The sequence below is a fragment of the Atractosteus spatula genome, chromosome 6 (assembly GCF_055471065.1).
Source record: "Atractosteus spatula isolate fAtrSpa1 chromosome 6, fAtrSpa1.hap1, whole genome shotgun sequence".
In the NCBI taxonomy this organism is placed as follows: Eukaryota; Metazoa; Chordata; class Actinopteri; order Semionotiformes; family Lepisosteidae; genus Atractosteus; species Atractosteus spatula.
Genome location: NC_142711.1, coordinates 60,579,981 through 60,640,928, shown reverse-complemented (window position 1 = coordinate 60,640,928; position 60,948 = coordinate 60,579,981). Strand labels below are relative to the sequence as shown.

The following is a 60,948-nucleotide window of genomic DNA, read 5'->3' as shown; positions in this document are numbered from 1 at the left end:
GAATATGGACATAGTAAAAGTAGCATCCATCAATTCTCTAAGTACAGTTCAGGGTCACTGGGAAGCTGGAGCCTATTCTGACGAGCAATAGGCTCAAGGCAGGATATACCCTGGGTGGGATGCCAGTCCGTTGCAGAGCACATACTGTACAAACGCACATTCACACCAGGGCCAATTTTTCCTGAAGCCAGTTAACCTACCAGTATGTCTTTGGACTGTGGAGAGTCCAAAGACATACTGGAAGAACCTGGAGGAAATCCACGTGAACGCGGGGAAAACATACAAAACTCCACACAGACAGCACCGCAGGTCCAGAATTGAACCCAGGGCCCCAGGGCTACAAAACAGCAATGTGAACCACTGCCACTCTTTCAAAAAGTAATTGGATTTCACACACCTTATCAAGAACTTACTGGTACTTAAAAATATCAAATAACTTTATAAAGAATGCAATCTGATCATCGTGTATATTCATCTGATTAAAGGCTGAAGTCATGCCAGTTCTGTAGATGTTGATGGATCTGCAGTGTTCTTTCAGCAGAACCTTTCACCAGTTTACAGTCCGTTTATTGATCCAGCTCACTCACTGGACCTACAACGGGACGTGTCTTTCCAGGGCTTCCATCGGCGGTTCGAGCAGCACATTTACAGCCCGTCGTTTTCCTTTCCTTTCCTTGTGCCCCAAAATCGAAACGCACTTCACTCTTTTGTTCTTGACTGCAGCTTTCATTTTTAACTAAGACCACCACTGTGAGTGTGCAATACCACAACAGTTCCATCCTCCACTCGTCCCAACTGAGCTTCCTTGACAGCAGAATGCACAGTAGGAAGTATATTATTTTAATATATAAGAATAAATATATATATACTGTAAGTGCAGTATATTAATGCAACGTATTAAGTAAATTGAATGGAACTATAGCTTTCAGAAACACGTGTTTGAACTCGAGAGGCCCCATTTGTCAGATTTGCAGTACTCCTGCAGCATCTCAGAATTCCGAGAATTTCTTTAATATCCAAGCAGCAGGCAGGCTGTTGCTAGAAATGTCAACAGCCAGCCTACTGTTTCATAAAAGCGAGCAAAAAAAGGACATCGTGGTAGCACCTGTTGAATGCTGCTAAAAAAAATACACGCATTTAGATTTACTGGCACAGTGAATCATCAACACAAATTCTAAATTCTGGCCGCATGTATAAAATGCAAGTTCTCTCATTGATAATTTTCACTTTCTCTGTGAGACAGGACTGGGAAACCACCATGATGGAACATTCTTGAGACATTCAGCGACATGGCATGAGTGCAATACCGAAGTGCTTTCAAGTACTACTCTGTCTTCTGGTTTCTGTAAACGCCTCCACTGTTTACTCTTGTGTTACCATATAAAAACCACAAATCGAAACTACCAAACCGACATAATGTCACTAAAAATAGAATACCTTAAAATGGAAGTGCAAAAACACACAGCTACTGGAAATTACACAAGATAGATATCTACAGGCTTATCTATACTTTCACGAAAAACAACTATGCCAAAACTGCAATGATTCGATCATGACAGTAGAGAGCAGTGGCACTTAATAACACTTCAAATCACTTCATAACAAACACTCTTCGAATAACACAGTTAGGCTACTCTCCATATAAAACACTGCATCACACATCCGTGAAGAAAACATTGTTACTATTCAATGTGACCAGCTCTATAAAGCCCAGTCTTGTTTTGTTGAGTATAATAATATAACTTGAAATTATTAGTAAGATATAGATATTTTTCAGAATATTCTGATATTCTAGTATTCTAAAGTTTTATACTGCTACTGCAATCTATTATATACCATATAATGCCCATTATAGTGATTAAACAGGAAGAAACACACTTATAATTGTAGTTTGCTTATTTAATAAAAGTAAAATTCTGGATTGTTTCTCCTAGAATGTGCCTCAAAAGCCTAGCCATTACACATATATCAGTCACTTTTATGAAGTATACTTCATAAAAAAACATCACAGAAATGAGTAGAGAACCATCAATTGTAATTTGTTGTCTCTAATGTGCACAGATGGAAATTTCTTTCTTACATTTCACCGTGTCATATCTCATTTTTACTACTTCTGATAATAATGCCTGGGTCAAGAGCATGTGTGCAGGCTTCAGTCGAAGACCATGAAAAGAACACCTAACAACCATAAACATCGTCTGAGAGTCGGCTCAGAACGTATGCTGAATATTAATCTAATATAATCACCCTCATCTTTTTCTGAGGGGAAATTATCAGGCATGGAAAAAAAAACACCGGGTACTTAGAATAGGGGCAACCGTGATACTGCAGAAAACAGGATGCATGCTCGAGCACTGCAGGCAGAAAAAAGTACAGACTGCCTGCTTTACTGGTAAGACTTAATCAGCTTTAAACAATGGAGCCTGCTTCGCTTCCTTTCAGTGCTTCTTGGGGGAAGACACAAGAGAGCTCAACACCGATATGCATCTGTAATAGAGCCGCATGGCACGAAATATGAACACTGTTTTCATTTCTAAAGGTCATCCCTCTCCTGTGTATTCCTGGACACCATGACTTATACTCTTGCTTGAAGTTATTACGGAAAGAAATTCAGCTGTCTGCATGTAAGTGAATCAGCAGCGCTAAACAGAAGTGACCGCAATACTTTTTGTTTTTTCACCATTAATAGTGAAGTGACGTATTCAGAGTTTTTTTTTTCAGCAGAGCTCTAATTCATGTATAATTCTGGGGTGCACAGCTCCAGTCCCAGATGACCAGAATGCTTCTGCTTTTCTTTCCACCTGAATCCTTAGTTACCCAACTGAGCTCATTATTTGTTTAACTGGACGAGTTGAAGCCTTTGCTTGTTCTTGAGAAGCTGGAGGTCTAAAGTCACTTCTGCTGGACAGCAGTCCTGGAGGACTAGAGTTGGGCTCCCCTTGCATAATTATTGCCAATGGTTAATTAATCCATAGTAAAATTAAAAATGATTAATTATGACTGCTGGAAATGACCCGTGTTCAGACTTTACAGGAGCATATGTATATATATTCAATAAAGCTGACTAAGCTCTTCAAGCCTGCGCTGAAACAGCTCAGTCCTGTCTGGTGAATGCCGTTCTGGAAATATGTACAAAATATTGACTGCCCAGAAAACTGAAGAACTCTTATCCTACATTGACTTGTCCAGACAATGACAGATAGGCAAACAGAAACATGAGGCACTGCAAGATGGTCAGCGGGAGCTGTGAAACTTGCAAGTGTATTGTTGATAGGGGCAGGCAGTTTGTGCTTCTGAAGATCTGTGCTCTTTAATTATCACCCATACAACCTTTTGCATCAGCACATAAACTCCCACCCTCTAAATGGCACAGGCTCCCTGTGAAACGTAGAGTAGACAGTAAGGTTCTCTTGCACATGGACGAAGCGCTGAAAGGTCTAGCTCCAGATTATTTTAAGGATGCACTGCATGAACACAGTCCAACTCTTAAACTGAGATCTGATGTTTCAGTCCTGTACTCTTCTGATGCCAAACTCCACTCAATAAGTGGTCATTTCTCTTGTGTAGCACCCTACCTGTGGTGCTCACTGCCCAAATTCATTAAATATTACTTTAAAAACATTTCTTCTTCTCTTTTGCCTATCAATATATAATTTAGTTTTACTCTTGGTTTCATTGTTAATCTGCTGTTTTTCTGTTTTCTCTTTCTTTTTCTGTATGCGTGTTATCATATAGTACATTCTACTTTTACTCACAGTACTTTTCTATCATTAAATTTTAACAAGACTTTTCTAACTGCTCAACACTAGCTCCTTTTACATTCAAGTAAATGTGCCAAGTACTATACGCCTCATGGCTGCTGAGAGGTTATCTTCACTTCAGGATATCACCCAGCACCCCTCCCAGACACAGGAAAGGTCAGTTAGGTCTCTTTCTGCTGCAGGATTCAGTATTATCCAGCCTCAAAGAGATGAGCCCAGGAACAGCAGCATGCAGTACATTAAAAAAACAAAACAGACTAGTGTGAAGCGTTTTATTTTTTAAGCAGTAACAATACAACACTTTAATGCCATGTGTAATACGTTTGAAATTGGAGGTGAAAACAGCTGATTAATATTGCACTTCCTCCTGACACTGTACACCCCCACAGAAACAATGAGCTTCATTTACAGTATCATACACCTACAGTACGCTACACAAAGTAAGTCATGGTTCCTGCTGCATGCAGGCCGCCTCATATGAAAGAGCAAGGTGAACTTCTGTGTGTTTGGGTACAGTGCAGTTTTCTTTCGCACTTTGTAGTAAAGCAAAAAGCAAGCTAGCGTTTTATTACCTTGTTATAAATATCATGTGAATGAGTAACACACTGTATATAAAAAGTTCCTTTATATAACAGTCCATTCATTTTCAGACCGGTTGACTCTTTAAGTAATTATACACACACCTCACTACTTTTTACTATTAGTAAAGATCTGATTAGATAAGATCTGTTTTCTCAAGAACGTGTAAATCGGGCTGCCCAAACTTATTAAATGTAAGATCTACTTTTCCATTTGCCAATCCAGCGTGATCTACCAGTGTGAATTTGAAGCTCTGATATAGGAAAAACAGACTGTGGGCACATCAGTACAATAACGATACCCATCACTAAAATGACAGCAAATAAAAGCAAGTGACTCATGCTACAGTGAACAAGTAATGTTCCCCATTTAAGACAAAAAATACCCTACCTTAATGTGAGCACTGGCACTGAGAAGCTTACTTGAGAACACTTGTAATTTTTTTTAACATGTTGACACTCAATTACATTTTTATTGAGTCCCTGCAGCTCGACATTCAGCTCATTCAGCAGAAGTCAAGTCTGTGAGAAATACTAAATCCAGATGCCACTGGCCATCCCCTAATTGGGCATATTCAACATGTTTAGAGAGAAACTCTTTGATTTCAGGCAACAGCTGTCTGAACCTGGCCAAAAATGTTAGTTTTTGAAATCTCCAAACAGCAAGCCAGCAGCCTCAGCAAACGCTTTTTTAAATTACTTCTCGATCCCTGAATGACTGTGTTGAGCCAGGACGTGGCTCACACGGAGCGATGCGATGAATGTCGCTTTCCCTCTTGTATTAGGCCTCGTGAAAACCGACTGCTGCTAGTTGAGATTTTCATTTTTCCACTTTTCTCTTTTCCGTAACTCACTTTTAGAGGGAAAGTCCACATCATACGTTCTGTGTGCAGTTTTGAAATGTTGTTCTATATTTCCCCTTTTCCGCGTAGACGCTAGCATTGCAGATTTGAATGCGATAGTACAAAAAAATAATCATGCTCCCATTCCTTGTGGTAACGGTAAGTTTTCACTCTCTTTGCTTCATCATTTTCGCTCAAACACTACAACTATCAAATAGGCACTCAAACTTATCAAACTGTTGGTGAATTTGTCACGGCTAGTCTTTTTCACTCCACTGTGAGCTGTAGCGAATGTGGGGTTCGTTCGGCAATAACCAAGAGACCGGTCTTGGGCAGCACACACACACAACACTCTATTTACGGAGCTCCGGTGGCCTTTTTTTCAGTGTCAGCCAGCACTCAGGGAAGAGACCTTTATACCCCATTCAACAAGGGTTAAACACACACAAGGGCAGTTAAATGTATGACATTACATGCACAGATCTGGATGATTTTTTAGGCAATCCCAAAAAAAGTAAATAGTCAAATAGACCATTTATTTTTTGCCAAACATTCTTGCGATCGATCGACTGGCAAGTACTCCGGCATCGACTGGTCGATTGTGATCGACTGGTTGGGCACCCCTGACCTTGGTTTATTGTTTCATCCAGAGGGAAGACCCTCCTACAGAAAACTGTCTCTTGTCTCTATACTGGGGCACTGGTACCCAAGCAGGAAGAATGGCCACCTGCTGGTCCACCAACACTGCTTGAAGCAACACCTTTCGTGGAAGGTCTCCCATCCCAGTGCTGATCAGACCCAGCTTTGAGATGTTAGCTTGTGAGATCTGACTGCAACACAAGAGTTATAATTTCCACAGCAAGACGCTGACATTGAGAGACACATACCGTGGAATAAAAAAGATACTTGTAACTTGTACTACAGAGTATGACAAGCACCACAATGACAACAGAAAGAGTTCAACTTAAGGAAAACAAAACAAAATGTACAGTATTTGACCTAAGACAGCACACGGCCAAACTGTTTTTCCTGCTTCAAGAGGAATCTAGCGCATATGCTAATTGGCAGTTAAAACAAAAGTGCCAACTTGCATAATTGCAGCTCTGTTAGCAGAAGCTGAATTCACAAGCATTACAACCCAGAATTAAAGGGTCCTTAAGGCTGTTTCAGAAGCTTTAATCAGCACATCAAGATCTTTGAGGTTGGAGTAGTTCAAAGGCTGTTGTAATGGCCTCAATTACCTATGTTTTCTTTGAAATGAAATGCTTCCTTAATCACTAAAGAGGTGTGGAGTAATCAAGAGTCAAAAACAGCAACCCTAAACATTTGCCCTGAATTCAGTCTCATGAGATGAAGTGACTATGCAGTCACCCCCAGCGCATTGCTCAAGACATGTTTTTATTGTTATATATGAAGTTATACAGAATGACATCATGACAATTCAAATGATGCCAAGCTGCAGAACAAGGAAGCTACTTTGAATATGTGCCACCAGACACGCAGAGTACTAACTGGCCTCAATCCACAAGAAACAGTGAAAAAACCCCCGCAGGTTTAGCATTTCCACAATGTGTTAATGTGTGCAGTGTTGTATACAGAGTGTACAGCAAAGCAGGTCTGTAGGACTAAACTTGTGAACTGCAACACAAAATCTTCGAGCAACGACATGGTTTTAATTACAGTATTAAGTGGAGAAAGAGTGGAATTACGGCCCAGCAAGTTCACCATTCTTGACCCATCTAGCAGGTAATGGGAAAGTGTCAAAGTAAAACAGAAAACTGAACATGAAAGACTCAAGAACGGATATATTTGTGCTTAAAAATACTGTACCTAAGATTAGCTCAGCCGACAAAAAAAAGGGCAGCAATCAGAAAAAGATGTCAGTGATCCCAAAGGTGGATAGGCCTGCGGCAGATGATGACTGACAGTACTGAGAAAAAAGTTTTTTCAGCTCACTCCTCTTCTGCTGTATCGCTCGCTGGAGACATCACATAACAGTCCTCACGGAGAACCTGTGGCTGGGGTTTCTTTTTTATATTTGTGTGCCAAGAACAAAACATGCCTGTTCTGTTGTGTTTGAAGTGCAGAAGAAGCCAGCCTCCCACTTCCTCCCGGACCGACTGCTCCTTGGTCGCAGTTTCAGTGGACTATTCTAAATCACAGTAACATAAAGCTCCGTTAATGACTATAACTGCACTTCAGACATCAACTGGTTCTCCTCTATTTCCTGTTGGTGGTGTGGCAGTCTGCAGTCTGAAGACTTTGTACCTGTTATTAAAGGCATTTATTATACGGTATACCTGGACCAGATTCTTTCATATTCAGGGTGTGTGTTTACAGAAAAAAAAGCCTACATATTAAAAAAACATAACATAAAAAAGGTTACAGACGAGAATGAGGCCACTTGGTCCCTCTCACCTGTTTCGTAGTTATCAGAGAACCAGCTACCCTGGTAGTCTTCTCTGTTCAAGCCTAAAAATGTTCAATTCCTTCAGCCCGCCACTGTAGGACATTCCCTTACCAGAATGCTTAAAGCTCAATATAATTCATTGTAATTGTATTTGATCTCGATAGTGTCACTATTTTTTTCTCATATGCAATTAATTATACATAATGATAAATAACAGTGGGATAATATGTTCAAACATTTGGGGATATTGCATAAGAAACATTAAACTAGAGAACAGATGAAAATGTGACAATGCATATTATTACATACAGCGAGTGTGATTAAAAGTAGGCTATAATTCAAGGGAAATTCCATATCTTTGTTAAGCTATGTTCTCAAAGAGAATTGACTCAGAAGTACTGCAATTTATAACCATATTGACTAGTCAGTTTCAGGTCCAGTACTCCCAGTATGAATAACACCTAAACTGAAAAAATAAGTAGGTTAGTATTTTCACATTTCAAAGTCAGCTTTAATGTACTTTTTATAAACACATAAATCACATGATAAGGGCTTTCATTTTTTTCACTTTACATGTGCATGAACACAAACACAAACTGCATTTAACTGACATGAGTGAATTTTACCATTACGTATACAACTCCAAACTGCAATTTTAATGGGAATATATGGAGATAATGTACAGTATATTAGCTTCTTATGGAAAATACATATTTTTAGAAACACTTTTATCTCTGATAAGAAAACCACCACTTATAAATTCATCCGGTGCTGTAAATGTGTACAGTATGACCCCAGAAAAGCTCCCCTTCTCCCCAATACACACTGGAGTTTTTTTTGTCACTCTCACATGTTGAAAGATTAAGCCTTCGGCCCAGGTCCCAGAGATCCCCTGTCCAGAAGAATTTGTGGGTTACCACTAAATCACCATCCGTTAAGCAGATGATTTAAGTAGTTTAGAGACCACCAGGGACCAAAATATAAGTAATCTTTAATCTTCAAGAACAGGGATCTCTTCGTCTTCAGTTCTTCAATGTCTAAGAAGTTGCCAATCTTTGCAATTTGGGAGACCTGTAAGACAAGCCTCACAAACACTGTGAATATTAAACAATATTACATCCTTTTTTAGTTCAGACTAGAAAACAGCGATAAAAATGCAAAAAGCTAAACTCAAACAGCAGATTGAATTGAATTGGACATTCATTGCAAATAACAGAATCTGAACCACACACACATCGTCAAGGTGCGCCACTTTTTAGAAAAGTAACTAATTTGCCGGGCTGGTGGTAGTACAATGTCCTCTTATAGTATATCCACACCCTTTCAAACAACTAGCTCAAAAACATACAGCAGAATGCACTGTAATGCAGACTAGCATAATATTCTAGTACCTAATAGTAAATATTATATACAGTAGTAAATATTGCTTTCTGTGCAACCTTTAACTCATTAATTGAAAAAAGACAACTGTCACCATTACAGTACGAAAGGGCGTGATTATTTGTAAACACAATTAACATATTTTTATTTTCTGATTGTGGCTTTCTTGTTCTTCTTAGATGATGAGAAAAAAACCCTTGATCAAATAGATTTCGACTTCTTTTCTTTTCTGGCGTGGTTCTGCACAGCAAAATGAATGCTGCTACAATAATTTTATTTTGAACAAGAAAAACAAAGTACGTCTTCATAAGAAGTTTGTGCGCAAACTTCAGCCTCGTCTTCGTTCACGTTACTGGGAGTGCACCACCCCCAAATTGCTCGATTTTAGCATTTAAAAGGCAGATTTTTGTTACGCCTTTGAATAGAAGGCAAAGGCTGGGATATGTAGTTCATTTTCCCTTACGAGCAGATGCTTAGCCAACCACAAACCATCTGAAGAACTACAGCTCCTACGGTGCACTACGCAAATCTGACTTTCTGGTGCTTGTAGATACTGGGAGCTTGATAGCCAGCACAGAAGGACCTAAGGCTATCGCTTAGTATTAAAATCACCTTAAAACCGAAAAGATTGTGCATTGTAAAGCCGCGCACCCGATGTGCTGAAGCCCTCCGTAACAATGGGAAATGGAATAAACAAGGTAATTCTTTGTATGCATTCCCTTGATGAAATTGTTAATATCTGAAGTTTTGTGATTCAGTGTTCTCTGTGGTTTATATGGAGTCTCCTTTTGCATTTGCATAGCGCATACCAAAAGATTAAAGTTTTTTTTTTCGTATTAGGATATCTTTTCTGTGCGTCGAGGAGTCGTAACTGCAGACACGAGACTTGCTTTAAATGTAGTGCTTTCTGTGTACTGTGATATAGTGATATTCGTGATGTCTAAGTGTAATGTGTATTAAATTGTCAGTCTGTCTCAGAGATGACGGAGCATGGTTAAGGTCTGGGATGCTTGCTCAAAAATCTGTGGGGTACAATCGCTCATTGGTGTTGTCACATTGCTGTAAGTGAGTTAATGTTACGCTGTTTAACTCCCATTGTACGGGGCTGCTTGGATCTTCTCTGTAATCTAGCAATTTAGCTGTCACAGACGCCCACACATTTTGTGCAATCAAGTGGGCTGTAACTTTGTAGAAATGTACTGTGTGTCTGTGTGCCTGTGCATTTCCGTGTCACCTGATTTCTTTTTTTTCTTTTGGTTTTTATCAGATCTAGCTTGGAAAAAAAAGTTTTAGTGAGGTGTTTGTCGGTGTCTGGCGATCGAAGGTGATAAACGAAAGTGTTAATTTACATAATCTAGGGTATTCTAAAATCTATTTCAATTCACGTAGGTCTTTTATTTTAATTTGCGTATACCTAATTATGTCCCGACACTCCCAATATAACAAACCTACTGTATGTATTCCATGCCCTCTGAGTTAAACATGTTTTTTTAATCATTATGAACCATACCTATATGAAATAGCTGTGATTATTGCACACCACACCCCTGTTCTCTCTGCTGAAAGCTAATATTGTCAAAACGTTTCATTCAGCGTAGATGTATGTGTGGGTGGGTAAACCTTAGGACTAAAATTTGAACAAAGTCCCGGACTAGTGATCAGTGAGACCCTCTGAGTGACAGGCTGGGAAAAAAAACCCCAACGATATACTGTACACGCCTACTTTTCGTAACTGGTGGAGTATCAGTGTTTTTGACAAAAAAATCAGTAGCTGCCGAAGTCGATTTTAAAGGGGCATCATTCGACAAAATTATACCGAAAAAGCAGGACACTCGTAATTCCACATGAAAACAGTTACTTAAAGCCTTGACGTGTTTTGATTTTTCTAAGCGTATTTGACCTTGGGAGAAATTGTGACAGCGTTAATATCGTCCTGGGTGACATCCCTGTCATGACACACGGCTCGTCAAAGGAGATCTGTGTTGAGACTCCTGACAAACCCTTATTAGCCGCATCACTCTCAAAACCTGATGTGGAAAGGTGGTTTGGGCACTATTTTATATTTTATGCTTACAAATAGAGATATCTCGTGCGAGAAGAACGCTATCGTTTGTGACCTCACCCTTGGGCTTTTGGGTTTTTGTCAGTTCTTGATAAGTAGTGCAGGTCCATTCAGATGCAAGGCTGTTGGATTCAGCCACGTGTGTCTTCTGATCAGCAGGCATCACCTGCGACTTCCGTCCTGAACAGTAACTCGTCCTTTCACTCGGTCAAATGGTGGGACATCAGGGGATGGTGGCCCCTGAAAGATTTCAAAGAACACACCGTTTATGATGGTACAAACAGTATCAGTCTTTCTCTCCGCCCATGAACCAGCTAACATCTTCTTTTGTTATAAAGTAGCCATACTACCTGAGCGGTCTCCACCCAGGATTTGAATTGGGAGATTTGGATCTGATATGCACCTTCTCTCCCTGAAAGGCCTTAGCTGTCTTGGACTGGCGGTTGATAATGACAAACTCAATAGCAGTTCTCCGTGTAGATGAAGACTTTGGGACTGCTGCCAAAATCGGTTTCTAAATTTAGCCTTGAGCTGGGCCATCATTTCATCGGATGTCTGAACCTCCTCCTTGATTGTGTCACGGTCTTGCACTTCTATTTGTGGGAAAGCCTTTCTTTCAGTTGTGTTGTGCGTTGTGTGACAATTTGTTTCTCTTTAGTGGAGATTCGTGTATTGTTTTCCACAGGAATATTGTTGGAATACTCCTAGGCCTCATCTATTCATATGCCTGCTGTATTTCCAGTTTGCTTGTCCTGGTGGGGTTGCAGCTTTATTTATGTGGGAAATCTCATATTCCCTTTTAGCTTCAAAAGCTTAGTTGCTTTCACGGTGTTTGTCTTGCACAGCAAAAGGTATGAGTTCTCTAGAGTCAAACACTTTCTGTTGAAGGTTGTTGGGTCTTTATTAATCTTATATTATTGGAGAAACTTGCTGTTTACCTTAAGATACAAACAGTTAGTATCAAGATTGTGAAGCTAAATAATATATTGTTTTAAAACTGAATGTGCTGCTAAGTTAAAAAATAATATATTAACTGTTGTTACAGATTCAGTTGCCCTCTATAGCTTATATTTAACAGGTGAGTAATAGGTGTGTAATTGCTTTACTTTGAGGGTTACCTGTGATCTTTGTATTTAACTCTACTGTGTCTCAACCAATGGTGGGCCCCGTATGACACTTGTAGGAAGTACTGATAAGGGTGTGGGGTGCAACATTATTATGATCATGAGCTTAGCTGATTTGATCTAGGTGCAGTCAGAGGCCACAAAATGGTAACATCTTTTTGTTGCATTTTACAGATACAATAATTGAAAAATAAGATAGCCATACTGATAAAATGGGTCCCCTCCTATGAAGAAGTAGTCACCCGGGACTAATGGGTAAAAGATGTGCATGTATGGTTAACGGGCTTTTTAATATGATTTCCTACAGGTTTGGCTACTGCAATGCTTGGTTTTAAATTAGTCATTTGTTTACACACCAAATTCTTTATGAGAAGACATTAAAACTGTAATGTGACTATTTAAGAAAGAACGTGGTTAAATAAGATCCATTTTTTTTTCTAAAGGATATTGATTGTTTTTTGTCTGATCCTCTGCGGAGCACAATGATCTGTGTGTTGCATCGAAAGTGCAACAGGTACAGGTATGGCCCAGAATCACGTTCTTCCTAATGCAGTAATGTCATTCCTCACAGTTAATGGTAAGTCCCTTGAGGAAGTAGCAGATATTGGCAAACAAAAAAATATAGAAGCATGTTGAGTGTAGTCTGATTAGTGTGGGGTTATTAAATGACTAATTTTCCCCTTTTATATGTACTCTCAAAAACAGCTGAAGCTATAAATAATGAGAAATGTCAGCTTATGAGAACAGAGAGATATTATAGCGCAGGACAGTACATTTCTTGATGCCTGCTCTCAGTAATTGCTCATAGTCTGGTGTTATTTTAAATGTCCACACTCCCCTCTGCACTGTCTCTGTGTCTCTTGGAGCAGTTTCTGCTGCAATGGTTATTGTTTTAGATAATGGCACAATTATAGAAGCTTACTCAGTGGCTCAGAAAGCCTCAGCCTGCTTTGTGCTTGTTGTACGAGCGCTGAATTAAGACAGCTCACATTCTCTTGTGTTATTATTATTATATTTGGCGATCCAGTGTTTCTGGAAGGAAATCAGTGTAGAAAAGAGTTAACAGGGAGGCCAATCGGAAACAGAACATCTGAATTTCAAGGTCTTTCGTAAATAATCACACATGCAGAGACATTCCAGCTTTGACTGTGATGACACATTTCGGCACTGTCCGTAACAGTGTTTGAGGATTGTTTCTATTTCCTATTACACGCTAATTTCCAAAGGTTTTATGAAAGTCCTGGTATGAATGGTATTTTAAAGATGGCAAATGGAGCTTCTTTTGAAATTCCATGAATGTTTCTGTGAAATGTACAATGCAAACATTGCCGAATTCTGTAATATTCAACTTCGTCTCACTTATGACGCAGAAACCTGGATTATGTTTATTACTCTTCTCATATATTAAATTGTGCATATCCATCATTTACAATCCACTAAATTACTGAGTCTGCTGCAACCAAGCCTTCATTGTTTTTTCCTCTCCTTGTCAGATTGCAAGTTCTCTCTTTTCCAGTTGTCAGCCCCAGTGATGTCAGCATATTTCCAGTTTCTACAAAGAATCAAACAGTGACAGGAAGTTAATATCAGTTGTTTGTTTCTCATCAGCAGATGCAATGTGTACCAGCCCTCAGTTACTCCCACGCCGGACGGTTATATACAGCATGCTTTCTAGTTCTTACATTTCAGTCGCATTAGCTTATGGTGCTGTCATGTGTCATTGTAATAAAGCAACCCTGTCGCACTCCTAAACTCAGAACCCTTTAGCGCCTGTAGTCCTCTGTGATGCACAACCAATAATGTTCTTCTCCAGAAAATTAAAACTGAAGAAAAACTCCAAAACACTTTGTAATACTATAGGCTCACCCAACAGTTTGTGAGCAGTGCTCGGATGCATTACATAGAAGACTAGAATAGAGTCTCTCCAGAACCCCTAGATACCACCACGATTTGCCTAATTCTTACAGATCCTTCCACAACTCTTCAGGTATATCTTTGGGTGTTTTTTTTTATATCACGCACTCCAGTTACTGTTGTCTGACAGTGGTAACTAAAAACAGAAAGTACAATTTTAAGTGGAGGCAATGACTGGTGAGGTGACTTGAAACCAAAAGTGCATGACAGACATTGAGAGAACTTCAGTCTTTAAAGTCTCAACCAACCCCCTGAATGGTGACATTCCAAAGAGAGTTAGACGCTTCTAGGGTTTTGTCCTTACTCATTGCACGTCGAACCGGTTATTACAGCTGGTCTAAGCTAAGCCTACTTCACTTCATAAAGATGGATTTTCAATAATCATTTTCATTAAAGTCAATTGTATATGTTTTTTTTTAATTCTGGTCAATGGATCTTCTTAGTTGAATAATGCAAATCTAATCCATCCACAGCAGTTCACAACAATTACTAATTACAGTAAGTATACCTGATTACAAAAAAAAACATTTAATTATGCTAATTGTATTGTCACTTCAATCACAAGCCTCATCTGTCACTCCACATTCAGGTCTGTGCTGTGTCTGAACCAGCAGTGGGTGAGCCTAGACCACAATATATCAAAATGAGGACAAGATCCAAGGTTATGCATGATGGGTGGGATGCAAAGGTCACAGAAAAAGGCATTTTTTTTTTGTTGTACGTTTTGCAAAAATATTCATATAATTAAAATATGGCCTCACTCAAAAGTTTTAACATGACCCCCTGAATCATCTCCCTGTGCCAGTTATGGAAGATGAGGGTCAAAATGAGTTAAACTGAACAGAGTGTCACTCATGCCTAATATTTACACCATAGCCATTTCTCCCAAGGGAAAACCGATTTACAAAATAGAATTGAAATCAATTGTCAATTGAATCCTGGATCGAATAATTTCACATTATATATGTAATGACCCACAATGAAATTTAGATTGGCGATTACATTAGTCTTTCACAAGGCACAGATGTTAATTTTCTTAGACGAACATTTAAGCTGTTCCCTTGCATAAATATTCAACAAGTGTATCTGTGGTTAGGCACTGATTCTCACCTTACTAGCGAAAGAACCAGTTATAGTAAGGCATGGTCCACATTCCTTTCTCACATACTCTCCAAGCCTGTTTATTCACTTCTCCCTCTGCGACAGCAATGCGTCAGGGACCCAGTCTCAGACTCAAAAAGAGGTGACTGCAAGGGAGACAGACTGCAAGCATTCAGAGTCAACCCTGAGAGCGAACCAGAGGAGAGGCGTGTATCCAAAGGGTTGTGAGAGTACTGGACAAGCGACCCAGCCATGTTGTTGGCCAGGTTTCCTGCAGCAGACATCTGGATGAGATCCTTGGATCAATTTGCTGCTAACTACCAGACAGGCTGGATGGGTCCAATGGCCACATATCATTTAGAACCTTTCTTATTTTCTGATGTAGTGGAAACTCATAAGAAACTCCTGGATCCAAGGCTTAGTTGCCTGTTTGCTGTCAGTGGCAAAGCAACCTGCAGGACAGGTGGTTCTAGTAGGGAAGGAGGAGATTCTGGGTAACTCTTGTGGTCAAGGGTTCAGCTGCTCCTTCCCATAATGCACTGTGGATGCTGCTCATGGGACCAGCTGGTGGCTGGGTGATCTGCCTTTTCCAGGATGCCTTCCAATACTCTGTATATTATTTATTTTTGCTCATCACGGGAAGCAGCTGTTTATAAATTGTGCGTATATACTATTTCTTTAGACTGGGAAAACATTGGATGAAATATTGTATATGCGCTACCTTGCTAGTTAAAACAAAAAGGCCAGGTATCTGGAAAAGTCAGACATAACCATGAATATTATATTCATGAATAAAAACACATGGCTGGCTTCTGCAAGATGTCAGATGGGGAGAAAAAAAAAGGTGTAGCTCTAAAACGACTTTCATAGCGAACTGGATTGTATGGCAATTATGTAACCAGGGAGACAATTATTTTCCCACAGAACGTTTGTGAACTGTCTGTGCTAGATGAAACCAGGTTGAACGGGAGGTACGACATGTACTGAATTACGACTCTCCAGAACCTTAGAATTCAATGAGCGATGAAAAAGAACATCATGAAATGTGTGATTAAGTAAAGCACAAAACAGCAAGGCAAGCACTTTTCTGAATTTTTCCCATTTGGGTAAGTTCAGGGATACATTAGGCAGAGTGCTCTTCTGTTCCTCCACGTGAGAGACGTTAACTCTGGCTAAACACGCATGCTGTACAAGAGAGAACTTTCAGGATGGAGCTGTGAAAATGACACGGGCACTTTCTGAAAGACTGCAGAAATGTAGATGTAGGTTTGGGGGTTTAGGAGCAGTGTGTGATTTTAGAAGGTGTGTGTGGATTCAGGACAGCATGGCAGTGTCCTCTCTCCTAACTCCAAGGTGCTGGCTGGGGTTCTGGGCTTGAGTAGCTGTCTGTGTGGTGTTCGCATGTTCTCGCAGTGTTTGAACAGGCTCCTCACCTCCTCCCAGAGGCATGTTGGGTAGATTCGACTGGCAGGTTCTGAATGGTCCAGATCAGTTTGATCCCTGTCATTCTCCCATGTAAAAGAATTAGGTGTTTTCTACTTAATACTTGAGTTGTCAAGAGTGGCTGTGGAGCCTCTCTCTACCCAGAATCTGGTCTGTTGTGTAAGAATGTGAAATGGGGAAGTAAACTGAAGTAAAAGTATAGGATAGTTAGTAAAAACAGAAACTACCTCACCTGGTCGATCACGTCTCTCCTGTCCTGGATGCACCCAACCAGACAGCTTCTCAGACTCTTAGCCGGCATTACAAAGCACTTCTGGCTATCAGGGCCGCCAATCGTAACACCCAGCATGAACAGCAGGACCTTCACAAATTGAAGTCGGGCTCCCTGTAGGCTTTGCTGGGCAGAAATGGCAGTGCTCAAGCGGACTACGAGATCGTTCAAAGTAAAATCAGTCTGGGTAAGAGAAAAGCTGGAAAACATGTGCATACTAAGCCAGTTGTACTAACTACTTTACTGGTGATGGCTGCTTTGTGAAAGGGAACAGAAATTTTCCCGTTCTCTTTCAGCCACAGTGCAGGACAAGCTTCCAAAGGAAAGCTGGGAAAAATCCAACTTTTCCAGCCAAAATGCAAAAAAAAAAATCTCTGCATGTGTCTAATTCCATCATCATCCCCCCCTGCTTTCCTCTTTTTTGCATGACATGAAGAGTAGGAAGCATGTCCTGGAACTACCCCAGTCCTGTCATTACCTCAGCTGATAAACTACCCCAGTGGACACTCAAGTGTGCACTGGGCCATTTTTCTTTCAACTCAAACTATGTTTCTCTTGTTTTTCTAGGTCCTCCCTCATCTGTATCTTGGGAACTTTAAAGGTACGTTATAAACCATTTAAAAAAAAAAAATTCACTGCCAGTGTGGACATGAGAGTTCGACATACATTTGTTTGGCTCTTTAGGGACATTGTATGCTCATTCAGCAAGAAGTGAGAGATATTATTATAGTTTTAAGCACACTCCCCAAAACCTGGAACTGGTCTATAATTCTACACAAACTGCATCTAATTCATTTGACAGTGGCCTTAAATGCCCCCATTTCAGTTGAGAGCACTGAAAAATGATTGCAACAGACTTTGAAATACCTGTATCAGGAAAGGAGTGAAGGAGTAAATCGTGTACCTAGCAGCAATTTCAACCACTTCGTAGTATTTGCAGGTATCCTTGCCACTTCCTCGGATTTCAAGGACAGATATGTGCCATGCTACAGCTACCCAGTTCACTGTGTTGCTCTTGGGGTAAAGGTCTGCCAGATGAGACCTCTCAGCTCAACTCATTTCAAGAGCTCAGAGCTGTCTTGCGTAAATGCAAACTGACCTCATGCACCCGGTGTGCAAAGTGGGATGTTTTAAAGCAGTGGTCCCCTGATGGTAGTGAAAGATGGGGAGACGTTAATAGGGGGGAGATAAACAGGTCTTCTACATTAGTTTGTCAAAGCTAAGGCTAAGACTTCCACTGCTGTGCAGAGGTCTTTGATATTTTGTATTGTTCTGCTGTTGTCAATCAAGTGTTTTTCATTTTTTTTCTGCAGAAAAAATTCTATGGTGATCTTCTGCAGAAATTGTAGCCCTTTTGTTTCAGCTAACAGTTAACACTGGTAGATCTGTATTGTACAAAAGTAATCTTTTACTTTATGGATGTGCAGAGAGGAACAAATGATGTTAATAACACCTGACAATGCGTCAATTGGATTTAACTGGTAAATTTGATGGGTTAGACTCTATAACACTCATGCATAGTTTGCCTTGCTTTAAAAAAATTTGATTAATACACTGTGCCATCCAAATTTATGCATGCCCCTGATGAAAAAGGAATATTAAACCCCCCCAAAAAACAAAAGATTTCTAGACTGGATAATGTTACTTACTTAATAAAATCAAAAAATCTTACACACTAATTTTAAAAGCACCTCACCGAGCAAAGTGTTTTCCTTTTTCTTAATATTGAACCTTATTCGATTAAACAAGAGTCTCTTGATTATTCACTTCTCTAAGTAATCCTTTGAATAATATTCAACATGTCTATTAATACATTCTTATATTATACTGACATCAAGTGGGACCCTATCCAATTTGTACTTCTGTATGTTTATATTCTTGCTTCAGCTATACATCTAAAATTTGATGTGCCCAGTAAATGCTGCTGTAAAGAACTTATCAATAACCTTTATTTTATGTAGCTCCTTTCACAGTACAATATCCTAAGACACTGCACAGTGCAATAAGAGGAAGGTACAGTAAAATATATTAAACATGTCTCTGTGGTAAAAAGCTAGAGTATGAGCTGTATGATGGTTTTAATTTACATAATTATGAAGGGAGGTTAAGGTTTCTAAGCCTTTTGTATTTTATTTGTACGTTTTTTGCAGAAACCATTTATGGTTCGTTAGTCACTGTTTACTTGCTTCTATGAGCATAGTTGAGTTCTGCATTAAATTGCAACTTCTTTCATCTGGCAGAGGCGTCGGTTCATTTATATCTGCTGTTCGTTGAGAGGCAATAACCAGGAAAAAGCGGGTTTTGAAGTACGCTTATTCGCTTTCAGAGATGAGCTATTTTATTATTTCTCCGATTAAAAATGTCTAATTGCACATTATCTCGTGACAATGGTTATGCAGTTCTTTCAGTTCCCCTTTAAGGTATCAATTGGTGAAACGCAGGGCTGCATTCAGTTTCAATAGGGCATGGTTCTGACATGGATCAGCAGACTACTTCAGCAACACCCCTGAACAGACAAAGGCAGTACTGTCGCTGCACAAAGCTCCTTCTGAACGGCCCCCACCCCCTCAGAAACTGGGATTCAGTGCGCCTGGTTATAAGAGATGGACCAAAGCTGTTTGGAGTTCGCTCACGTTTTGCAAAAGATCAAGAAAATGCGATGATGACATTTTGGGTGGTTGTGTATGAGCCCAAAAACGCTAATTCTAGATTGTGTGAGATGTTGCATAGAAATACATGACTGACACGATCCCAGTGACAGTTACTGTAGGTCTGTGTTTGTTTTTTGCCATTCCATTAGGCCTGGAAAGCATCAGCACCGGACACATGGAAGGCGTTTCCTCTTGTCTAGCAATTATAAAGGAAATATGTTCTAAGCAGCATTGAGTTGACTTTTGAGTTTTATGTCTGTCTTTTTCATGAATCACTTGAATTATTTCTGGAATTTAGCATTTAATAGCATTCGTGAAGAAACAGCCAATTGTAATAGCTGGGATACTTGATGCCCTTTGTTTAGCATCCATTTACAGATGCAGGAACTGCTTCCTCTTAAAGAAACCAAGCTTTTTCTTTTGATGTAATGACTTTGCAATGCCAGGTGTCTGAAGTTAGAATAATGTTTAATATTAATTAATTAATTAATTAATTAATTAATTAATTAATTAATTATATTTCAGTAGTACAATTTTCAGAATGCCTTACAGCGTAGAAAGTGTGAAGTGCATCACACTGCTGTACATTTAGTAATATTATTTTTTACCTGAATATCAGAAGATATTAACAAAAGGACTAAAGATGCCCTTGAAACAAAAAAATATGTGAAAAGTTTAAGAAATCGGTTGGAATGGACTTGCACCAGCAAGCGGCGCTCTCCATATGTGTCTGAGACAAAAAGCTGAAAATCATAGAAATGCGCACCAGTGCTGTAAGAGTCCCCTGGGACCATGAACTTCTGGGGACAGTTGTGCGAAAATTTCAGGTTGAGTCGCCTTCCGGCTTCTACTGGCGTAGCAGAAATTGATGTTGAAAATTTAAGCACAATTATGCCTGTTACAATACATTTTTTTTACAGCATCGCTAATCGAATGTATTCAAATTTCAAGTTAAGGCAAGTAATTACTGTCAATATTTCGGTCTTTTCCTTTATCTGTGTTACAGTGAGTGCTGTGTTTATTTTAAATCCTCTGAAACGTTTAGATTGCTAAACCTTTAATGTCGTACCTCTATCCGAAAGCTGGGATTGAGCAAATACAGTAATTAATATACAGTTACACCCATTTTCTGAGGTGCGTGGAGTAATTGTGAAAGGTAGCACTTATGCCCGTTACCAGTGTGTAAGATTTTTCTCTGCAATTAATGACAGTATTTTAAAATTTGGATAAATAGTAACAATATTTTCTGTAAAAATGTAAGAGGCATTTTAAACAAAAAAGCTGTAACATTTTGAAGATGTGTTGAACACTATTGAACTGTACTGTACAGTTAAAAATTTCGCTTGAGATCAAAAACTAGAACTGCTGTAAAATCACACTTTCTCTTGTGGATTGTTAGCCATGGAGAGACTATACGACAACAACGGTGTTTCAAACTTGAAAGCTGAAAGGTCATGGTTACAATTTTCGTTTTATGTGCATTTTCAAAATAGCATTGGTATCTTTTTCAAAAACGGTGATTTAAGAGAGAGAGACAAGTTACAGCACTTCAGCCTGTTCCCCTTTTAAGTGCCTGATCTTTGAGAATAAAAGGCTTATTAAATTAAAACAAAACTAAGTAGTAAAACAATTGCATTTGAATATCATTCACTTAATTTTCACTGTTTCTAGTTTTGTTAAGACAAAATGTCTTTCTGAGCTTTGAGTTAGAAGTTTTATTAAATATTTTTCTTATTAGGGGACAAAAATGCAACATTTTCCCAGCTGTACTTTGGACAGCAGACTTGAATAAAATGTTCTGATGTTTAGGTTGAAAAATTGTTTTGTATGTGCTTCAGGAGAAGCTGAAGTTTTTTTTGCCTGAGTCACTTTTAAACTTTTAAAGTCACTGTTTTGCCCTTCAAACAGTTAAACAAAAAATTAAATATACAAACACTATTTTGTGGTCTTAAGGTGAAATACATCATGTTATAACTTGGTCCCCTATAGTAAATTGTAAAGTATACATTTCAACCTGTTAGTATTTGGGAAAATACTTGAACTCTCACCTATATCTGCTGTGTGGAGAGAAACATCTATCTATATAAAAATTAACATTTGGGTTCTCTTTTACCATCCAGATGCCTCTCTTTGACGGCCTGTGCGAGATTATTATATCTACCTCAAACAGGACGTGCCGGTAGCTCATTGAAAGAGCGACTACTTTAAACAGTCATTTCACTGACCTCCCGTTTTCCCGATATGAACCTGTAAATATTTCACAAATAAATACGTTTCCACCTGCGTAGATAATTGATTCAGAGCCTGTGTAAAATTCCTGCTCTTCCAGTTTTTGTATCTTTGTGTTAGGATTGATTTAATCGTATGTATTATATTTTAAAACCATACAGTAAGTACCATACAATATCGGTAATATTATAAATATATTAATGATTGTGTCCCTTTTCCAAAGGCAAGTTAAAATAGATTAAAAGTCTTTAATACAGCTGGATATTTGGGGTCTCTGTGTCAAAACATAGGAAATATTCATGTTTAACACATTAAACTATTTCTTGTTAAAGAGTTTCAATGTCGCATGGTGTTTAATAGAGCTTTTTCTCTTTCTCTTGAATTAGCTTTTAGTCAAATCTTAGTACAGACAGCTTGTAAGTAATTCCATAAATACATCTATGAGATGTAAAGAACATTTGGCTTCCTTTTGCAGACAAAAATTGGTTAGAACATTTGTTGTTTTAGTACTTTTGTGCAAAGGTGTTGGACTGTTTTAGAAACACTGGTTTTCCGGTTTTTCTTTCAGTTCAAGATGAGAAAATCTTGTTTTTCTGGCCATATGTTTGTTTGTGAGGCAGAGTCTGTCTGGGGCTTTGTGGGGAAAATTAAATCTGATGCTACATGTGCATGGTCTATATTTTTTTAATGTCCTCATTAATAAATAATTCCATATTTTCAGATGCCCGAGACCGAGAGCAGCTTTCCAAGCACAACATTACACACATTCTTTCTATACATGACAGTGCTGCACCAATGCTTCAGGTAAGAACCCAGAAATGTGTTATTTGATCTTGCTCTGATAATAGTGTTGACACCCTGAGATGAGACCGGTTATCGTGAAGGATTTTGAAGAACTAAAGCTGGACAAGGCCTAAAACGTGATGGGTAATGGCGGACCGTCCCGCTTACATCCCTTCTGAGGGGTTTTGTCCGAGCGGATTGGCGGCTGGATCTGGATTGTTAATGAAGTCGGCTTGTGAAGGCTGGCTGGAGACACCCAGAGCAGGCAGCCGGTTTGGCTCAATCAGATGTCGTCTCTGGACAGAATAAAATGGAAATGGCCCTGAAAGACGGGCTTCCCTTGCACTCTCAGAAGTCCTACCACGGCAAAATCTGATATTTATTTTAAATACTCATTTTCATTATTTATAATGATGTTATGATAATGAGTCTGGACTGGACTGAGCAGGGATTGAAAACGAGTGGGGGCTGTGCAATAATCACGTGTCTTGGGATCATTTTTACCTTCAAATTTTGCCACAGAAAAATTGCATTTTTGAAATTCGTGTTCTGCATATTTGCGTTTCATGCACATCTGAAGGGCATTGTAGAAAGGCTGATATCGATGTTGGCCATGCTGGTGTTTTCCAGCAGTACATATATAGTCTGTTATGCTTTAACAAAGCGCAGTTATTCCCAGGCAGATTTTCAACCTTGAGTGCATCACTGCTATACTTTTCAAACCCTTCACAATTTTAAGTTTGTAGGTAATCTTAATATCGTATTAAAAACATTAATACTGATGTTACTGAACAATGCATGCAATGTCATGTTGTGCATGATCAATAAAGAGAATATAAGAGATTTTTAAATCTACTGTATTTTGTTCTTCAAGACTGGTTTGCTTGTGAGTCACGACTATCAAAGACCAATTAGTGAGCTGACTTCACTGTGAGCTGCCTTTACAACCCAGAGAAGGGGAGCCAACCTTTGGCCATTCATTTCTATTTCTAGGAGATTTAAGCAGCCATATTTATTGCATTTGAACGTTTTTTAGAACATCAACACAAAGCCATTTGTGATACTTCTGTTTTCATTCCTGTAAATGTTTGTTTTTTCACATTGAGATGCCTTTACTTAATATATTTTCTAAAACGTATTGTGGTCATAGATCTGCTTTCCATTGGTTGAAGTAACAGTGGAATTATTAACACTTTATAAATTAAATATATGTGGAGAGCCATTCAAAATGCAACAAATGAGTATTTAAACTAATAGTATTTATGTTTTTAATCCCTTTGAGGTACAATTGTAAATTGAATGAGGTCACAATATACAGAATAATAACATATTAGTAACAAGCCCGAATCTTCACCATAGTTCAAAGCAAACTCCTATCCCTATCCCTAATCTTAGAGTCTATAACCGTTTATAGCATCAATTATCACATGTTCATATATTGTTTATAAATAATTTTTAACAGCGACCTAGACTAAAGTCTAAAGTTAGTGTTTGAACACTTTTTAAAAAAAACTGAAGCATGTATATTATATACACCTCCAGATGTGCTTTCATGTATGCCTAGTTATGTTTTGAATGTACAGTAAGATATTGCTTTGCAATTTAATTCTGAAGAAATTAGAATTAAATTGCAAAGCATAATTTAAGGTCTTTTTCATGTGTCTGGTTTGATTTCTGTGTGTGTTTACTTTTTAACGTTATTTACATTTCTTTCACTCATGTTAAAACTATGTTTTTTGATTTCCTCTTACAAGTATTTAAAAAGTGCTGGGCAATCCATTTGAAAAGACTTAAGATTAAAGTAAATTTGGTATTTTTTTACCAGTATTTAATTTGAAGAAAACGTAATTGTAAAAGTAGAAAAGTAAATGCAGTCAGTACACCCAGAAAAGGTCAGTACACCCTTTATTTTTTGTCGATTTTACAGATGTTTGCACACTCATTGTGAAAATAGCTGAAGTAATTGTTTACTGAACAGGGAGAAGACATTAACATCCTGGGTGTGAGATGTCAGGGTTTTTAATTTCATGTTTTTGTCATTGGTCACATTTGTTAAAAAAAAGATAAAATGCCATATTCGCATACTTTTACGTGCTTAGCAACTGCATGTTATTGCTTGTAGTTGCTAAGCACGTAAAAGTCACAGAGTCACATCACAGAGCTGAACAGCTACACAGTTATGTAACAAAATTATCAGTCTTGCATAATTCCCTCAGTCTTGTTGGGAGTGAATTATGGTGATCAGTAGCTCTGCTGATTAGCATAGGACTGCATGCAGTTTGTGGGAAGCAGACATTTGCAGGGCCTGATCTCAATAGGCTTCTGTAAAGCTGAATTATGAATAAGTCGAAAGGTGAAAAGAACCTTAGATTGGAAGTAACTCTCCTTCTCCAGCTCACTAGCTATGTTGTTCAAACTAATACCACATTTTCCTTTGAGAAGCAGCTGGGTGAGATTCCTAGATCAATTCATTACTTGCAACCAAGAGCATTCAGATGAGCTGAATGAACACCTCTTCTTTGCAACCCTTGTCCTATTCTTCACACCAAGATTCCTGGCAAACTAGGTGTGATTTCTGCAGTCAGGACTGAAAATCTCACATTTTATGAGCCTTTTTTTCCCCGCTCTGCCTTACTTGAAGGGGTAATAGGGTCCATTAAACCATTGATCTACAGGCAAGAGGGCTCAGAGGAGTTTGTGCACTCTTGTCCAGTAACTGGGAACCACTGTTCTGATGTCATATCAGAGATATTACCAAGCGAGCGATTCAGCTTTGTAACGAAGTTATCGGGAAAGCGTGGCGGGGACGTTCATGAGGCTCCGTTTTGAAAGACCACCTCTTCCTCTGTCCAGAGTGCTGATCCTTTCTGTGCTCCAATAATGTCTCTTTGGAGACTTCATCCAGAGCATGCTCTTGGGTTTCTTGGAGATATACAAATCACCCTTTGACCGGTGAGGAGGATGAGGGTTTTGTGGTAGGGCACGTGATCCTAAAGGGCTGAGATTTGAACACCTCTGTCTTCTGAAAGGTTAGTTAATTCAGAAGGTCCAGAAATCGCAGTCTGACCATATCTCCCACGGGAGGGAAATTAAAACAGGGTGAGTTAAAAAATGGACAATTTTAGAACGATTTTGTGAGGAATCGTATACTTACAGAATAACAAGAAGGATGTGAGAAAACAATAACCATGCAGCGTGGCGATCGTGTTCTGGCATGTTGATGCAGTCTCCCTCATGCTCAGGAAACAAAGAGAGATGCTTATTTTTGCAGACCTGCTTCTTCTGTCATCCCAATATAGTCGTAAGAATCCTTCAGTGACATTATAGAGTGTTCGCTGTTTACACATCAACTTTGTTACCAGTAAAAGAATGCAGTTAAGAGAGAGTCTTTTAGTGTTTTTTGAATAAAAAGGGAAACTTCTGTGCTTAGAGAAATATTTTGACTTTTGTTCCAAATGTAAAAAATGAACTAGTCATATTTTAGTAAGCAGGGAAAATAAAAAAAACTGACATTTTGAAACAAACCATTTTCTGTGTGTTTGGTATTAAAAAGAACAGAGCTCTTGTTGTAATCGTATTCATTACTTGGGGGATTCTACAGTATCTAGGGGTGTATTTATCATGGTTGTCTTGAGTGGGTTTATTTCTGTCTGGTCTCTTGTTCTTTGTTTAAAGTGAATGAATATCTTTGCTCTAGTTTAAAGCAGTCCATAATGCCCTGTTCCTGTATGCATGATGATTGATTAGAATTTAATTATAATTCTGAGTCTAGGCTAAACTATGTGACTCGCTCTGAAGTTTCCTGTTTAGCTCTGGAATTCTAGTGATTTGCTAAACAGACCTGTTTGCTGCTATGAGAGCAGAATTTCAGACCTGAGTGTGTCGCTTCTGTTTACGAACACTTCCTTATGCATTTCCTGAATCTCCAGTCGAGCTGGTCCAAGCCTGATATTGATCAGGTTAAAAACACTTTGGGCTATCGGTGAATGTTTCTTCTTCTAATAGTCCTGTGACCTCCATATAACCCATCTCTACTGGGAACAAAAACCATAATGCTGCCTTATGATTTTAACCTGCTAAGGATTATGCATTTAAGTATTTGACTATATTCTCACATACTCCCCCTCACATACTGTATGGATTGTTGCTGTGAAAAACTCACCTCGCCTCATATTGGAGTAGGAAGAAACTTCATATGCACAGTTTTGCAAATTTCAGTAGATTCTGTTCCAAATTTTGAAAATTTCAGTGGATTTTCTTCCAAATGTCAATGTAATATATATATATATTTAATATAAATTACTAATATGATTTTATGAATAAATAACCTATGGGGCCAAAGTTGGTACCCTGAGTTTATTTCTTTACAAATTATTGACTATCGTTTTGCTGTTATGCTGTTTGCTGTGGTAGGAACTTGCCCTGAGTCTCATAAAATGAAGAAATGATTAAATTTCGTCTTGCCCCTAATGTGCTATCCGAATTTTTGATTCCATTTGCTCCCATCTCAAAATGATTTCAAGAGAAATAACCAAAGACATTTTTAAAACGTAAGACTTTTGCAAAGCTGATAATAAAGGAATGGTTCCTTTGTGTTTCATTGCCAGTTTAAAATGAGTGCTTTTGATTTGAGTAACTTAGACCTTCTGGTCTAATTACGCTAGAAAACCTAATGCTAGTTTGAAATGGCAGACTTTTAGAACTACATCGCTACTGTTTTGACACTATTGACTACTTTGTGTTTGTCACAGTTCTGCATTTTTCACCTTTACTTCTACAGGCAGTAAACGATGTAAGTGCTTAAATTTAATGTTCAAGATTTGGCTTAATTGATTTTGCCTTGAATTTCACCTTTCAAACAATATCCCCCTTGACCACTAGGGGGTAGAACACCACAGAATGTCCAATAGCTGACAATTACAGTGCAATTATTTCATAAGAGCAATATCAGAATGATTGGAGAGCCTGATCATCAACAAGAGCTTTTTGCCAGCTCATACACTGCAAATACATGAGCTAGCGTTTGCTTTTAAGTGATGAAACAAGGGAAAACGACCATGCAAGGCACACTGCAGAATAACTGAAAAACTATTTTGTCATCGAGATTGGAAGGCTGCAATGTGCACAAAATGTGAGTAAGTGTGGATAAAAGTGCAAGAGCAGAAGGTGCTTCTTCATGCATCACCACCACAGAAGACAAGGAGGGTCTTCCTGTAGTCAACAGATGTATCATTCTGAATCAGCAGTTGAAAAATTGTTTGAACTGTGTGTATTGAGCCTACTTTAGGTGAGTTTCTATCACACACATAATAAACCAAAATGCAAATAATTTTAAAAGATGATACAAGAAATCAACCGATGCTGTGTCTGACCGCACAGACTGCCAGGTAAACTGAAGCGGAGTTGAGGAAATGTTTGAAGGCTTGTCCCCTCATTGTGAAGCTCTCTAAGAAATAAGAGGTTATAAAGATGTGTTGAGCTGCAGGAAACATGGACAATTCACTTCCTGTTGGATGGTCAATATAAAAGTCCTCGAATGTGCTATTTAGTAGCAGTGAAATGAATTGCAGTGAATTTAGCTGAACACACAGTTGCTTAGTCTTTTAAGATGGATGTCAGAATTGTATGCTTTTTCAGCCCTGTGGCCAGCCCTGCTAATCCTAACCAAACAGCCCTGTGAGGACAAGGTGCAGTAAAGATCTTATAGGGTAGATGTCCACTCTTATTATGAGATCTTGATCAAATCCCTTGATCAAAAACACAAACATTGCTACATCTACTGTACTTAAATGTTATTAATCACCTTGTAAGGCCTGGTTTCTGGAAAATTATTTTTCTTACGATATTGTGTTCTTCTGTAATAACGTTGTTTTTTCTTGTTGAGCACACTGTTGCTGGTAGTGCACACAGGTAACTGTAACTGTTTGATATGAATAAGTTCAATGCTTTGAAAAAAAGTGTTAGACGTTTAGGATTTACAATATATGCACGTTATGAGCATCAAATATTGTTCAAAAACCTCCGCTATTGTTTTCTAGTGTTATATAATGACTTTCACTGTTATTAATTGGGTGAGAAGAAACCAAGCTTATCATTTAGTAACTTTTTAGTCACATTGATCAAAATCTTCAAAACCTCAAAGTCATAATAACTCCAGGCAAACTGTACATGAGCAGCCAATATGAAGTTCTTTAGTGGCTAACCTATGACATTTACCAGTTGGATCAAATTGACTAATTGTCAGGTTGTTCTCATTATTAACTAACACTGTTTGTTCCTCTCTACAAAGAAGATACACAAGGAAAAAGACTACTTTTTGTACAGTAGCATAAACTTACACATTTTGATAGAATTTGATAGGATAAAATTTCAGCAGCAGATTTCCATTGAAGTGTTTTTTTCTAATAAGGAAAATCGCTTCATGGAATGAATATAACTATGAAAATCTTTATATAATGAATGGATGGCTATAGATACTCCAAAATGGGCCACTGTTCAAGACCCAGAAAATAGTGGATTCAACTTTTCATCAAATCAATCCATTCAGTTAAGAAATTAAGATCAGTGCTGGAAAGCAATCTGCAAGACTGTGTGACCCTCAAGCTTATTTTCTATGAAGCAGAATATTATATATCTAGCTGAATATGTTTAGATATATAGAATAACTATATATCTAGATGAATAACACTGCTTATAAAATGATGCATTATTATTGACTACAATAAATGAATAATAAAATGAATAATGCATTAATAATAATTAATTTTCATTTGATGTTGTTCTTCCTAAAGGGTTTGAAAGTATTTAGATCTACCTCCTGAGCGAGCCACCAGGTCTCTGATTATGAAAAGCTAATGTAAAAATCTTGTTTTCTCTTCAGGATGACACAGGATGATTTTGAATGTCTAATTAAGTAGAAACCTTGCTTGGCATCCTGATGCTAATATCTAATTATAATACTTCTCACTGTACTGGAGTTTCCATCTGCTCGCCCTTCGCAGAGCAGGAGAATTTCCTTGCTTGGCTGCCATCAGAGCCTTTCACAGCTTGTGACAGTGAACAGGATGAAACTTCAGAATGGATTGACAGGTGAACACATATAATTTCATAGTGCAAATCAGTTCAGTTGCGTACCGGAGCATTGTCATTTTAAAACACTTTCTCTGAACTGATCAGTTTCATAGATCTTCCTGGTCATGTTTTTTGATTCACAGAACTGATGATAAAGTTGTCTAGTTTGCAACATCATTGGAGAGCTGGTCGGCATTTTTAACAGTCTGAGCATTTTTAACGTATCTTTTATACACTAGAGCTGTTTAGTTTTCTCACGTATTAAACTTGTAGCATCCTGTCACTTATAGCACCGAGGTTCATGCAGCACATGAGTATATTACAGTTCCTCACTGAGTCACCAGAAACTTGCTGAATGATGCGAGACAAGAAACGGTTCTGCACTAAGCCTGTCTCAGTGGTACACAAGTAGGTGTCTTGGACATACTTCATAGGACCCAAAGGATTTCCTCATGCAACTGAAAAACGAAAACCAGCCCCCACATTCAGATTTTAACTAAAATGTCCCTTGTCCAAAAAAAGAACCCTAGAAAAAAGAAGGTTGTCGTGTTGGATGAAAATGACCAATGGTGATGAGTTAAGATTCTTTTTTTTCATTCTTTGGTTAATGTGAAAGGAGAGGCCAGGTGTCGGAGGTTTTTAGTATTTGCATTTCATTGAACAGATTTAACCTTGCAGTTAAGACCAACATAAGACTCATCAATTTCTTGGAAGTCACTCTAATAATCGAAAACGAATATAATGTTACATAAATAGGCCGTTGCTAAGAGAAATTTAGTGAAGTATGCAAGAATGATTACTCGGCATTTTCGAATGGGATTTCTGTCCATTTCTTAAAGCCATCGAACTACTGTATCAGTGCAGGATGCTTTGATTAGACTCACAAAATGTTTTAGTCCATGTTATGTTCCTAAAGTTATTTCCCAACATGTGAAGTAGATTAAACTTTACGTTTTAACAACAGCAGCTATGATACCAAGAAAACAGGAAAAAAAAGAATTTGTTTTAGTGTTCTTTGGTCAGTCCTAATGAAATAGCATTATCTTAAAATTCAGAAGGTTCAGTAATTTCCCTTAGATATTAGAGGCCTTTTACTCTATTAGTGTAAGTTCATTGATGCATTTCAGCTAAAATATTTAGATAGCACAAAATGAGTGAGTTGTTCTTGTTCTGCTATCACTCTGCGATTTCAAAAGTCGACTCGAGTGTTATAGCTCTTTGCTTAATTAGTGTGGAGCAATAATTGTCAATCCAGAACACAATTAAAGTCTTGTTTTATTCAGTATACTTGATTTTTTTCCATTTACAAAAAGTCACTGTCAGTAGTTTCTCTTTTCAGATCTTGGTTCTTTTGTGTTTTTTGACTGAAACCTATTGGCTCCAGTGGAGATATTATGTGGTATGTGAATTATCTGGGAGGAATAGTGGTGTTTCCTAGATTTCTGATTGTGTTCATAAATATCTGTGTCTGACCAGGCACCCGTGCCTGTCTGTCATGATAAGAATCATAATGCCTTTTTCTTAGACAGCTGCAGGAGTCTTAACCTCAGAATTCATGTCTCATTCTTCAGGCAAGATAAAAATCCAAGATTTTTCCCACCAAGGTTTAGGTGCATGAGATCATAAGAAAGATCTATCATTATGTATAGAACCTAACTTTTTTGGCAGTAGCTAACTGATCCCAAAAAGATTTCAGCTTCAACAACATGGTTAGGTAGCCTGTCCGTACTCCTATAACCCTTTAGGAAAAGAAAAGCCTCCTGTTTTTAGATTTAAAAGCCCCTCCATCGTGACCTATGGATGAGCATTATAATCGTTTCACAATTGTGTCATTGTAATTGTGAGCGTTTCAAAATTTCTTCAGAAATGTGGAAATGATCAGTATGCAAAGCCATCAAAAGACTTTTGATTTTGTTGTTTATGGTGTGTGAAACATTCATCTAAAGAAATCTAGTGATTCTTTGGTGTTTGTAACATTATGTTACAAAATACCTCAAATAGAAAAGCAAGAACAGTTACTCATCCCTGTGCATTTAACCCAACATCTGACAGATCTTGCAACACGCATATACTGTTCTTCATTAAACTAAAGAAAAGTATATGCCTTTACAGAACAAGCAGTATATTTAAATGGGGGAAAATAATATGTAAAAAATAAAAACAACCTTAATGCTTTGTATTTGTCGTACAGAAATGAATAGTAGGAAAGGAATGCACAGCTATTCACTTCCAAAAGAAGCAGGACTCATTTTGGTAGTCAACAGCTCTTGTGACTGATCAGTCCGGTGGTTCTTAAGTGAACTCCTTCCCATCTTCCTGTCTACTCATCCCGTGCACAACAGTAAAAGTGTTTGCTGCTGGCTGCATTTTCCTTCGGAGTGGGATTTCTTACATGGATTTGTGGAATAACTCTGGGAATAAGTGTTAGAAATTCAGCCAATTCAGAGAATCGGTGTTCCCATGTGAGCAACAGCTTTGACAAAATGAGGTTGTTTATTGCTTTTTAGGTTTAATTTAACTGCTTCTGACACAACTGCATGTCACAGTGTGACACGTGTTTGACACCTTTTATTTGTGAGCTTGTTACCAGTGAACTTCTGATGTTGCGTTTTAGTCATGTGCTTGTCGTGAAAAGAGAAGGGATGCCTTCTGACTTCTTGATGATAAGGGCTGAATGATTGATCTCATTTGTGTCGCTGCTAGAGCCCTGCTCCCAGGTTGCAGTTTATCGTAGCACTATCAGGAGTTCTTCTGAAACAGGTCACCAGACCTTATCTGTATTGCCACTGACACCAGACCTTATCTGTATCACCATGACAAAATGCCTTCCGCAAAATCTGTGCCTCAATGCATGTCTTTTCACCTCGTGTGTGAGCCTTGCTCTTCGGAGTGACTGGAGGTGAAGCAGTGAGCCAGAACGTAGATTACTTAGGATCAATATAGATATCCCAACCATGCTAATGAGGGAGAGCAGAGATAAATGAACAGATGAACAATTAGTGCATCAAAAATCCATCTACACATCTACATGATACTTGTGTGTCCATTGTAGAGTAGTAATTTCCATAAAATCTTAAAAGTGTGAACTGTTTGAGTTGTTTTGAGTGTTTGAGTGTGAGAATTAAAAGATGTCAGAGAGCCTTCAGATGAAAGGCAGCCAGCACCTCTTGAGTACTTGCACACAGTCACTGTGGACTTCAGACATCATCCAGAGAAATAGCCCTGTAGGCTCTGTAGGGTTAGCTTCGCGAGTTAGAGAGCACTTCCCAGCAGAAATGGATCGCAATGGCACAGCCTAGTTAGAGAAGTTTTGAAGCGAAGGTTTTGGTGGTTAAGACTGCAATTGAAACAGAAAAAAAAGCGAAGACTGAGATTTAGGGTTTCAAAGTCAAAGCTCGCAACCCACACAAAAAGGATGCCGTGAATGTTTCAAAAACATGACTTTTTGGAAAAGAGAAAAAAAGTATCACTTTACACTGCAGTTTCCTTGCAACTACTGTGTTGGTTCCAGTGTTACACACTTGAAACCTTTCCTGTCTCAGTTATGTTTTGTAGTTCACTGTGTCTTATGACTACTGTAACTTCCTTGATCATTTGGCCTCTAGGACGCCTGTGTTTTCCAGGTATGAATAAAAATACATTTTTTGCGCTTTTACATTCTATTCTAGAAGACGGAAACATATTGAAAATTGATGTGTTTGATATCAATTCGGTTCACTCTTTCTGTGTGTAGTTGTTTGGATTTTGAATGTTGTAGCTCGATGGCTTTGTGCCCTTTACCTGCTCAAAAAAAACAACACAAAATGCCTCCCTTCAAAGTGTTTTACTTTTTAAAATTTGTCTTGATTAATTTCAAGAGTAGAAAATTAACCAGAAAAAAATATAACAAAAACAACAGTGGGAGCTCGCAAGCAAAATAAAAATGGAGAAACGCACATTTTCTTAACATTTATTTTACTTTCATTACAGACGTAAAATAAATCAATAGTCACGATTCTGTACAAAGGGTTTTGAACTTAATTTGGTATTTCATATTTTGAACTTAATTTAATATTCTAGCACAGTGGTTCTCAAACTTTTTGGACCAAGTACCACCCCTAATCCAACCAAAGCATCCAAGTACCACCTACAAGTTATCATCTCATAGGAACCCCAGAAATTCTCAATGACCAACATGAGCGCGCGTGCGCACACACACTCACACATACATATAATAAATATTATAATAATAAACTTTATTTGATATAGCGCCTTTAAAGGTGGCTTCTCAAAGTGTTTTACAGAAAAAAAAAACATTAACAACAACTAATAAAAAAGCACCATTTCAGTGAGAGGGGTGAGCCTGTTTAGTTGAGCAAAGCAGATGTGAATTAATTTTTCGAGCCTTGATACAATTCACAACAGAGTCTAACAGATTTTAAATCGTCAGGCATTTTCTTGACGGCAAAGGTCTCGCGGTGGATGTTGTAATGCGTCCATTAATTTCTGGACCAACCTATCTAATTCGTGCAACTACACCGCTGTGTCGGCTTGTCATTGCTCTACTGCCGTCTGTACAAACTCAGACGCATTTTATCCAGTCGAGGCCATTCTCTTCGATAAATTCATTCAGGAGCTGAAATATGTGCTCTCCTGTAGTTCCTGTTGGTAGCGGTTTACAGAACAGAAAGTCTTCATAGGACATGCCCTCAAACTCGTATCTAACGTAAACGAGCAAATTGGCCAAATCGACTACAGACTCATCTAATTGCAGTGAAAAACATCTGCTCATCTTAACGCGCTCTATCAGTGTACTTTTGATATAATCCTTCATTTCAATAATTCTATGAGTGACTGTGTCTTTCAGGGGGAGGGGGGCAGCAGGTCGAGCTGTTTAGCAGCTTTTTCTCTACACATAATACGTGTCAGCTCTTTTGCCAACGGTAAATAAGGTTCTTCAAAAATAGTGTAGCTTACCTGCTTTAGCAATCTGCAAGCTTGCATTTTTCCGCGTTTCCGTTTTTATTTCCGTATTTATTTAAAGTTTTTTTTCATGCGCATGGGAGCGAAACACGCTCGGTGTATTTTTCTCAAATTAGAACAGTTCTTAAATATTTTTCTGTTATCACGCTTTCGTGTGCTCACAAGATTACCTGCGTTCGGAGCACGTATTTCTATGCATTCCTGTGTTTACAACTTGGCATTGTTCCAAAATCACGCACATTCTCCTTCCTCCCTATTTGCGGGAGATAAAGTAGCTTTTTTTAAATACAATTGGTCACTTGCGTCCGTAGCACGCATTCCTATAGAGTGGTATAGAATTACAGAGTATCTCTTGTGTCCACTGAAGTAGCGCGCACTGTATCGTAGCACGTAGGCTGCGTATTCGACACGTATTAAAATACAAAATATGAAAACCCGTCCCGATTTTTCAGCGCACACGACACAGTTCCAGGGTCATTTGGCGTACCACCTGGCGGCACTCCACGTACCACTGCCGGTACGCGTACCACAGTTTGAGAACCACTGTTCTAGCATAATCGGTCAATTTAATACAGACATGAAAATTAATTTTCTAATCTCATTATAATAAAGAAAAGATTTAAAATATGTAAGAAAGTTTTCAAATTGGTTTTAGAGACTAGAAAAGGAGAATTTGCCAAATAATTTCATTTTAGCCTTGTACCAAAGTTACATTTAAAGTTTCACTTATTGAGTTAAATTAATATTGGTATATATCCACCTAAACTTAACGCAGGGGAGTCAAATTCAAGAATGTCCTGTAAGTTTCTTGAAGGATGAGGGTTTCTTAACAAACCTTTATGAGATTTATCTTAGGACCTTAAGCTTCTGTCGCCACATTTTACTAATGCGTGAAGTGTAAAATAATATGTAATAAAATGATTCTAGCAAAATTACATTCATTCAAAACACTGGTATAGGATAAGTAAGATGTATTCAGGTTTTCATTTCATATGTAGATGAAATGATTTCATTTTCAAGATTTCTATGGTAAATTCCTTATGATTGCAGCAGAAGCAGGGGTCTGAGTTGGTCCTGTGGTGCCAGTAATGTTGAAACGCACTGTTGTTTTGGCAGTTAAACCGTAAGAGCACAAATGAGGTGTGTAAAAATCTCATGAGCAGCTGAACATGTCACGACACATTCATTCATTTATGAGCACGCAGAAAATTACAGATGTTCACATTATCAGTGTACAAGAAGAAGACCCAGAGAAGGAAAATCGGAGATTTGCTGCTCCATGCTTAACAAGAACAAGAAAATCTGTTACCATTACTTTGAATACCATTAGTAATAGAAATAGTCTAATTGCATATATGACAAAGACCTTAATAATCATAGAAAAACAGTTTGATGTTAGAATATTATAACTACATACAGTATATTAAAATATTAAAATTTGTGCTAAGTAGAAAATTTGAGACTTCCATCTCCCCCAACATTAATATGCTTGATTGTAAATACATTACAAGGAAAGGCATGTTGTATTATGCTTCTGGTTTTCCAGGACTACTGGGTACCACAAAACGTTATGAATTTGATGAATGTCTTGATTAATTTTAATGATATTCCGTGACTTTTTTAAAGCCACAATGGAGCTGCAGTACAAATGTTTTTGTTAACTACATTATTTAAAAAAAAATCTTAAAAAGGCTTGCCAATTTTATTCCGATAAAAGCAGCAAATCAATATTTGCTCAGAAATATTGACTTCTTTCTCAGTAGTGACAGAAAGACTGACTTTATAAGAAATTGTTACATTCAGAGGAGTTGCACAGTTCATATATAGCCGTCATATGCAGTTTCATGGCCTGTGCCCCACCTTCATAAATAGAGCTTTATAAATTTAAAGTGGAAATTTTGGTGCGTAACAGTCTCCATGGTCCGTACAGAAATAAAGCATTTATTCTGGGCTCATACCAGCATTCCCCAGGGCTGGTTCTTACGAAAAGATTTATCTTGAACGGCACACGTACAGGAAAAGACAGAATAGAGCACAGCCCAAGGGACCCTACAGCACGGAAGAGCAGGGGGTGTTATGTCAATTCGGCACATCACTAGGGATTGTGATGCAAGTCTTTTATCCTTTTGGTGCATAGTTGGGTGATGGTTGAGTTAGTGGGTGGGAGGTTCAGGCAGCTATGATATTGTTTACGTAACGTGCCGAAACAGTTCTGAACAAATCAGTGTACCTGTCGCTGGTCAGCAAGTGGGAAAAAATGGAAAACCATTCTCATTTGCATGTCATGTTTTATGGCCACATCAACAAAATCAACCCTTTACCACACACTGGTAAAATTAATTTCTTCTTGAAATGTCCCAGCAGGAGCCCTTTAACAAAATATGGAAATGCAATCTTTTAAGAGAGGCAGGCGTCCCTTAGGGATCAAATAATCAAACCTAACTTGACAGTGAGAGGAAAATGTGAATTTTTTTATGCCTTCCTTTTAAGTGCATTTTAAGTGCTTTCATTAAATGTCAGTCAGACGTCCGAATTAGCGTATGCTGAAATTTGCCTTTTCCACAAATAATGTCATGAGACATTTTTCTGTGAGTACTAAAAAATAACTGGCAATACATACATACATGTCTGTTTGCACGTTTGTGTTGATTAGTTGTATAAAACGAAGATGAAGACATCGGTCAGACCGTTAATAAGAACCGTCAAGGTTCAATGAAGGCATTGTAGCATTTTTGCTAATAAAGAGAACATATTTTTTTTTGTAATTGAATACGTTGCTTTCTGTGTTGTGGATGTTATGACTTGCGGAGTGTTTTACTTTTGTTCTTTTACTGAATTTCTGGCAGTGAAAAAAAACTGCCACATGGTATTTCTCCTAACGTTCTCTGTAATAGCTTAGCTGTGTTTAAGGAGCTGAAAAAAGCACTAATGTGTAGGTTGGCTCACATAGAGAGGGGGAAAAGGTTAATACATTCCTAGTCATATAGTGAAAATATCGTTTCTAAACCAATAGAACTTGTTGAGTTTTTATCGTAATCATCTGCAGGTGCATATGTTTCAGCGAATTCCGATAGCAAGACTGCTTACTCATGGTTCACAGCTGTGGAGGCACATTACAATATCCTGTTTGTTTGTTTATATTGTGAAAAACTTTTCTGCCTCCTTTTTAATGGAGTGAGTGAGAGAAATTCAACCTCAACTAAATGAGCTTGGGAAACTGTCAATTGAAGGGAGCCTGAATGTCAAGCTGTTATGTTTTTTTCTGCAAAAGTATCTTGGTATTTTGTAAGATTTGTGTGTGTTAATACAGTATGTATACTCATGCAGATTAGACATAAGTAAATTTAGCATGTGCCTAAAAAACCCGGTGTTAATCTGGAAATGTGGCAGATTGGCAAAGACCAAGAAAGTATGAGTATGGTTATAACCCAGAAATATTGCTTTATGCCTGATGAAGTGAGCATCTAGCTTATTGACAGTGAGTCTCAACTATGCAGTATCTGTGGCAGCTAGCATAAGAAAACCTTAAAAAATGGTTTCTTCCCAGGAGAAATCTCTGTCTCTGAAACAAGTAGTCAAGAACCCTTTTCTAACACTGCATCAGTAACATAGGAGAGAACATTTTTAGACTTAGGATTCCACAATAATGGAAATCAGAATTTCCTTTTAATTAAGACCACAAGCTGTCATGTAATAATTGAGTTGAATGTTGAGTTCAGTACTCTTTTCATCCTTCATTTCTCACATCTTTTGCTGTGTTGACTTGACTCTTAGCCCAGACCGTCAGGTAAACACAGTCAAAATATAAACTTTGTTCCAAACCTTTTATGTAGGGCAAGCAAGCAGGGAAGTGCAAATGTTGCTAAACTTTGCTACTTACCCCCCAAACAAGTCACAACAATATTTTTGCTACTTGTATGTAAAACCTCACGTTCATTGTCATCTGCCTAGTCTTTGTGCCGTGTAGAATTTGTTTTTAAATCCCTTTTATTTTTTTAGCTTCAAAGTTAAATATAAAATAGGAATATTAGCAAATGTTGGCAACAGCAAGTTAGACTTAGCTATTAGCTCTAGCCGGAACTAGCTCATTGATGTCAATTAGAAAGGGCAGTGGTTCTAATACAGTTCCCTGCGGTACACCACTTCAGGTGCCTGCAGTCCGGACTGCAGTTTGAAGTTAGACATATTCTTCTCTGATGCTGAACTGCAGATGCAGTAGCCTGAACTAAGCCAAGATGATGCTAGTTGTCTCTCTTTTTTTTCCAAAACGGCAAATTATCATCATAGTCATCATCACAGTTGTTCATTATGCACTTTCACTTGACAGAAGAGAGGGAAGGCTGGTTCATCACATAGTCTTGAACTTTATGAATAAATTGCATGTGCCATTTCTTGTGTTTTTTTCCAGCATCTGTTATTTCACTTCATTATGAAACAGGCAGGTCCGTAGACAGATGTTAAAGACCATTTTATCAGGTATTTCATTAGTGGAAGGTTACCTGTTTTTTTTTCCATTTTATGTCTTTATTAGTTTATTCCTTTTCTAATGTTCCACTCTGTACTTTTGCTGTTTTTTTTTTCGATTTGTGTCCGAGAGGGTGTGTCTCCTTATTATATATGCATGTGATTTGCTCAGAGGAAGAAGGAGCTATCTTTTGATGAATCATGAAATCCCCTCTGATGCTGCCTTTCGGTGTGAATCTTGATTATAATCAGTGTTAAGGGGACCTTTTATTGGCGCAGTCTTCTCTTGAATTGCAGTGTATTCTGGTGTAATTTCAGTGACAGGAATAAGCGCTGTTGGATTATTGCTTGGGCAGCGTTACAGTGATTGCATAAGTCATTAAATTGCAAATCCTTTAATCGTACTCCCTTGATTTTTTTTTTTAGCTTGGTATAAATGCAAAAGCAGCTTGACATTCTTTCACAGTCTCAGATATGTGTAAAAGAGTGACATTATAGCCTTATTTATGTGCATGGTGCTTTTAAAGTCAGTTGAATTCTTCAAACAGCTACGTATGCGCTGAGCCATATGGAATATACACAGGGGTGTCCATTTTATCTATAGGGTGCTATAGTGGCTTGGTGTTGCTATGCCATCTGTCTATGATGGCTCCTGTGAGTAGAATCACTTCATTTGCCGCACACTTACATGAAGCTGTTCAGCCATTATAGGTATCATTTCTCATGGACTCCTTTACATCAAATTTGTAGAGAACATGGAAAAAATAGTTTTAATTGGACAATTTAATTTCTAAAGACCCTGTACCACTCTAATGGACCGTATATGAGTGTGACATACAGTACTGTACTACATAACGTGATGGTGAAAACATCACTGAAGGAGCAATGGTGTATTTTGCAGCAGAGTCAAATGCCATTAAAAGGACTTTGTGTTTAGATGGGCAGTGAAGGACATCCTTTAAAAGGACATCTCCCTCAGGATATCGTCTCACGAATATGGAGGAGCGTACCTCTCTCATCTTTTCTGGAGCAAGCAGACATACGGATCTAGTCCCGTACTCTTTATTGAGGCGAGGGGAAATCTGAACTTTTTGTAACGCCAAAATTGACAAATCTGTGGTTGACTGTTGTATGTGTGTCCTGTTTTTATTCTGTTTCTGTGAAATACACATACAGTAGGTGTGCAGTGTGTAAAAAATCTTACTGCATCGAGATAATTGTTTGTTACCTGATGATTAATAATTAACATTTTCACCTACTACACCAACATATTAATATAAATATATATTAAATTAAATTAATATAAAATTAATATTTTAGCCTGGTACATAATGTTTTAATATATAGCAAATATAGCAAATATAGAGGATTCCATGAAAATGACTTAAATCAACCAAGATGTACTATAGACCAGAGAATCAATGTGTAGGTTGTATAAGTTTATTTCCATTTTGAGGAAATTATGTATCTATGTATCTTTCCATTTTCTTAAATTATGTATCTTTTGTTGTTTTCTGGGCTTTTCTGTTCTGTATTCACAACATGCATGGTCACTTGCTTTAAGTGCCTTGGGGCAACTTGGTTTTGAAAGGCGCTAGATAAAAATAAATTGAATTGAATTGTTAATGATCCTGTTTATTTAACCTTTTCAAAGAAAATGTCAAACATGAACTTCTGTTTCCTGTTCACAGGAGGTGACTTACCTTTGCATTCCTGCAGCTGATCTGCCAACACAAAATTTGTAAGTAATGATGCTTTTATATTCAGAAGTCTTTTATTGCAATTATTCCACATCTCCAGTACTGAAATAAACTGCACGAGAAATTTTTTTCAAAACTACTGTACTTCAAACAAGAGAATTTACATGTTTTTGGGTTTCGTTAAAGAAAACAAAAAATGTATGAGTTGCACGCTTTTATGTCAAATAAATGGAGTTAATGAAATCCGAAAATAAGTGAAGACAGATATGAGAATTTTAAGGAGGTGGCAGTTTTGTGGTTAATTTGTTGAAAATAAACCAGTGCGTAAATCTGATACTTATGTTGCATTTTGACATAATTTGACTGGACTTATTCTTATTCTTCGAATCACTCTATAGCACAAAATATTTTCAAAGAGGAAAATGTTTGTAACTTAGGTGCCTCATTTCAGTTATTCAAGTATTTTTTTTTCAAAAGCACTTTATATTAATTTATTTCAGGGTGACCTGTATGACCATTCAGAAGCAAAATATTTGTTTCCTTGTTAAGACGAGTGGAAAAACATCTGCTATTCACTATGTTACTTTACCAAAATGACTTTCTTTTTGTGACCTTTGCAATAAATAAAGGAGTGTTTCAAATGTGATAAAGACTCACATCCTGTCTGTGTCTGCATTGCAAAGCCATGCTCCTATGGCTAGCACAGTGTGTGGTTTGAGCATATTTAACAAATGCCCTGCTTTCTGTATGAAAGAAGTAATTGGAGCATAGAGAAAATTAACAGCTCTAAATTTTAAGAAGTGTATGCCACTACTCCATTGAATTCTGTGAAGTCACATAATAGCGTAATCTGCAATTCTGTAGATCATCCTGCATCCATTTGAACAGTGTCTGTGGAACAACATATATTCTCCAGCAAAAGAAACCACATGCAAGACACAGATGTTTCCTGGAGTTTTAGTCTGCTGTGCTAATTCATAATGCTGTAATGTTGCTGCAATGTTAATACACCTCAATCAATTTGCAAGCCATTTCATTCTCACGCTGTTTTTCATGTCACCCTTGCTGCCTGAGATTTTCTTTCCTAGAAGTGGTCAGTTTCGATGCTGGGTATGTCCACCCTTTGCAGCAATACCCCTGTAGGCCTCATTGACCTAATGTGAGTCTGACCTTTTGACACCGGATTGACATTGGCTCTCACATAAACTGCGATTTTGGATGCTTGCCTTCAGGGAGCAAGAACCTGATGATCTATGATGTCACAGAGAAAATGGATGGAATTCTACTTCTGGAATTCATAAAAAAGCACAGTAGTCCATTGGATCTTAACTACAGCCTTGGATAGCCCATTGTGGTTGAACTTTGTCCTGTCACTAAGAGGGAACCTTATTTTTTTTTAAATTTTATACCCTATCAATTTGCAATCACAAAATGTCTGTGCCCTAGCTGAGAGTTATTCCTTCATTCAACTATGAGAAAAGAGGCAGGGGAGACTAGCTGTCCTAACCCAAAGCCCTAGCACTCCATGTCCTGTACTACAGGTTCCACCATGCCTCACGAGAGAGTTAGTGTACCTCACAGTAGAAAGCGCAGTTCTGCCAGTGCCTGGGACATTTTATGAGTCATTGGCTCAGCGAAAGAGTCCTGAACAACTAATCCCAATCCCGGGAATTTGGCACTCTTCCAACTGTGTGCCACCATGTGGGAAATCTCAGTCACAGTCAGAGAGTGACAAAGCCCAGACTGTGGAACTTGACCTGCAATAAACAAGACTTGTTTGTTAAATGGGACATAGAGCATGGATTTGCCTTTGAAGTACAGTAGATACTCCAGAACAGTGCAGGCACACATCCTTTGGCGTTTGTTGGCATCCATGGCGTTTTTTTTTAACGCCAGCAGCCATATCACCCTGCAACTCGCCCACTGAAGCTCAGCAGGTGTGAGCCTGGTCAGTACCTGGATGGGAGACCTCCTGGGAAAAACTAAGGTTGCTGCTGGAAGAGGTGTTAGTGGGGCCAGCAGGGGGTGCTCACCCTGCGGTTCATGTGGGTCCTAATGCCCCAGTATAGTGACGGGGACACTATACTGTAAACAAGCGCCGTCCTTCAGATGAGACATAAAACCGAGGTCCTGACTCTCTGCAGTCATTAAAAATCTTAGGGCGTTTCTCAAAAAGAGTAGGGGTGTAACCCCGACGTCCTGGACAAATTTCCCATTGGCCCTTACCAATCATGGCCTCCTAATAATCCCCATCTATGAATTGGCGTTATTACTCTGCTCTCCTCCCCACTGAGAGCTAGTGTGTGGGGAGCGTTCTGGTGCACTATGGCTGCCGTCGCATCATCCAGGTGGGGCTGCACATTGGTGGTGGTGGAGGGGATCCCCATTACCTGTAAAGTGCTTTGAGTGGAGTGTCCAGAAAAGCGCTATATAAGTGTGAGCAAATATTAATTATTATTATTATTATTATTATTATTATCTTCCTGAGATGTCCAGAAATTCTGGAGCTCAGCAGTGTTAAAACACACTCTGTATCTGAGTTATGTAGAAGATTTCTAATCTCTTCTGCCCATTTCTTTGTGTTTTATAAATACAGGGTTAGTTAAAATGCTGTTGCCAACTTTGATATTTATGCTTTCGTTTGAAACCTTTTTTGTCACAGTAACCAATGTGATCAATTTGTAATAAACTGTCAAAGTTTCTAACAGTTACCTTACAATCCTTTGCCATCTGTGGAGGAGAAAGCAAAACTTTAGTAAAATAACTGGCATTTATACTTGTCGACGACTGTTTGACTACCCCTGTATTTTGTTGAAATTGTCTGCTTGTGCTGGAGAACACATTACATATTTTGCTTGGACCACATCACATGAGGTAGACAACCGCAGATGGATACATGGATATTTACACATGTAAAAGAGAAATTTGCATGTGTTCATCAATGGCTGTGCATTTTGTAATAACATCTGTTTGTTAGGCAGAACAGTGGCAGTTCTTACCCCATTGTTCTGCAGACACTGGAACAATATCTGATGTCTTTTTTTGCAGCAAATGACTAACTAACGCTTAATTTTAGTTTCATTCTTGCCATTTGGTACTGTGGCAACATTAGATTAGTGACAGCACACTGAACAGTCACTCCTAAGGAAGATACTTTTCCAAGAGTGGTCTTGGAATACTATCTTGCCTCTGCCAACATCCGATAGCATCATGCTTAGATGTCAGCGCAAGATTCGATGTATGTACCATTTTATACGACAGACAACTTTTTCACAGACTTCGACAGCTTTCTTGTAAAGCAAAATGGAAAAAAAAGCCTATTTAAAAAATAAACAAGGATCCACTGCTGGAATAAATCCTGCACATTAGCTCTGTTGTTTAATTTGCCAGGAGTACTAACTGTTGTGAACGTATGCATAAAACAAAATATTTACTTTATTTACTATCTTCCTGCTAAGCACCACAGTAGTCAGAAGCATGACACTTTGCTCAGGAAGGAAACTCACAGCACTGTGATACTTTGGTTCATCTACAGAGGAGTTATTTTTAGATCTCTTTAGCTCTGCACTTGAACAAGCAGCAGATTCGTGTTTGAAACTTGTATGTGAAATTTGAAACTTATTCTGGTTAAAAAACATGCACATACAGGGGTTTCTCTTCCTAAACCCCATCAGCTGTTCGGTAACAACGATTAAAGAGAACTGGAGCTTTCCATTAATGCCATTAAATTTCTGATGCTTTTATTTTGCATGCAGTGGAAAGAGCTTTTATGTAATCTTTTTAACAAATGAATATTGCGATGAAGTAGGGTGGCAAACCATTTTGCCAAACTGTGTATTTTGTAACCTAATCTGAGATCATTTATCAAGTCACAAACCAGGTTTGTCACAGCAAAAATAAAACAATGGAACATTTCCAGTTTTGGAAAGAACAAAGGGAAAAGTTGAAATCTTACATTGGAAAATGTAAAAATAATGTGGAAAGTTATTTTTTTAACAAAAATTATTAGTTCAACATTTCAGCACCTGTGTGGAAAAAAATGAAAAATCTCACGCCTTTTTCTGTTTTTCACTATTAAAGCTTTTGGCACTTTTATGTGGGAACTGGCATTACTATGGTGCATTCATGTGGAACAAATATGAACTCAAAGTTTGCAAATTTCCATGTTGTAGCATGGATTACAAGATAATTATAAAAATGATAATCTTATTAAATAATGTAGGAAGCAAAAAAAAGCTAGAAAAATCTGTGTATAATAATAAATAAACTATATTTCTTGCTTGGAACATTTATAAAGCAGTTGCAAATGCTGTTTCACAGAGATACTAGAGATTTAATTTAACTCTTGTTTTCATATACAGAACTCAGTATTTCAAAGAGAGTATCAAGTTTATTCATGAATCCCGTTTGAAAAGAGAAGGGTGCCTTGTCCACTGGTGAGTAGAATGTTTTTGTCATTTTTAGAGATGTGTCCTTCCTATTCCTTTCAATAAGTGCACATCAGTGGATTAGTGTTAACCATGTTTTGTTTCTCAGTACATAAGTGTACAGTGTATTTTGGAAATGTATACTGATGCACAATGAAAACCCAAAATGTTTTACACCAGTAATCAATTGGGCATATGAATATTATCTGTTGTTTTAAGTAAGGAGCGTATCAGTTTGTAGATTATTCATATAATTTGTTTACAATTTGTAAGGACGCAAGTCATTCAGTATGTGGTATTTGAGTTGATGTAAAGTTGCCAGAATGAGTTTCTTTAAAATCTAGCATTCAAAAAGACCTTATTGTAATTTTAGTAGTGCAAGATCGGTGAAAGATAAGACCTTGTCCCACCTGAGTACTAAAGACAGCTTGGTTGCTGCTGGCGTGACTGAAGGCATTCTGCCTGCAAGAGAGGTCGCCCAGAGAATGAGATGTTCTGCTTCAGCAATCAGCAGACGAGTCCAGAGAAACCAGGAAACCGACAACGTGTGGGACAGGCCACATCCTTGATATCAGACGGTCTCCACACCAGACCAAGACTGACACATCCACCTGATCGATCCGCAGAATTAGAACTTCTGCTACAGCCAGAGAATTGCAGGAGTAAATGGCCTGCAAGAGATGAAGTCACTCGCTTCTGCAGGCAGAGAACATCAGAGGTGGAGGCGAAGAGAGTAGCAGAGTGTTTTATTCACTGGCAAAGGCCATTTCCAGGTCAACAAGCCTGCAAATAGGCGACGTGTTGCCATGGTGAGCAACATGCTAACAGCAGCGTTGTTCCAGCCAACTGGTGGGAAGTTGAACTCTCCTTTGACACAACAATGTCTTCGGTACTGATTGAGAGCAGCCTTAGTTCTCAGCAATGCATTGATAAGGTCCTAGAGCCCAAGTGTGTTCTGTTCCTGCCAGCCAATTCAAAAGTGTCAGTTTACCAGCCGGGCAATGCAAAACCACACAGTGCAAGGATTACAATGACATAGCTTCAGGAAATCAACATCAAGATGTCACACTGGCCAACTGGCCAGTACTGCCAGGAGACATCCTTGGTTGGCTACCTTTTTCCAGCTGTCTGCAGGAAAAAAGCCATGTCACCCTGCAACTCACAACTGACAACCCACTGCAGCTCAGCAGGTGTGAGCCTGGCCAGTACCTGGATAGGAGACCTCCTGGGAAAAACTAAGGCTTCTGCTGGAAATGGTGTTAGTGGTGCTCACCCTGTGGCCTGTGTGGGTCCTAATGCCCCAGTACAGTGTGATGGGACACTATACTGTAAAAAGGCGCCGTCCTTTGGATGAGATGTAAAACAGAGGTCCTGACTCTCTGTGGTCATTAAAAATCCCAGGGTGTTTCTCACAAAGGGTAGGGGTGTTACCCCAGCATCGTGGCCAAACTTCCCCTCACCCTTTACCAATCATGGCCTCCTAATAATCCCCATCTCTGAACTGGCTTCATCACTCTGCTCCTCCCCACTGAGGGCTGGTGTGTGGTGAGAGTACTGATGCACTATGGCTGCCATTGCATCATCCAGGTGGGGCTGCACACTGGTGGTGGTGGAGGGGAGTCCCCATTATCTGTAAAGCGCTTTGAGTGGAGTGTCCACAAAAGTGCTATATGCGTGTAAGGAACAATTATTATTAATTAAGATTGGCATAACATCCCACAACAGTGTCTCAGAAAGCTAGTTGGATCTATAGTAGTTCAAGTAGGTGGCTGCATCAGCATGCGCAGGCTGCAAAAAAACAAGTAAAGGTTTATTCCCTGCTGAAAAGAGAAGAAAGGAAACACAACATTGTGCCAGTATTTCCCTCTTACTTATTTGACTGCGGTACCCTCACTTAAAATGTTTGATTAAATCCATTAGACTTGAGAGTGGCATTTGTTTTGTGCATCAACATATTTAATCAAACATGCATGTCATGGACGCATACTAATCCAAAATACTATTGAGAGGAACAAGAGCTAAATAAAGAATTGCTTTGAACAATACTAAAAAAAAGGGTTAAACGGTTCATGCTGACACCAGGTGGAGATCAGCCTCACTGAACTTTGTTCTCCAGGGTTTAGTATCTAGGCAACTACCGCAGCTAGAGTGCATGAATGAAGAAAGGCTGGATTGTGGGAACTTGTGACCCTTATAACGGTTTATTGAGGTGCAAGATGTGGTAAATACACATACAATATAAACACAAAACAAAGAGTAGTAAATTAAAATGGCTAAATCATGGTAGTATAATAATAAAGTAAGGTGTGAAATGTGATAAATTGTGGTAAAGGATGATGATGAATGGCAGTATTAGGGTATCATGGTTTTGTTATGCTTTGGCATGGTAAAACCATTGAAAATTGCTTACATCTTGCTTAAATCTATGCAGATTTATCATAAGAAACTTTCCCGAAAAGGAGTTTCAGTGTTTTGGAGAAAAGCGTGGGCGACAGCTGAATTCGAGGGTCAAAACTGCAAAATATACCACGAGTATAAAAAAGACACTGTCAGCAAATGTGCAGAACTGTTCAGGAGAAAATAACTTTCAAGGGTGCTAAAGAAAATATATTAATGGGCTTTCTAAATATGTTAGATAACATCATTCTTATAAAAAGACAGTTAAGAGGCCTGGGGACCACAGACAGTATGTTTAGAAAATACAGAACAAGGCTTATCTCCATCTGCAGAAGCTTAGGAGTGTGCTGTCTCTTGCAACTTCTCAAGGTCTGACACGAAGGGATAATTTTATTGTGAAGTACGTGAGGAGAGCTTCATCTGTCTCCATGTAAGGTGTGGTGCTGTGCAAGCAAACTGACAGGCTGGTCTAGTTCTGTCCAAACACCACTCCAGATGATTTCATCTGCACCCATCTAACCCCTTTCAGAAGGGGCTGGAATAGTGTTTTACACTCAATCCTGGAGGGTAATTTAACCTGCACAGAGACGTATGTCCATTTCATAACAAGAAAGCAGCGTGAATTTTTAGGACAATTGTCCACTGTCTTTCATAGTTTTCAGTTGAATCAAGGACATAGTCAGCAAGCGAGCACAGCTATGCAGGAGAAACCAGAAAATAACCCGAGTGGGTGCTAGTGCACCGCTCCAGTCCGTTTGTGGAATGTGGTTATGAAATGAGTTTTCGAACGAGCTTGTTTTTTTTCCCCACAGCTTTTATTGAATTGAATTTTTTTCTCGACACACTAGAACTATAAAAGCTCACGCACGCACGCACGCACGCACACAGACATACACATACCGCTTGCCATTTGTTAAACAACCACGAATCATCGCCTCTTGAACTTCAGCGATGGGGTTAGCCATCATGCTGCTTTTTGGGGTTACAGTGCTTTCACCTGACCAGGCTACGCCCCGCGACGAAGGTGAAAATAGGAATGGAGTTGGCTTTTTGTTGGGGGTGGCGGGCGAATGAAAGCCTTGAGAGGCCTCCTTGTCTTACAAAATCCGGAGGCTGGGCTAAATATAGAAGGGGAATTGAGCTCTTGTGCTTGCTGTCCCCCTGTCCCTGCAGCCTGGCGGGTGTTTCCCGCAGTGTCACTCTTGTGGTGGCATACATCATGACTGTCACGGAGCTGGGATGGCAGGATGCGCTGTCCGCTGTGCGGGCGGCCCGGCCCTGCGCTGGCCCCAACATCGGCTTCCTCCGGCAGCTCGAAGACTTCGAGAGCTCTCAAGCCGTCCATGTGAGTTCAGCGTCTGCTTTTCTGACAAAGACTCCCCTCCTGCCTGAAAATTTATTGCTTCCTAAGACAGCTGCGGCTCTGAAAATGAAAGGGAGAGGGACCCAAGGAGCCTTCTCTCTTTTCTGCAGCACCCTTTCCAGTTTTTTAGTTTGCACATTTCCAGAATGCGCTGTTTGTGATTTAGATTTGAAGCTTCTACAGGATGCAATGGTCGGGGGCAACCCCAGTCAAACCCCAACTCTAGGAGAGCTGTTGTCCTTGTGGACTTTGGCAGGCTGGTAGAGTCCCCAAACAATTTTCTGAGCAAGTCTTCGACTGCTGGGCTCACGCTCCTTCCACAGTTTGCTTTCCTTCCCAATCTCTCAGATCTGTACACTGTCGGGGAACTTAACAGTCGGAAAATTAAAACATAAAATCAAAATTTAGTTAATCTTCAGCATTTTGCCATTCGAGGATATTTCACCATAGAGCCACAAAGCAAGTGTTCTTTGTTGGACTAGATATTGTTATCGTTTGATTAAGAGAATGAGTTTAAAGGAAAATATTTACCAGTAGGTGTAAGACAAATTTGTGTCCGTTCGTCACATTCTTACTTTGTGGGCTGAAAGATGTGTATGTTTTAGATCTGACAGTCACAGTTAATGTTCGCTGCAATATTCATCTATTAAGACTTTTTACCTTCTATCATCAAATTTCATGAAACATATTTTTGTGAATGGGCAAAGTAGAGAATTATTCAAAGAGCTTCTCTTGAGAGGCCTCATGGATGGCCTCAGATAAAGAATGAACATAGAGAACTACTTTCATTGTCCATGTTTTATAATTCGAATCAAGCTGTTGCAAAGCAGGAGTTAGACATTACTTGCAACAAAAGTGGCCACAGAAAGGTTTCGATTCAGAAAACCTCTGATCCCATATTATTATGAAATGTTACCTATTATAATGAGAGTGTTGGATCTCTTTCAGTGGCTTGATGTTTTTCTGTTGCATGATCACCGATATTGAAATTGATAATGGAACAGTGAAACTGGCAAAACTGAGGGTGAACGTGAAGAAATGGATTATGTACGTCTAATGCACTACTCAGTTTTGATTTCACACCAAGCAGTTTCTATTCTTTGATATCTCTTTCACCTCAGCTTACAATACCCAGGTTGGATGTCTAGCCACTGCACGGTTTCATGTACTGTATGTAGTAGAAATAACCCACAAAACAGATCACCTGTGTGAGACCGGATTTTCAAAATATTGCAAATACTGCTTTATGAAATAAAATGAGTTCAAGAATAGTGATTTCTTAAATACCAATATTTAGTTAATAAAAGCAAATTAAGTGAACAGGTGTGACTATACTATTTGAACAAATATGTTCAACTTGCATCAGTCTTTAGTATAATCAGAGCCTGACTTGCCACAGACATTGAACTTTTAATAGGTTGGCTGAGGTTTATTTGGTACATTCAAAGGGGAAGAAAATGTACAGTAGCTTAATTTTTTTTCTTTCTAGTTTTGTAGTTAAATATGCAATACATATGTTTGCTTTTCTCTCTGTGTTATGCTTTTGCAGAATAAGCTTTGGCTTTTGCAATTAACTTGCCCCCAGTCCATCTGAGATGTTATACGTAATTAAAAATTCATAGGACTACATAGTTCATAGTTAGTTCATAGTTAACCTCTCACCAGAAGTGGGAAAGAATATTATTCAGTATTATTTTATATTGTTGGAATCCATTTGCATGTGCAGGCATGAGGTTTTAAAACAGCACGTTCATATCTGTTTAAATAAACATAAGATTTTGACTTCATATTTTGCAGTATATTTCTCATTTTTGTAGTCTTTTGTAGACACTAGAGCAGGTAGTGTCAGTTGTGATCACTCCATAGGACAGTATAAAAAAAACACCATTATGTACAAAAAGTTTCCACTGTTTTTTGATCACAAATGGAAAACAGTTAAATTCTATGATTCAAATATTACCAGTACAAAGAAAGGTCACAAAATTACCTTTCATGCCTTAACTACAGCACAAATGGCATCAATAAGTTCCTGGCATAACCACATAAAATAAACATGCCTTCATTTGAATAAAAAAAGATAAGACACGGTAGACGAAACAGACTGTGTTCTTAACTCTGATTGTAACCATGTAATTAAAATTAAATGAATGTAAGCAAAGTGTATAGAAAGATGTCTTTGATCATGAGTACATCCTGATAATGTTCCTAGTACTTGAACTAACAGCCTGCAATTCTTCCTTTACAGTTCTAAATACAGACCTTTCTGCAAAATATGTTCACATCCTTAAATTAGTGTAGATGTTTTAATCCAAGAATGCATGCTTCTTGAATGTTTCTATACTTTTACGCTGCAGTCCTACAATTGGAGTACCAAAAAAGCCAAATTCTTTGCATGAAGTTTTGAAAAGCATTCTCGCGTGAAGAAATGTACTACTGGTACTACTGGTATTAATAAATGTTCTCCTCAATGTCCTTTGTCTTAACTCCTAAAAAATGTAACAGAGTTTGATGCGCATTTGTTTCTTTTATTTTTAGTTCAGGAAGTGGCTGAAAGAGAGGTACAAGCAAAATCCATTTAATGATGAAGAAGAAGTGAAATACCTGCTATCCAAGAGTAACAAGCCAAACAGCATGGCGGGCAGCTCTGCTGGGACAGGGAACACTTGACAGTGTCATCCTGAGCGCTCCAGTGCATGGCTTTATGGACTTCTGACTCCTCCTGTGGAGTAAACCCCTTTTAAGCCAATCACAATATTTAATTTATACAGGTGGTAAATGGAACAGTATGTTTTATTTTCTGTGATCAGTTCTTTTAGTAGGGTGAAAGGGGGATAGGATTGACTTACTAGTCTTTTGTAAGTCTTGTTTCCTGGTGCACTATCAAGGGAGTTCTGCTTTGGTCCACTCGTTTGGGTAGGTCTACTGCTCAAATCAACTTCCTGATCTGCAGTATGTAAAAAAAAATAACAGTTATGTTTCACACTTTAAGACACACAAAAGGGATTTGACAATCTGCCATTTAAAAACATGCTTTTTATGGTACCTGTAAAGTTTTGAAATTTGTTAAACAATGAGAATTTAAAATATTTTTAATCATCAAAAGTGAGATGTAAAATGTGTCATAATGTAAAATAAACTTGATGGAGAGCAGTGTGTAAAAATGGAAATATATTGCTTTTCATTATAGTGGGGTTCTGTAAAATTATTTAGAAAACTTAAGAAGTCTTTTTAAGTTTACAGCCTAAGGAGCTTAAGTGTTTTCTTGTTGCTCAATTCTTCAACCCATGGAATTTTCCTATAGTGAGATCACAAGCACAACAGCCTTTAAAGCTAAGGAGAATTTTTTCTAATAAAAAACAAGAATCATCGTTTGGTAATACTATAATTATGTCTGACATACAGCAGCATCTTTGGGTTTGCTCAGACACTCCCAGTGTCAAATTAAAGTACAGCCAACACCCTGGGGTGCCTATAAACTGGGCTATGTTTTTTAGAAATTAAATCATACCATTATACACATTTAAACATACATAGACTCCTGTTATTACCTACATATGCATAGCATACATTTCCAATGCCCTACCAAAATGAGAATAGTGTCACCCACACTTTCCAAAGTACAAGTAGTGGCGCAGCACATGGCGTATCCCATGTTTCCTGAGGACTGTAAAGTACTAGCAGACTAGGCCTCTGTGCTGTGGAATGTAGAGGAAATAAGGCTGAAGCAAATAACCTCACATGAGGCATGGTTGTTGAAGCATTAATACTGTACCTCTTATGCACAAAGGACAAAAGCAGACCTGGCTGATGTGCAAATTCAGACCGTCTCAAGGGTGTACAGACAGCAGGTGTAAGGTATATTTTACAAGAATACTGAACATCAAAAAAGACTTCCAAGGATGGCTCATCATTTGTGAATGCATGTTTTTAGAACATGAATGTGGATTTGGGATATGGACCGTTTTTGTTGACATTTTGATATATCAGTCATCCATGGCTTGACTGTGATCCACTCAAGTGATTTTAAATGTGGCATAACCAGTGCCATGTCTCCCTTGTTTTTCACCAGTTCTTCCTGCCTGCTTTCATCCTACATTTTCTGCCTCTGTACCTCTTTGTAGATCTGAAGTGTGATTTTGTGATAGCATGAGGACATTTGATCCAAAGCTCTTTGTCACCCAACAGGAAAGAGCAGTTAAAAGATGTGTGGTTTTGTGCAGTGTCATTAGAGGTTAAGAAGCAGGATCTTTGAATTTGACTGATTTGATGTTGCTTGACATTTTTTTAACCACCTGCTGGTCTACATGACACACAGATCATTTTCTACTGCACATTGCATACTTATATCTGCTCTTCGGTAAAGAAACCAAAAAATGTACGGACCACACGATATGTCTATTGTGAATCTTTCTATACTCTGAAAAGCAAAGCGGAAAGCTTCGTTGCTGTTACATTCATGTTCCAAGTGTTGTGACGTGCTCTGTTCCATTAACATGCAATACATAGAAGACTGCCAGAAATATCCTGGTGTGAGCTCTTTATTATCTCATGGAAAATTCAGTTAAAATATATTTTATATTATAGTATACTAGTAATCGCAGTATATCAACATGTTTGTAAATGTTTTTTTAGTCATCTTAAAGCTTCTTATTTTTGCTAGCCAGAAGACTGGTCAGCTAAGGCTTTGTTCTCTGGAAATAGTGTTATTTCTACATACCCAACCAAATCCCACAACAAGTGTTTGTGTTCCTTTGATTTCTTTGTATGTCACGCATTGAAAGACTTACAAGAACACGAAAAAGGTTATATACAGTATGAGAGGCCTTGCGGCCCAGGTAGGCCTTTTAGTTGCTAGGAGATAAGTAATGAAGCCAGTGTATAGGCTTCACCATTATGATTGAAAAGCTTGTTCCAGGTGCTTGATGTATTTCTTTGGGGGCTCCTGCTCTGCCGCGCCAGGGAGAGGCATAAGTGTTGTGACAGTGAAGTGAAATTTGTCTTTTTTGCTGTGTCCTGTTGAAATCTATATCGTTATATCGCATATATCGCACGCTTTCCTAAACGGTCTCGCATTCCCACGCGCACTGTGTTAAACAAACGCTCATGCCGCAGCTAATTTTCCTGTCACAGTTCGCTCCCGTTACTATATATCTGTTCCCCTCTTTTCTCACTTCCCCGCTCCTGTCACCCTGAAGCTAGCGGTCAGGCGGAGAGAATCAGTCGAGATCTGCTGACCTTCCTCAGACCGTATGTCTCCGCTGCCCAGGATAACTGGGTCCCCCTCCTCCCGTGGGCAGAATACGCTCATAACTCACTCTATACCTCCTCCACGGATATGTCCCCATTTCTTTGCTCGCTCGGATATCAGCCCTCACTTTTCCCCGTCACGCACATCCCCTCAGTCCAGAAATATCCCCCCCCCCCCCCCACAAAGCTATGGAAGAAAGCCAGGGCAGCACTACTGAGAGGAAAGATCTCTGCTGATAGACACCGATGACCCTTCCCCCGACTAAGACTAGGACAATTTGTCTGGCTTTCTTCCAAGAACATACCTCTCCGGCAACCCTCCTATAAACCGGGCCTTCGCTTCATAGGGCCTGAATTCTCTGAATTCTCTCCCGGGACACACCTGTCTCCTACCGCCTCGCCCTCCCTCCCACCCTCCCACCCTTAGAATTCAACCCGCCTTCCATGTGTCCCTCCTAAAATCTTACCACAAGTCATCGAATATCGAGGCATGTCAAGAGCAAGCCACTGTCCAAGTGGCTTTGAGAAACCAAACGCAGACAAGTTGCTGACCCCTCATAGAACAGAAGTTATAAGAAGCAAAGCTCATTATACGAAATGATAACACCTTTTATCAGCAGTGTGTCCCTGCAGCCTGGTATATACAGATAAAGGTTAAAACTTGAAAAAGAAGACCCTCCTCTGGGAATAACACCGTTCAGAGAAAAGAGTCATTGGTTGATAAAGTTCTGTTAACCCTATAAATGCTGTCAGTGAGATATGAAAGAATATGAGTACGGGCTTAAACTGATTTATTGTCCTTGCCGGATGCCTAAATCAATGTCGGTATGTCCTGTGATATCTCCATCCTTTCTAGCAGATCCAGATATTTTCAGAAGCAGCTCTTTGGCTGGGCCACCTTTAGCACACCTGTAGGAAATCAAACTGATTTACCAAGAAAAATCAGAGTTTGTTCTATTTTTTTTTCAGATTTAAGAGGGTCCACCTTGTGCTTCTTGCAGCTACTGAACAGAAACAGCTCAGATATTTTCATCCAGTATAGGCTTCACCACCATAGTGGGTGTAGCGTTGCTGAGACAATTTATAAGTTGCCCTGATTGTCCCCAAAACAAAATATTTTCTTTGCCTCATAATAATAATAATATTTGCTTACACTTATATATTGCTTTTTCTGGACACTTTACTCAAAGCACTTTACAGGTAATGGAGATCCCCTCCACCACCACCAGTGTGCAGCCCCACCTGGATGAAGAGACGGCAGCCATAATGCACCAGAACGTTCACCCCACACCAGCTCTCAGCGGGGAGGAGAGCAGAGTGATGAAGCCAGTTCATAGATGGGGATTATTAGGAGGCCACGACTGGTAAGGGCCAATGGGAAATTTGGCCAGGACGCCGGGGTTACACCCCTACTCTTTTCGAGAAACGCCCTGGGATTTTTAATGACCACAGAGAGTCAGGACCTCGGTTTTATGTCTCATCCGATGGACGATGCCTTTTTATAGTACAGCGTCCCCATCACTATGCTGGGGCATTAGGACCCACACGGACCACAGGGTGAGCGCCCCCTGCTGGCCCGACTAACACCTCTTCCAGCAGCAACCTTAGTTTTTCCCAGGAGGTCTCCCATCCAGGTACTGGCCAGGCTCACACCTGCTGAGCTTCAGTGGGGCTGCCAGTTGTGAGTTGCAGGGTGATATGGCTCTGATATATGGCTGATATGGCTGCTCGTGAGAAAACAAGAACGACATGCCCTTATTTAGGGGCCGCAGGCCACAGCTGATAGCTCTTCATCGTTGGGACTCAAACCACAAATATAAATGATACTTGTTCACTTTACACATGATGGGTTGCAAAGCCTTCATGTGGCCTTTCAATAGGTGCTGTGCTAGAAGGTATCAGTTGTGAGATTAGATACTCTTGTTTGTGTTTTGCAGTTCCGTTGTACTTTGAGGTATGGTAACATCTGCGTGAAATTAAATGTGCTCAAGAAAGTTCACGACTTCTCAGAACCCAGTATTTCTGTGTTAAAAAAATGTACAAAAACGTGGCGGCTCAAATAAGGGGATTTTTATCAAGTACTTACAATGTTGTTTTGTAGCTTGAAATGAAACTTCCATGCTCTGATGACCCATATTCAAAGAACGTTGATTTAGATGAACAAGAAATGCTACATGTAACTAATCAGTAGAGTGATAAAAGTTTTCATTCACAATACGGTTGATAGATTCTTTTTAACCTCTTTGTATCATTACCGGTTTACTATGAGAACACTTTCAGTTTTCTCAGAGCCTCGTCAAAGTAATTAAATTTGATGAGTAAATGAAGCAAATATATTTCAATCCATAATCTCCTTTTGCATTCATCATGGTATTTAGGGTTTGTGATAAGTATGATGATTTTCTTTGACAGTGGATCCTCTTTTCCTTGGATGTTTTTTACTCTTGAATCTTTTAGTTTTTGAAATATTTTTTTCATTGAATTTATTAACATTGCTATTATTTAAATTCGAACCAATTAAGCAAGTACAATACATGCTTTATGGAATTTTGAAAGGCTAATTTTTCAATCTGAACTTTTTTCATGTTCCATGCAACCTTGACATTTTCTTTCTTTTGTTCTCACCCTCAACATCATTGTATTCCAATCTCTGTCTTTGTATTTTTAGTTGGTCAAGAGCAACCAGTTTGCTTAAATTTTCAGGTTAAAATTCTGTACACTGTAAGGAATGCAGTAGTTTTCTTTAAAACTATTTAAAACATTTTTTAAATATAATATAAAATTGAGATTTTTGTGACAGCTGCAAGTTTTGGAGTAGGCAGCTCTGAGTTTATTCACACCTCAGCTTGTGTCTACACACAGCACGACAGACCACACGGAGAGGAATAGGCACTTGTCTTTTAAGGAACCACATCCTAATACAGGACGCTAAGCACAAATTGTAGGAGAAGCACATCTTTAACATCTTTTATAAACTGGAATTTGTTTTCTCCTAAAGCTCGTGTTTTGGAAACTTAACTGACAGAATGTGACTACTTATATTTGTCTTTTATACTAAAAATCAGATTGCTATAGGGACATTTCAAATGACCGAAAACTAAAATATATAAAAGAAATGTAATGGTAGCATACTGTATTAAGGCTCAGATCAAAAAGTATATTATGACATTATTTAGGAGTCACAAATAGTGCTTGGTGATTTGGATAACACTTAATCATGCATTGTCTAGTTTCCCCATACTGTTGACAGTAGAAGAAGGGATTTCCATTTAATTTAAAAATTGTAGACAGTATTTAATACGAACCAGAACCAAGCAAAGACTCATTATGATCGTTGTTATTATCATTTTTAACATGAGAAAATTCAATACTTGTATTCGAGATTCAGTCTGCTCCTTTTGTCCTAATTTGGGATCGACACTTTTTTTTTTGTTCTTATAACTGTACAAATAGGAATGGCCAGTGGTCTTTTCAAGACGGCGAAAGCACCTGCACCGCACGGACAGAATGAGTTCGTTCAGGCAAAACACGCTCCTCCAGTTCGCCCATCTGTCAGTCGCTCACCGCTGGACTGTCCCCGTGTTCCACCCTCGTCACCAGCTGCACGTCACTGTGCCGGCGTTGCACACAGTGCATCTATTTTAGTGTTTTATCTGAACATTTTACAGTGCCTTTTCAGGGACAACGAGTAATTCCTATAGTCATATACAGTAAGGAAGTATTTTACCTGAAGTAGACTAGCAGTTCGAAACCACTTCCAAAACACACATACTGTACATTCATGTTTGTTCATAACGTGTTTTAACGATAAATATATTACCTGCTGCAAAACCTGTTTTAAACGACTACTCGGTACTTGGGGACAAAACCCGATACAGTTGGCATTGCATAATTGTGTGCACAATGGGAGTAAAATACGGTTTTTAACATCAAACCACCTCATTAGAAATGCATGATTGCTCTCATTTGACAGCAAAATAAACCCTACCCCAGGTGCAATGCTGTCCATGAGAATAATGACACTGATGACTGTGTAAAAAAATCCCAAAACGCGATGTACCTTTGTAGAGCTGAGAATTCAACCGTTCTGCATCACTGGAACTAGCTGTTCCTGTCATCCTCGTATGATGCATTTTGAATTTTTGTGTGTTTTTCCCCACAAGCTTCTCCAGAATACCTCGCAGTCTACGTTGTTCATTTGAATCCCTTTTCAGTTGTAAAAACCGTTATACAAACCTGTATTTTTCCATCTTGCCCATGATGGAAACAGTTCTTTAAATCACTTAAAGGCTGCACCAACAATTCCGTATTTTTCAGCCCGAGTTTAAAAACCAGTCACCAAATGTCTGTATGATTTTATGATGTGCTAGGCTTTTTAAAATATCCAAGATGTGAAATTCATTCTTTAGTGCAGGCAAGTGGAAAACAGATTTCTATCCGACTTTTTAGAATTTCAGAATTCTAGTTGACTACCAGGAGCAGCATACAATGAAGATAAACTTCCTGTGATTTTCTTCTTTTTAGAAGAAATTGTAAAAAGCTGCCTTCACTTTTTGAATTAAGGTATTTTAAAATTATAATTATGAAGGGTATACACACTGTAAGCATACTTACAGTATGCACAGATTATTATTATACAGTTAAGGCAACACTTCTAATAATCGACATAAATTCCTAATGAAAGCCAAGACAAAGGTAGAAGAAAAGTTCCCGAATACCTTATGAATGTGCTGAGCACCTATGAATTTTAAATTTGTTGCTGTTTCTAAAAAAACATTTTTTCTATCTGATGTGCACGTTATTCGTGACTCTCAATATTTTAAAATGTCTTTGGATTGAGCTCTAACATCATAAAAGTTTATATGTTTTAAATTGAAATACCACATTTACATTTTCAGGTAGTTCAGTGGAGAAACAAAGGAAATTCGCAAGTTATTAATGTGAGATTCCCGTGCCAATCTGTCAGAATTCGTTAGGATTTTGTGACCATTACTACAAAGTATGAAAAGGTTTTAAGAGGTTAGCTTTATAAAATACCGTAGGTGCACGCATTATGAAAAACTAAAGGAACACCCTGAATAGAGTAGGCAGTGCATTTCTTCTGCTGTTTTTACTGCCACAGCTAGTAAAACAGAACATGCTGAGGCTCATTTCACATTCAACAAAAATCCATCTTTTTTGAAAATATTTCACAAATGACCAAAAAAATAATTTCTCAGCTACTATGTTTTTAGTTGGTCATTGTTGAATCTGAAAATATTGTACTCTCTCCCATAAGCTGTGGTCTTTTCACTTGCAAACTCTTAGTTTCGTTGAAGAGATTCTCTACTCTTAAAAAAAAGTTGTATCTGTTACACTTTCCTCCACAGTTGGCAAACATCTCTGATGAAAAGATCATATTTAATCTAATGCGATTTTTTTTAATAGCTTACTCTAAATACTATATAGCTGGTATTCACTGTAGTTAGATAACTGAAGCATAACAATATAATCTCATGTATTGGACAATTAAAGTTTGTAACTTTTTTATTGTACAGGTAGTTACTGTATGTGAAGTACTTCACTTGTGCTTTGGAATACCAATTCCAAATTTCAATTTCAATTCCAATTTTCAAGCAATTCACAGCTTCACTGCTCGGTAACATCTGCAAGACACATGTCAATAACGAAAACCACAGCAGCTATTTGGCTAAGATTTAACAGGTTTCTGGGTATTCCTCTGCTATGTTTTGTATGACTATACTTTTGGCAGCTGTCCATCAGATCTGATCAGAATCACTCAATCAAATAATACAAATAATTCCATTGCGAACCATGCACTCATCCACCGGGCGACAGCCCTTTTATTTCGTTTTGAAAGAAGCCAATTAGGGAACTGCAGGTCTTTTTTGTATTTTATTGTGATTTGTTTCAGTGTGTGATCAAAGAGAAGGAAGATGTGGAATTTAGTTGCAAGTTTTGTCCCTGAACTCTAAGAGATAGCTAAATATCCTACACTGGTAGTTTATTTATGAATATATCAAAAGGGTGCAATTTTCCCAACACCCAAAATATTAGAAATATTAAAAATATTAGATATAGAAAGAAAATTGAAACTGTGAAAGATTTTTCTCTTTTCCTCAGTCATTTTAATAAACAATAAGTCAACAACCATAGACCCTATGGCCTAAATGGGTCAAATCTGTGTAGTGTGCACAGATCATGATTGGGCCCACTTTGCTGTGTTGTCATGTTTATTGGGTCAGTATGTGATATTTTTTTCTTTAAAATAAATTGTATCCACCAAATACATATTAAATATATTAGAGAAACCTGTTAACAACAGGTTCCCTCATAATGCATTTCTTCATTTATGATATATGTTTTTTACTACTGCTAATTTTAAGGAGGCTGTCTGCTGCAGTTTAGTAGCAGTATAAGTGATGGCTGTGACTTCCTGACTCCGTCCAGGGTCCCCTGTGTCTGTTTTGTGTTGCTCTGGCAATATTATTCATTACAGGCAATTTGATTTCAATTTTCTATATGAGAAGTGTTTTTTTAAAATACCTTTCAAAATTTTGTCATTGATATCCACCCAGTACTAGTTTCGGAGGCTCAGAACTGCCCTCGTTGTGGTATGTTAGCTGCAGTGGGCACAGAGTTCATTGTGGGAGTGCCAGGTACATCGCTGTCCTATCTGTATCTGTTCACCTTTCATTGATCACCTGCCCTTATTACCTATTGATCATTGCTTAGCCAGAAATCTGGGAGCACATTTTAAATTAACAA

At 38.5% G+C, this 60,948-nt stretch overlaps 1 protein-coding gene across 1 annotated transcript; it reads left to right on the top strand.

Annotated features, from left to right (window-relative positions):
- Positions 1–9,448: 9,448 nt before the first annotated feature.
- On the top strand, positions 9,449–53,453 carry dusp22b (dual specificity phosphatase 22b). The gene is made up of 7 exons (XM_088918805.1): positions 9,449–9,669; positions 17,454–17,487; positions 22,488–22,570; positions 40,738–40,787; positions 45,108–45,182; positions 48,744–48,915; positions 51,469–53,453. The coding sequence occupies exons 1-7, from the start codon at positions 9,649–9,651 to the stop codon at positions 51,598–51,600; spliced, it is 567 nt and encodes a 188-aa protein (XP_088774931.1). The 5' UTR covers positions 9,449–9,648; the 3' UTR covers positions 51,601–53,453.
- The last annotated feature ends 7,495 nt before the right edge of the window (positions 53,454–60,948 follow it).

Excerpts from the sequence above, each read along its gene's own strand:
- dusp22b (XM_088918805.1), top strand. The coding sequence starts at position 9,649 with ATGGGAAATGGAATAAACAAG. Across the intron at positions 17,488-22,487 it reads GTATCTTGGGAACTTTAAAG|ATGCCCGAGACCGAGAGCAG; the intron begins GTACGTTATAAA and ends CCATATTTTCAG. Across the intron at positions 48,916-51,468 it reads AGAGCTCTCAAGCCGTCCAT|TTCAGGAAGTGGCTGAAAGA; the intron begins GTGAGTTCAGCG and ends TTTTATTTTTAG.